General features: G+C 37.2%; 3 protein-coding genes and 1 pseudogene across 3 annotated transcripts; 1 reads left to right on the top strand and 3 right to left on the bottom strand.

Moving 5' to 3' along the window:
* Positions 1-32,288: 32,288 nt before the first annotated feature.
* LOC119251088 (olfactory receptor 14J1-like) lies at positions 32,289-33,248 on the bottom strand. Its single transcript, XM_037518584.1, has one exon. It carries the CDS (start codon positions 33,246-33,248, stop codon positions 32,289-32,291), a length of 960 nt encoding a protein of 319 aa, XP_037374481.1.
* A 9,661-nt stretch (positions 33,249-42,909) lies between these two features.
* LOC119251087 (olfactory receptor 2G3-like) lies at positions 42,910-43,845 on the bottom strand. Its single transcript, XM_037518582.1, has one exon. It carries the CDS (start codon positions 43,843-43,845, stop codon positions 42,910-42,912), a length of 936 nt encoding a protein of 311 aa, XP_037374479.1.
* Positions 43,846-54,890: 11,045 nt separating this feature from the next.
* On the bottom strand, positions 54,891-55,856 carry LOC119251086 (olfactory receptor 14J1). The gene has a single exon (XM_037518581.1). The coding sequence runs from the start codon at positions 55,854-55,856 to the stop codon at positions 54,891-54,893; it is 966 nt and encodes a 321-aa protein (XP_037374478.1).
* Positions 55,857-58,951: 3,095 nt separating this feature from the next.
* On the top strand, positions 58,952-59,481 carry LOC119251085 (cytochrome c-like; annotated as a pseudogene).
* The last annotated feature ends 12,608 nt before the right edge of the window (positions 59,482-72,089 follow it).

The following is a 72,089-nucleotide window of genomic DNA, read 5'->3' as shown; positions in this document are numbered from 1 at the left end:
TGATTCTTTGAAAAAAATAAAATGAATAAACCTTTAGCAGACTCACTAAGAAAAAAAAAAGCTAATAAATAGAATTAGAAACAAAGAGATAAGAGTAAACAGCCCAGAAATACAGATGATCATAAGGAATTACTATAAACATTTCTATGCCCCCCAAATTGGAAAATCTGGATGACATGGAAAAATTCTTGGATACATTCAACCTTTGATAGAGGGGATAAAAATATGCAATGGAAAAAGGAAGCCTCTTCAATAAACGAAATAGGGAAAATTGGACAGCCACAAACAAAAGAATGAAACTAGATCTCTATCTCAGGCCATTCACACACATTAAATCAAAATGGATTAAAGAGTTGGCTATAAGATTTTTAACCATAAAACATGTAGAAGAAAACAGACTAAACACTCCATAACATTGACTTGAGTGATTTAAGTCCAGTGGCAAAGGAAACAAAAGTAAAAACAAATAGGTCCACATCAAAATAATTTGTTTCTTCACAGAAAAAGAACTACCAAAGAAAATGGAAATATAACCCACTGAAAGGAAGAAAATATTTACTTAGCACACCTCTAACAAGGTGGTGATATTAAATATATATAATAAAAAATAAATATAATCAACCCATACAATTCACCAAAAGAAATAATTAACCTAATTAAAAGTGGGCAAAATAGCTAAATAAACATTTCTGCAAAGAAATCATATAGATGGACCAAAAGCACATGAAAAAAAAAAGTTCAACATCTCTTATCATCGGAGATATGTACATTATAACCACAATAAAATACCACCTCACTCTCATGAAAACCAACATACTTAAAAAAAATAAAATAGAGACAACAAATGTTGGTGATGTGTGGGGTAAAAAAGGAACATTTGTACCCTGTTGGTTTGAATGTAGACTGTTACAGTCCTTAAGGAAAACAGTATGGACATTCCCCAAAATATTAAAAATAAGTCTACCATAAGATCCAGCAATTATCTGGATTTACCAAGAGAATGCAAAAACTCGAGTTTGAATGAGTGTATCCATTCCTATTTTCTTTACAACACTATAATAGTCAATTTATATTGCACCACCTATGCACTGTACAACTGATGAGGGGATTAAGATGTGGTATAGATATGCACTGTGGAATACTACTCAGCTCTAAAGATAAAGTGTGTGCTTGCCATTTGTAACTACATGGATAAAAGTGGTGGGGATTATACTAAGTGAAATAAATTAGAAAGGGAAAGACTAATACCTGTCGATTTCATTCACTTTTAGCATTTAAAAAGGCAAAAGAAAGAAACACAAAAGTAAACCAAAATAAACTCTAGATATATGGCTACAGAATTGACTCTACTAGAGGGGTGAGGTCCTGGGTATTTAACAAAGTGGTGAGGGGATCAATGATCTATGGTTTAGGATCTTTATGTATTTTATACAATTTTTATAAATACATATATAATTAGCTTAAATGACATATTTATATAATACATATAACTTAGATGTATTCTAAATTAAAAACAATTTTGAGCTGAGTTTGGTGTGGATACATCTGCAAAGGTGTGAACCTATTTCCCAAAATTATATACAGTGTTGTCAATCAATGGTGTCTTAATAATTATTATTATCATTATTATTTATGAATCAGGCACAGAAAAAACATGAAGAATTCATGGAACACTTACAAAAATAAAATTTATTCAAGTGGAGGGAATATTAAGACTATCTGGGTTACCTCTATGTGCTGATGAAGTTAAGAGTGGTATTTAATGGATTATTTCAGTAGCAGTCATATGTGCCAATGCCAGCAACTCAAACATCAATTAGGATTTCAAAAGATGTTGTTTTAAAGCTAGAGAAACAAGGATGCCACTTCTGAAATGGGATAGTATCCCTCAACCAGGAGTATATTTGCTTTTAACACTTTTATTTTCTTGGATGCAGATTAAGAAGGGAAACAGGCCCTCCCCGGTGGTGCAGCAGGTTGAGCACAGCACTGTGAAGCTGTCCGCAGCCTCTGCAGTGCAGGTTCGATTCCCGGCTGGCCAGGGAGATACCCACACGGTGTGGCAGACCTCTCCTGTCTTGTGCACTGCTCCCCTCAGCAGTGTTTTCTGTCAGTCTGCCTGTTCTGCTCCCTTCTCTGTCTCTGGTGAATTCTCTCACCATCCCGCACCTCTGGCCTGTACCCCAGTTCTTGTATAAATAAATAAATAAATAAATCTTAAAAAAAGAAGGGAAACAAGGAATTAGGCGCATTCTGAGAGGCACAATAATTTTATCCAAAGTTGAGACTGCTTGTTCCCTAAAGGAACTTTTATTTTATTTATTTGTTTATTTTTTAAAGAGTTATTTATTTATTTGTTTGTTTGTTTATTTGTTTATTTATACAAGCACTGGGTACAGTCAGAAGCGCGGGAGGGTAAGAGAATTCACCAGAGCCAGAGCGGGGAGCAGAGCAGGCAGAAGGACTGAAGTACACTGCTGAGGGGAGCAGCGGGCGGCAGGAGAGGTCTGCGCGCCATGCGGGACCCCCCTCCAGTGGCCGGGGAGCAGCCAGGGATCGAACCGGCGCCGCAGAGGTTGCGGGCAGCTTTGCAACCCAGCGCTCAACCGCTGCGCCACCGGGGAGGCCCAAAGGAACTTTTAAATGATCACTTTAGACCATAATTAAACCAGTTTTGACATTTAGTTAGTATTTCTGCTGAGAGCTCAGAAGAAAGATAAGCTTAACTATTGACAATGATATTATTTCTCCGAGTTAAATTTTTTGCATTTATTACTTATTTCTGATGAATAATTTCCTTCATAACTGGTTTTATACTGTTATCTTATTTTACCAGAAGTCTTGCATAATGTGAAAGTCTTTAGCTACCTTGGAAATTTAGACTCACTTTGAAGCTATGTCTATATCAAAATAAGCCACCGCAATTCACCATATTTCCTTATACTGATAACCCATGGGTTATGCTTTCTCCCTATCCATCATACTTGCTTCTTGAAAATTAGGTGCTGGAAAGAAGAAAGACAAGGATAAGATAAACACCTCTGCTCAGTTTAACTTTCCCAACTCTTTTTTTTTAAAATAATAAATTTTATTTTTATATTCCCCATACAATTGCAACCCCCCATTTTGACCCAATCCCTCCCCTCCACCCCCCACGCACCAAAAAGTGTCTCTGGTTCATAGTTTTTTGTTGATTTTGATTTTCACTTTCTTATAGTTATTCATTTTCCTGTTCCCTTATTTAAGTTTTCTAGATTCCTGCTATGAGTGAGAACATCCGATATTTTTCTTTTTCTTTCTGGCTTATTTCACTGAGCATGATCCCTTCCAGCTCCATCCATGTTGCTGCAAATTGCATGTGTTTATCTTTTTTGAATGCTGAGTAATATTCCATGGTGTATATGTACCACATCTTCTTGATCCAGTCATCTATTTTTGGGCATTTGGGCTGTTTCCAAAGCTTAGCTATTGTATACAGTGCTGCTATAAACATAGGGGTGCAGGTGCTCTTTGGAATTGATGTTTCTGTGTCCTTTGGGTAAATACCTAGGAGTGGAATTGCTGGATCAAAGACATCTTTACAGACACATCACCCAAAGCAGTGATAGTGAAGGCAAAGATAAACAGCTGGGACTACATCAAATTAAAACGCTTCTGCACAGCAAAAGAGAGAATAACAAAAACAAAGAGAAACCCCACCGACTGGGAGAACATTTTTGCACCCAACACTAATGATAAAGGACTGATCACAAAAATCTGCAAAGAGCTGATGAGACTCAACAACAACAAAGAAAATAATCCAGTCCAAAAATGGGCAAAAGAGCTAAAAAGAAACTTCTCTGAAGAGGAAATGCAAATGGTCAACAGGCATATGAAAAAATGTTCAACATCACTTGTAATCAGGGAAATGCAAATCAAAACTACCATGAGATACCATCTTACACCAGTGAGAATGGCACATATTAAGAAAACTAGCAACAACAAATGTTGGCGAGGGTGTGGAGAGAAAGGAACTCTTCTGCACTGTTGATGGGAATGCAAACTGGTCCAACCACTATGGAGAGCTGTGTGGAGATTTCTGGACCTACTAACTATCCCAACTCTTGACTTGATCTCACTTAGTTAATAATTGTATATTGAAAGTCTTTCAGTTAATATTTGTGATAGAGTCTAGATTATAATAAATTTGGGTACTGCAGGCAATGAGTTTCAAAAATTCAGAAGGGAAAAGAAAAAGAAGTTACTATATATCTGTGATACATATGAGAAATGCAGCTATCATAAAGCAAATGGTACATAAACACACATACATGTATGAACACAAGCATTAAATTAAGTTACTAGTAAAGAGCCGTCACAAGTAGAAATAATATTTCAAAATTTTAATAAAAATTGCATATATATTAAGGTGTATATCATGATGATTTGATATACATAGAAAAATATAAATGATCACTACAAATTAAACATAAAATCACACAGTTGCCATTTTTGTGTGCAAAGAGTGCACCTTAAATCTACTCTCTTGGCGTATTTCTTCTGTTCAGTTTTTTTAAAATATAGTTATCATGAGATCTCTAGGCTTATTTGTCATATATCACAGAAAATGTATTCTTTGAACACATATCTCAATTCTCCCCCTCTTCAAATCCATGGTATCCAGCATTCTACTTGCCTATGAGTTTATTATTTTTTTAGATTCTACATATAAATGAGATCATACAGTATTTGTCTTTCTTTGTCTAGCTTGTTTCACTTAACATAGTATTCTTCAGATTCATCCATGATGTCACAAATTTCTACATTTTCCTTTTTTTTCATAGTTGAATAATATAGAATTAATTTTATAATCTGCTAGCTTAAGATTTTGTTGTGCCATTATTGACCAATGAGAAGTAGGAAACAAAGATCCAACTATGGAATGTTTTAAATTCACTTTTATGCTTTTATATTTTGGTTAATCCAAGCTAGTCTTTTTATATTGCATTTATAGAAAGCAAGGTAAATACTTTTACATTTTCTTTTTCTCCTTTATAAAGCAGACACATTTTATAGCCTTTGTTAATGTCAATGTCCTGCCACAATTTTCCATGAGAACCCACTTGCTGTGTCAGTGATCCAATGTTTAGGTGTTGATATTAGGAACTTTCATTCTGCCTCTTAAAAACCATATTGCATTTTGTAAGTTTGGTTTATTCCAAAAATATATCCTAAGAAGACAATTTGAATGTAATTAATTTACTTGGGAAGTAACCCAAGAAAAAATACAAAAATTATAGCGGTATGAAAAAATGCCTTAGGGAAAATAAAGCCAAGAAAGGCCACAATAATGTGTAGGTAAGCACTATGGAGCTGTTGAGCTCAATCCCACTGCAGAAACTAGAGGGGGCAGAGTAAAATGTATGCCTCAGAATTACTCATACCTAAGAGACCAGAAAATTGGGTACTTTCCTAAAAACAATTGTGAGTCATTAAACTTGGACCACTGTTGCAAGTGGCTTTAAATCCCAAGCATTACAGCAAGCAAGCAGGTTCCAATATTGAGAGGGAACTCTCTGGCAAAGACACCCATATTAGAAGTGAAGCCTGTAGACATAGAAATGGTAAGAGTTGTGGGCATATGGAGAGGACAGAATGTATAGTTTCTAGTAGAAATTGTGTGAAATGAAAACAGCATGATGAAACAAAGTTGTTAGTAAATATTAGATATATCACTTATTCCCATGCTTATTGGTAAAACCATTGGAGAAATTAACCAAGTGAAAATTAGAAAATGTGAAAATTAGAAATATATATATACACACACATACATACATACATTAATGTAAATACCATATAGCTATGTAGCAAATATTTAAAAGTAAATAAGAAGGTTATTACAATTTAACTAAATGGATCTGTTGCAAACAAAATGAGGTCATTGTTTGCAGACTTTAAACAGAGTGTGGAATACTAATCTTGGAAACAAGAAAACTTACAAGGTATTAATCAGCATTCTCCAGAGAAACATTGCCAATAGGCTAGATATACATATCCATATAGTACTCCTTTACACACACACACACACACACACACACACTTATCTGTGATACACATGAGAAATGCAGCTATCATAAAACAAATGGTATGTAAACACACATACATGTGTGAAAGAGAGGCAGACAGAAATATAGAGAGAATAAGGGAAAGATAGAAGGAATTAGCTCATGTGATGTGGAGGCTTGCAATTCTGAAACCCCACAGGGTAAAATGACAGACTAGAGATTCAGGTAAGAGCTGATGTGAAGTCTCAAAGCTGAAAGCTAAACACAGAGGCACAATTTCCATGTTGCAGTTAGGAGGCAGAATTCCCTGTACTCAAGAAATTAATCTTTGTTTTTAAAGGTTTTCAATTGCTTGCATGACTTTTTCCTGACACTTTCTTCAGATTCTCTATATTCTATAAATAAGTGAAACCATCCAATATTCATCTTTTGTCTTTTGATTTATTTTGCTTAGCATAATCCCTTCCAGCTCCACCCATGTGCTGCAAATGGCATGGGTTTATCTTTTTGATCACTGAGTGATATTCCATCATGCGTATGGACCATATCTTCTTGATCCATTCACCTGTTTTGGGGCATTTAGGTTGTTTCAATATTCTGGCAGCTGTAAATAGTGCTGCAGTAAACATAGGAGTGCAGATTTCTTTTTGAATTTGTGTTTTTTGTGTTCCTTAGGTAGATTACTAGGAGTTGAATTGCTAGATATATGGTCAATATCTTTTTAGTGTTTTGAGGAACCTCCACACATCATTCCATAGTGGCTAGACCATGATGGTTCCTTTTTTTAAATTTTAATTAATTTATTTATATATTTTACATCATTGTTCATTTTTAAACAATATTTGCTTTTTTTCTCCCCTCAGGTGTAGTCCCCATAGAAATTCCTCCACCAATTCACCCATGCACCATCACCACAGTACCCTGTGCTCCTCCTTCCCGCTTCCTCCTCTGATCCCGCTCCCTCCCCCTCCCCTGCAGGATGTCTCTGGTTTATAATGGTCTGTCTTTGTTTTGTTTTGTTATGTTTTGTATTATTATTATTTTTCACCCCTGATGTCTTATTTGGTTCCCCTGTATTACTCCTATAAGCAAAACCATCTGATATTTTTCTTTTTCCTTTTGACTTATTTCACTGAGCATAATTTCTTGTAGCTCCATCCATGTTGCTGCAAATAGCACGAGTTTATCTTTTTGATTGCTGAACAGTATTCCATTGTGTGTATATATACCACATCTTCTTGATCCAGTCATCTATTTTTGGGCATTTGGATTGTTTCCAGGTTTTACCTACTGTAAATAGTGCTGCAATAAACTTGGGGTACAGGTGTTCTTTTGAATCAATGTTTTCATGTCCTTTGGGTAGATCCCTAGGGGTGGAATTGCTGGGTCACATGATATCTCCATTTTTAGCATACTTAGAAGGACATAGTTCCTTTTTTGACCACATCCTTGCAGAATTTGTTGTTTCTAGTGTTGTTTTGTAGTTAAATATGGCCCATACTCTCACATGAGAGGTGGTATCTCATTTTGGCTTTGATTTACATTTCACTGGTAATAAATCATGCTCAACAGTTTTTTTCATATACCTGTTGGCCATTTGCATTTCTTCTTTGTAGAATGTCTTTTTAACTCCTCTATTTTTTTTTAACAGAGGCATGTTTTATTTATTTATTTATTTATTTGTTTGTTTATACATGCACTGGGTAGTCAGAAGCACGGGAGGGTGAGAGAATTCACCAGAGCCAGAGCCGGGAGCAGAGCAGGCAGAAGGACCGAAGTACACTGCTGAGGGGAGCAGTGGGTGGCAGGAGAGGTCTGCGCGCCATGTGGGACCCTCCTCCGGTGGCCGGGGAGTAGCCGGGGATTGAACCAGCGCCGCAGAGGCCGCGGGCAGCTTCGCAACCCAGCGCTCAACCGCTGCGCCACTGGGGAGGCCCATTTGTTTAAGTTGTTTGCTTTAATTTTGTTGAGTTGCCCAGCACCATTTATTCCTTGTTCCATTCTATATTTTTTGCTACTTTGTCATAGATTAGTGGACCATAGATGTGTGGTTTTATTTTTGGGCTTTCAATTCCTTTCCATTGGTCTGTGTGTCTGTCTTTATTACAATATTATTATTATGACTTTTAGCGTAGTTTGAAGTCTGGGAGTGTAATACTTCCATTCTTCCCTGTTTTATTCATGAGATCTTGATTATTCAGGTTTTTTTTTTTTTGTGTGTGTGTGGGTCTATATGAATTTCAACAATATTTGTTCCATCAAATGGAGATTTCAGAACTGAAAAGTATATTGTCAAAAATTTAAAATTCATTAAAATTCATGAGATAGGTTTAGCACTTTAGAATAAGTCAGAAAACCTGAAAACACATTACTATAAGTTAAACAAAAAGAAAACAATTTTTTTTTGCTATAATTTTCTGAAGTTGGAAGCAACCCAGATAGCCATCTATATGGATAAGCAAAGTGTTGGAACCTAGAAAATGGAATATTACTCAACAATAAAAAGAATATAACACAAATAAATCCTGTGTACATTATGGAGAATAAAAAAAGTCGACACAGAAGAGTAAATATTGTATAGTTACATTTTTAGAAATTACAGAATAGGCAAAAACCAGTCCATTGTGAAAAAAATATAGTTGTAATGGTTGTTCTGTGTGGACTCAAAATGTGGAGATGATTGACTGAAAATGAGTACAAGGGATCATCTTGGGTAAATGAAAAATTATTTATGTTATGGCATAAATTGTATTGATAGATGAACTTTCCAAAATGCATTGTTATTTTACCTTTATTATTTGAACATTTCACTGTATGCAATTTTACTTAAAAAATGAGATGGAAGAATTCAAAGAGGCAAGGATTCTTGAAGGTATTTTGTACTACATTACTGTGGTTTTAATTTCCATTTCCTCAGTCTCTAACAAGGTTGTGTCATTTTAAATGTGCTTTTTAATAGTTATTATAGTTTTCTAATTATTATGGGTGTATAAGTTTTCTAATATTTAGTGGTTATTTGAAGATGTCTGTGTTAGACTCTTCACTACTTTTCTATCATTTTCTCTCCTCCCCTTATTAATTTATAGTATTGTATATTCTGATTTTTTTTAAACTTCTAAATCAGTTTCTGTACTTATCTATCCAATGTAGTTATAATGGTGATTGATTAACAGAGTTTGTTAAATTTAGTGTAATCACTGTATTACCACCTTGGCTTCTACTTTTTGCATTATTTTAAATAAATTGCTACCTACTTTGAAAACAAAGGTTACTCTTCAAGAATTTTGTAATTTTGTCACAATTAGTTATTTAATACACCTGCAATTTATTTTGGTGTAGGGTCTACCTTCCTCATTTCCTCATGTGAATGAATTAGTGTTCCAGCACCCCTAATTGAGCCATTATTCCTTCAATGTTTGAATATCATGCATGGGACTCACTCTAGATTGCTCTTTGTTTGTCTTTCATGTACCACTAATGTACAAGTTTTAATGTTAACAGATTTTATATAATGTCTGATCTCTTATAGGCAAATCCTCCCACCTATTTATTTTATTTAATTTCCCATATTATATAGGGTTTTTTTGGTACCTTGCATGTCTACATGAACTTGGAATTGGTTAACTGATTTCCATGCACATATGTGTGCACATGTACACACATGCATGATGATTTTTTATTAATATTGCATTGAATTTGTCAGTCAATGATTTCATTGCATTGAATCATGAAATATATAAACTTTAAATCTATTCTATTTTTAAAAGATCTAAAATGTGTCTTTATAGTTTGATGTTTTTCATATCTTACATGAGTTTCCTAGATCACTTCTAAAGGCATTATGTATTCTAATTGCATCTAAATGATATTTTATTGTTTATGTATTAGAATGGAAATAAATAATTCTTATGTTTTGATTTTATATCCAGAAGTTTATTAAACTCTTATTAATTCAATGTACCATTAGATTATTTTTACTTTCTGTACAAATAATAGATCCCACAAATAATACAATCTATTAGACAATCTATTAGACATTCATTTCTAATACCTCCATTAAAAATATTATATTGCCCATCCCTGTTGCCTATAACTTTATTGCCTATAAAATAATAAATGAAACACGGATATCTAAAGCATAGCTGATTGTCTAAAACAGAAATAGTAGCAATGTAGTGTAGGTTTTGGGTCTATTTAAAAATAAAATCCATGGCAACTATACATAAGTTTTTGGAGTGAAGAATTAGGAATATATTGTCAAAATATAACTACTAGAAGTTAAAAGGCAAAAGATTTATACGATCTGAAGAGAAACCAGAGTATTAGAAGTTATACGACATTATTTCAATGTAGACTTGATTTTATTAAACATGTAAACTTTATGACAACATCTAAATGTTTTTGTGAAATAGATATTAGAAGCTGAGATGAAGATGAAGTGCATCATTAAAATATTTAATAAACTAAAAGAAAGGAAACAATAAAGGGATAATAAATAAATCATAAAGGGAGGAAAGACAGAACAATTAGCTAGACTAGATTTTAATCTAAACATTTGGCTATTATTATTCAATGTAAATGGTTCAACACCTCAACTAAAAGACAATAATGGTCAGAATGGATTTAAAAAGCTAATGCAATTATTTGCTAGGTACAAGAAGCATTCTAAAACACACATAAATAGATAAGAATAAAATGATGTAAAAAAACTAGATTATACAAACACTAATCAAAAGAAAAATGGATGCATTGTTTTACTAACAGTCACAGACTTCAGAAAAAATATTATCAGGAGTAAAGGCACTCCATAATGAAAGTGACAATTTTTCCCTAAATATACATACAAAGATATTTATGTAGCGTGTATATATTCATATGTATATATTATATACACATATAAGTATATTATATACACATATAAATATGCGTTTATGTAATGTATTTATAAATATATATGTATCTTCAAAACAGATGAAGAGAACTTTATATAAAAGAAATACTCAACAATTATATTTATAGATTCAAATATTACTCTGAGTAATTGATACCAGTTTACCAGAAACCTGAAGTACATGACCAACAAACTTGACCTAATTGATATTTAGAACACTGTCTCTCTAACAAAACAGAAAATCCTTTCTTTTCAAGTGAACACGAACATTAAGATAGAAGATATTATGGATTATAGAACAGTCTCAATAGACAAAGTAATTAAGATCATATAAAGTATAATTCATACCATAAAAGATTTCTACAGGAAATCATGGCACAAATATGTGAACCTCTCCTTCACCAAATATTAAAAAAATTGAATAATCTATATAACCCATGGAAAAAACAACAAATCACAAAGGAAACTGAATGAAATAAAAACAAAATGGGTAGACTATAGCTCAAGAAATTCTTTGAAGAAAACAGCATTTAATATATAGAAAGAATATAGAATATAGAATATAGATATACATTATATCTATATAAAATAGATATACAATATAATATATAAATTATATATATTATATTATATTATATTATATTATATTATATTATATTATATTAGTAAATATAATAAATAATAGTAAAGGGGGTTTTTGTTATTAATCTGAGTCAACTCCACTGAGCCATGGTATATCCAAGAATTTGGCATAGACATTCTGAATATGTCTGTGAGGATGTCTTTAAATGAGATTAACATTTGATCAGTATACTGAGAAATGCAGATTGCCCTGCCAAGTGTGTGTGGTACTCATCTAATGACTTGGAAGCCAGACTATAACAAAAAGACTTACTTTTCAGTAACTATAAATCTGAAGAGTCACTTCCCCAGAGAAGATATTCAGATAGCAAAGAGACACATGAAAAATATTCTCTATCGCTTATTATTAGGGATATGAAAACCACAGCCACAATGAAATATCATCTCACACCTGTGAAAATGGCATATGTCAGCATGAACAGAGATATCAAGTGTTGATAAGCATGTAGAGAAAAAGCGGGCTTTTGTAAAATATTGGTGGGAATATATCTGGCACAGTCTCTGTGAAAAACAACATGGAGATTCCCTTAAAAAGTAAGAATAGAGGGCCTCCTCGGTGGTGCAGAGGTTGAGCGCTGGGTTGTGAAGCTGCCCGCAGCCTCTGCAGTGCCAGTTTGATCCCTGGCCACTGGAGGAGGGTCCCACATGGCGCGCAGACCTCTCCTGCAGTGCCCGCTGCTCCCCTCAGCAGTGTACTTCGGTCCTTCTGCCTGCTCTGCTCCCTGCTCTAGCTCTGGTGAATTCTCTCACCCTCCCACGCTTCTGACTGTACCCCAGCGCTTGTATAAATAAATAAACAAATCTTTAAAAAAAAAATTCTGTATCTTAAAAAAAAAAAGTAAGAATAGAAATTCTATATGATCCAGTAATTGTAATTCTATGTGTTTATCTGAAGAATCTGAAAACACAAATTCTAAAAAAATATATGCACTCTGATGGTCATTGTAGCACTATTCAAAGTAGCAAAGACCTGAAACCTAACAGCCTGTCAATGGATGATGGAATAAAGAAGATATTGTACATGTATACATCTCAAAGGAATACTATTGAAATACTAATGGAATACTATTTAAAATACTATTCAGATTTTAAAAGATGAAATCTTGGAACTTGTGGTAATTATACTTAGCAAAATGAGTTAGAAAAAGACAATTACTGAATGTTTTGACACATATGTGGACTATGAGGACAAAGCAAGCAAACAAAAAACTCTCCAAAATAACTAATACTCTAACAAAAAATAGTAGTTACCAGATGAGAACCCAGGGGCTGGAGAGAATGGATATAGGAATCTGTTCCATAGTGGTGAGAAGCACGACTACTAGAACTGTATGTTTTGCATACATATGTACATACATAGTAAAAAAAGAAAAATAATAAATAGAAATTTTAATGATGGGTAAAAGAAGAAACATCATTAGAATTTATTGAAAAAATTGAGTAAATATTATATATACTGAAAAAAATCTGTCGAAAGACAAGTTCATGTAATTTTAGGAATGTTCTGTTAGAGTTCCACTGGAAAATGTAGGATATATATTACATTAGTAAAATATTGCTATACTGAAGTTGATATGTAAAAATGACTCTTCCTTCGAGTTCTACTTAAAAAATAGGATACATGTTGCAGTTACTAAAATAACTGTGAAGAAAGGCAATTTCATATAAAAATTAGAATCTTCTATAGTATTTGATTAAAAAATCCAACATGCATATTTCATTTACTGAGAAAACACTGTGCTGAAAGTAAATTTCAGGTAATATTAAGAATCATCTATTATAAATCTTTTGAAAAGCTAAGATAAATGTTACATTTACTGAAATAACACATTGTGGAAAGTCAATTTTATGTGATATTAAGAACCTTCAGTTTAAGTTCTATTTTGAAAAAGGAGATAAATGTTACATTTATTGAAATAATACATATGAGACTCGAAAAAAAAAGTTTATGCAGGAAGTAGATAAACCATGTACTCCTTTGCATATTAAGCAATTGAATTTGTACTTGACAAACCGTCCAAATATGTACTATGTGACTGAAGAGGGAAAGTCAGATGAGTCACTCTCATAACCACAGCTAAGGAAAATAATAACCAAACTAACGCTTGCTAACAGAAATTTTCAAAAGTTTACTGCCAGACTGGGGAGTTTCCCATGGAAATTTTATGCTGAGGTTGGTGGTTTGATGTTATGACAATGTGGGGAGGAGGTAAAGGGAGTCAGAGCAAGGGCAGGGACCATTTCAGTCAGCAGAACACGCTGGATCTGACAGATGGTGAGGTGCATAGAACAGATCAGTAAATCACTTCAACGAAGGGCTGAGGAGATAGGGAGTACATACAAGAGTACTCCTTGTTCAGTCACAGTCTGGGTTCCTTGGTGTGGGTAGCAAAGCCTATCCATCTTCCTATCTGGGAGACCCTAGAGATCTCTGACCCACATCTTATGTCTGGCTCCTTATTAACAGCATGGATGTGGAAACCCAGCCACTCTCCCAGTTGGAAAATCCAAGAGAGGCCTGTTGTGTTAAACCGGCCCCTACCCGTTGTCCAGCTCCATGCCCAGAAGTCATTGCGCAACTATACACTGTCCATGCCACATAGAACAGAAAGGGAGTGAGCCTGGGGATCTAGACTTACTGAAGCAATAAAAAGAGCTTACTAATTGGGATGGGGAAGTGTGGCCTTTTTCTCCACTTAGGGCCTCTGCACCCATGTACACGTGGTCTTGCTATACACCTATGTGAATAGCACATAGGTGCTTTGGATAAGGCACTCCCACATGACTGCTTTAAGACAATGGCCCACATCATGAGGTGGCTGGGGATGCCTAGGTAGTCATTAACTGATTGTGTGGTCAGGGTTCAAGGTGGTCTGGGAGTAGTTCAGAAATTACACCAAGTACCTGCATGGGAAATACTCCCTGTATACGTGCCTGGCATGTCCCCTCCTGCTCCCTATAATATTGACCCCCTTTGAAGTCCTGTTCCCCATAAAGATGAATACACTTAGATTCCCCTGGATCCTGCTTCTCTTGCTATTTTCACATAATCAATCATGCTTGTGTATTTCTGCAAATAAAAAACAAGTGTTCTGCTCACTGAGCAGCAGAGTCTTCCCTTGCAAGCCTGCTTTACAACTCATCCCTCAGTGTGTCCCCAGGGACATGCTGGCACATTCCTGACCACCAGAGAGGAGGAGGCCAAGTTAATCTGTCCTCATTTTCCAATTGGACTGAGATGGAAATTTTGACTTCTAGCCTCTCCTCTCTTCATTATCTGGCATAAAATAAAAGAAGAGAAAAATATTAAATTCAGTGTCCAAACACAGCACCTGTTCGTGAAGTAAGAAAATCTGAACAAAAATGGAAAAGCCGAAAGGAAGAATAAGTCCAGGATTATAGAAAAAACACATAATTACTAACTTAAAGATTTTATAATTACAATTTTAGCAACACTAATATTGCCCTTTTGGAAGGATAATGCTACATAGAAAAGCAGATGCAGCAACTGAGAAAAGAGATCCAGGAACAAAACAAGTTCTACATTAAAGGGATTAAAGATATTAAAAGAAAAATAAAAGAGACTAAATGAAATAGGGAGGAATATGGAAAACTTATTGAATTGACTGACTGGAAGTAGAGAGAATTTCAGAAAGTGAAGATTAAAATGTGCAAATTACCCAGTGAAAGAAGAGAGATAACTAAGGATTTTTTAAAAAGGGGAGAAATTCTTTGTAAAATATCACACATTAGAAGAAGAAACTTACCAATTGTGAATATTCAAAGGGTGAAAGAGGGACCTCTCCTGGTGGCTCAGGTGGTTGAGCGCCACGCTGTGAAGCTCTCTGCAGCCTCTGCAGCACCAGTTTGATCCCAGCCGGCCCAGCGAGGGTCCCACCTGGCTTGGCAGACCTCTCCTGTTGTGCCCGCTGCTCCCCTCAGCAGTGTATTTTGTCATTCTGCCTGTTATGTTCCTCACTGTGTCTCTGGTGAATCCTATCACCCTCCCATGCATCTGGCCTGTACCCCAGTTCTTGTATAAATAAATAAAACAAATCTTTAAAAAAAGATATAGCTCAGAACATTCCAGACCTGGATGGGAAGCAGGAAAAAAAAAAGCAACAACAACACCCAAATTTCTATATGCAATACAACCTTCACAAAGACACATCATTGTTCAATTGTTAAAAGCAAAAGATAAGGAAACAATAGTGAATTCTGCTAGAGAAAAAAAAGAAAGAATGCAAAATATAAAAGCAACTTGACATTTTTTTAGGTGACATTGGTTTTCAAGATTGTACATGATTCAGAGATAATGGGGTTGTACCTCTTCAGGTGTGTGTGACCACGTCACACCCACCACCAAGGCACCCATAGTCTTTCATTATAATCTATTGGATCCCATCCTCACCCTGCTGTCCACCCTCCTCCTGCCTTTGATAGTTCAATTCAATAGTAGAACTTCTAGGGCTTGTTTTTGCTTTGGTTCTGTCTATTGTTTCTCTAAATTCCACATATAAGTGAAACCTTCTTTTTCCTTCTGTAGAAAAAGTTCTTTTTATAAATACATACAAATTATAAATACATGTTCCACTGTGTATATATGCCACATCTTCTTAATGCCCTCTTAAGTTGTTTGGTAACTTGTTTACATAACTTGGTTATTGTAAATAGTACTGCAAAAATATAGACATGCATACATCCTTTTGAATTAATGTTTTTGTATTTTTTAGGTAGGGGGTGGAAATACTGGGTCATACAGTAGATCTATTTTTAATATTTTGAGAAACCTCTACACTGTTTTTCATGATGGCAGGGCCAGTCTATATTCCAACTGACAGTGTATGAGGGTTAGTTTTGATTTCCATTTCCCTGATGGTAAATGATGATGAGAATTTTCATTTGCTTATTCATTTTCCATTGCCTATTTGCCAAATTTATCATCTGCACACATTCTTTGGAGAAGTGCTTATTTATCTTTCCTGCCAATTTTTTTAATTGGATCATTTGTTTTCTTTCTGTTAGTTTATATGAATAATTTGTAGTTCTTTGATATCAGCCCATTGTCAAATGTATGATGTCCAAATAATTCCTACCATTTAGCAGGGTCGTCATCTTTAGTTTCATTTATGGTCTATTTCACTGTGCAGAGGATTTTTAGATACAATGGTTTATGTTCTCTTTTATTTTTCTTGCAGTTGGAGAGGTATCTGTGAAACCTTCACTGAAATTTATGCTACAAAGTGTTTTTGCCTGTCTTCTTCTAAGTATTTTATAATATTCTAAGTACTTTATGTCTAAGTCTCTTACCCATTTTGTTACCTTTTTTGGTGTATATTGTGAGATAATGGTTTTCTTTCATTCTTTTGTATGTAGATGTCCAAATTTCACAATACCATTTGTTGAAGAGATGGTTACTTTCTCCATTGTACACTGTTGAGTCTTTGTCATAGTCTAACTGTCCTTGTAAATGTTTATATGGGTGTATTTGTGGGCTTTCAATTCTGTTCCTTTGATCTCTGTGTGTATTTTTACTCAAATACCGTAGTGTATGGATTATTTTTGCTTTGCAGTATAGTTTAAAGATGGGAGTGTGATGCTTCAATTCTTCCTTTTGTGTGAGGATTGTTTTATCTATTCTGGATATTTATGTTTCCATATGAGTTTAAGTAGTTCTTGTTCTATTTCTTTGAAGAATGCCTTTGAAACTTTGATAAAGATTGCATTGATAAAGATTGCAACAGGAATACTGGTCTGCAGTCTTCTATTTTTGTCACCTATAAAGATGGAGGTGTAAGGTATGCTTATCAAAATAAGTCAGAAGGTGATTAATATAGGATGTTTCATTTATACATGGAATATAAATATTGCTTGGAGTAAGCTATCCCTTTAACAATGTTAATTCTTCCAGTCCATGAACATGAAATATCTTCACATTTCTGTGTGTCTTTTTCTATTTCTCTTAACAATGTCTTATAAATTTCAATGTAGAGATCCTTCACTTCCTTCATTAAGTTTATTTTAGGCATTTACATTTTTTGGATGTGATAGTAAAGGGGGATGTTTTCTTGATTTCATTCTCTTTTAGCTCATTGTATGCATATGGGAGTGCAAATTATTTTTGTAAATTGATTTTGAAAATTGACAATTTATTGTGCTGAATTATTATTTTAATCAATTCCTTTGCAGACTCCTTAGGGTTTTTTGTTGATTCATGTAAGCTGCAAATGATTAGTGATTTACTTCTTTCCCAATTTTGGCTTCTTTCATATCCTTCTGTTACCTAACTTATCTAGCTAGAACTTTCAATACTGTGTTAAATACTATTGGCAAAAATGAACATCATTGTCCCGAATCAGATCTTAGAGAAAAGCTTTCAGTTTTTCATTATTGAGTTTGATATTAGCTGTGGGTTTGTCATATATGGACTTTATTATATTATTTTGAGGTATCTACCCCCATTATTGAGTTTTTTCATAAATGAATGTTGACTTGTATCAAATGTTTTCTCTGAATTGATATGATCATATGGTTTTTTATCTTTCCTTCTGTTGATGTGGTGAATTACATTCATCATATTTTGGATATTGAGCTATCCATACATCCCTGGAATAAATCTCATTGGTCATTATGTATTATCCTATTAATGCATTGTTTAATTGTATTTGCTAAGGATTTGTTGAGGAATTTTGCTTCTGTGTTCATCAGGAATACTGGTCTGCAGTCTTCTATTTTTGTCACCTATAAAGATGGAGGTGTAAGGTATGCTTATCAAAATAAGTCAGAAGGTGATTAATATAGAATGTTTCATTTATACATGGAATATAAAGGACCCAGTGGGTCAGACAAAGACAGACATTAAAACAAACCTTTGAAAGTTGATCATAGATCTGAAGCATCCAGAGTGGAGAGGGGTAATACAGGGAAAAATCCAAAGGTCTACCATGGAGAACTACAGGTGCTGTGGTGGTGGAAGTGTACCAGATATCTTAATGTGTCAAAATATTAACAGGGAGTAAAACTTGATACTTCTCTATAAAAAGGAAAAATGACTGCAAAACTATTTGGCATGGAAAATATGTAAAGGGAAATCAAATTCTAAAAGAAGATAAAGCTATCACTACTCACAGATGACATAATAACATACATAGAAAACCCAATAGATTCTACCAAAGTCATTAGAAATGATATACACTAGCAATAAAGTGACTAAATACAAAATCAGTACATAAAATTTGTTTTATTTCTATATGCAACAATTAATTAGAAGAAAGAGGAATTAAGAAAACCATCCTATTTACAATCACACTAGAACGGATAATATATTGTAGAGTAAGTTCAACAAAGGAGATAAAGGTCTATACTTTGAAAACTGTAAGACACTACTTACTAAAATAAAAACATGCACAATAGAAATGGAAAGATATCTCACGTTCACAGATGGAAACACTAACATTGTTAAATTGGCCATATTACATAAAACAATTTATAGATTCAGTGCACTACCTATCAAAATTCTAATATATTTTACAAGGCGTTAGGTCAAACGATTATAACATCTGTAATGATGTATAAAAGGCTATGAAAAGCCAAAGCAATCTTGACTCAAACAAATAAAACAAAACAAAAACTGGAGATATCATTCTCCTTGGCTTCAAACTATACTACACAGCTCTAGCAATGAAAGTAGCATGGTGCTAGAACAAAAACAGAAACATGGACTAGTGGAATAGGATAGAGATCCAAGAAATATATTGGCAAAAATTGGACAGTTAATCTTTGACAAAGGAATCACAAATATACAATGGAAAAAAGGAAAGCTTCTTTAATAAGTGATTTTGGGAAACTGGACAGATAAATGTGATAAAAATATCATTACTTAAATCCATATAAAGCATTAATTCAAACTGTACTAAAGACTCAAATATAATACCTGAAAGCACAAATTAATTAAAATAAAATATAGATGATACATACCTGGACATCAACTGCACAGATTTATTTGTGGAGACAACCCAACAGCAAGGCTAACAAAGTGAAGAAAAACAAATGAGACTACATAAAATAAACAAACAAAATTACCTCATAAGAAGCCACCACTGTAATTAAAAATCAATATATGAGTTGAGAAAAAATATTTGCACATCACATGTCTGCCAAGAGATTAATTTCCAAAACATATAAAAAAGCTTGCCTTTTTTATAATTAATTTTTTTTAAATTTTTACATCATTGTTCATTTTTAGACAATATTTGCTTCCCCCACCTCAGATTAAGTCCCCATGGAATTTCCTTCCCCAAGGCACCCATGTACCATCACCTCAGACCCCTGTGCTCCTCCCTCCCTCTCACAGATCCCTCTCCCTCCTCCTCCCCTGCAGGATGTCTCTGATTTATAAAAAAAAAAAAAAAAAAAAAAAAATTATCTGTCAACAACAACAACAAAATCAAATGAAAGCATCCAAACAAAAAAATAAATGGGCAAAATATCTAAACAGACACTTCTCCAAAGACATGTAGGTGGCCTACAGACACATGAGAAAATGCTCACCATTACTTATAAAAAGGAAAATACAAGTCAAAACCACAATAAGATACAAACCATTAGACTGGTCTATATCAAAAAGACTGGAAACAACAAATATTGGTGGGTATGTACAGCAAAAGGATCTTTTATCCCCTGTCAGTGGGAATATAATTTGGTGTGGCCTCTATGGAAAATAGCATAAAAGAAAATACTTACCTAAAGAATATGAAAATACAAATATGAAAGCACTTAATGAACCCATATATCACAGTAATATTATTCACAGTAACCAAGTCATGAAACCAAACTAAATGCCAAATACCATATGACTAGATACAGATATTTCAGAATATATACCACAATGGAATACTAACTCTACAGCTAAATTTTAAAAAAAGATGAAATAATGCCATTTGAAACAAAATAGATGGATCTTTGAGGAGATTATGCTAAGTGAAATAAATTGGAAAGTGAAGGACAGTTACTGGATGGTTTTACTCATTTTTGGAATATAAATAACCAAAGAAAACTGGTAGTGCACAGCTAAAATAACCCATAGGCTGAAAAATAGACAGCTTACTGGCAGAAATTGGGGAAGAAAGAAAAGTTGGATAGGAGACAGAAAGGCGTAATGCATTGACACATGAGTTTTGGTAGAGGGTGAAGGAAGCATCTGCAGTGTGAAGTTGTACTTCCAAATTATAGTTTTGTAAATGACTAACAAAATAATTAAAATTATAATATAAAATTTAAAAGTTAACCAAAGGAAATTACCTTCCAACAACAACAAACCCAGGCCCAGATGTTTGTGCCAGCAAAGTCTTTCATGTAGTTATGAACTAGCATCAATCTTACAAAATCTTCCATAATATACAAATTAGGGAACACCTTGCTATTCATTTTGAGAGACCAGCATCAACCTGATATCACTACAATTTCATCATATTAAATTAAAAATAAATTATATAGAATAATATCCTTCATGACACGGGCATAAAAATAGTCAAAAAATGGGCCTCCCTGGTGGTGCAGGAGTTAAGATGCAATCTTTGAAGCTATCTGCAGCCACTGTAGCATGAGTTCAATCCTTGGCCAGGGACCTACCCACATGGCACAACAGACCTCTCTTGTCTGGCCAGCTGCTTCCCTCAGCAGTGTATTTCAGTCAATCTGCCTGTTCTGTTCCCCACTCTGTCTCTCGTGGATCCTCTCACCACCCCCCCAATCTCTAGCCTGTATTCTAGTTCTTGTATGCATAAATAAATAAATCTTAAAAAAAAGTCAAAAAAAACAAAACAAAACAAAACTCTAGCCCTAACTATGTGGTTAATGCAACATGACCAGTAATGATTTTTGCCAGAAATTCAAGGCAGGTTCAACATTAAATCAATTATAATTCACTTGATTAAAGACTATATGGGAAGCATCAGATCATAAAAGATGGGGAACACTGATGATATTTAAAATCTTTTTGTGATAAAACTCAGCACACTAGGAATAAAAGGAACTATGCCAACCTCACAACTGGCATCCAATGAAAATCTACAAGTAACATCATTTTAATGATAAAATACTAAATTATCAGAAAACTGAATGAAAATTTTGAAAGAATGAATGTTGGGAAAAGAGCCAAAGATATGCACGCCCATCATTCATATTCATCATTATATGGAAGCTCTAGCCAGTTACTAAAGCAAGAAAAAGGAAATACATCATAATTGTAAAGCAATAAGTAAAATGCTTCTCCACAATCACTTTATTTACTTCTTAAAAAATCATATGGTGGGCCTCCCTGGTGGCGCAGGCGGTTGAGCGCCGCACTGTCTGCAGCCTCTGCAGCGCTGGTTCGATCCTGGCTGGCCGGCAAGGGTCCGACATGGTGCAACAGACCTCTCCTTTCTCACCTGCTGCTCCTCTCATCAGTCTTCCTGATCTGCTCCCTACTCTGTCTCTGGTGGATCCTCTCACCCTCCTGCACATCTGCTCTGTACCCGGTTCTTGTGTAAAAATAAATAAATCTTTTAAAAAAAATCATATGGTACACTTCTGTCATTCTACAAACTAATAAATGAATTTATATAGTTATAGGATATGAGAACAATATACAAAAAAAGGTATTTCTACATACTAAAGATAGAAAAATAGCAATTGAAAATAACACCAAAATCCAAAAAAAGACTGAAATATAAATTGTACAAAATTGTGCAATATATATTTTATTATTTATGTATCATTGGTTTACATCATTGCATTTTACAAAAATAAGATCTCGGGGGTTGTTACTACAACACAGAGACCACATAAATATCCATAGTCAACCATTTTGTACTTTCTCTGTTGTGCTTCCTCCTCACTTTGTTCTTGGCCCCTTCTCATCCCCATTCCCTTCTAAAGACTCAGTTTCATATTCACTTTTCTAGTGCTACCTTTTAGTTTGCTTTTTTTGTAACCCTTTTGTATTCTTTAGGTAACTGTACAAGAATGGGGTTTCTGGGTTATATAGCAGGTTTAATGTTAATCTTTTGAGAAATAACCAAACTCTTTTTAGATGTTAGGCCATTCTATAAAGTAAGAAGGTACCTATTTCTCCACAACCTTACCAGATTTATTGTTTCTGGAATTTTGGATTTAAGTCATTCTCATAGGTGCATGGTGCTATTTCATTGTGGTTTGATTTTCACTTCCCTGACAATATGTGATGATGAATATTTTTTCATGTGCCTGTAGACCATCTGTATGTCTCCTTTGGAGAAGTGTCCATGTAGCTGTTTGCACAGTTTTTAATTGGGTTATTTATTTTCTTTTTGTTGAACTGTATGAAATTTTTGTAGATCTATATCTGTCCCTTTTCAGATATACAGTGTGTAAATATTTTCTTCTATTCAGTAGTGTTTTAGTGATGTTTTCTTTCGTAAATCTGTTCTGTTGGGAGATTTAATTTGGAATAATAAGATAAGCATTCAATTAAAAGACATTGGCTATAGTACAAATGTGACAATGTGTTTGAGTCCATCATCTCCCCACCCACCCACAGCTGCTGTCTTAGGAAGCCTCCCTACTCTCTACTCTTCTCACCCACTGTCCTGATGTACAAGAAAAGAAACTAAACCTGAAGCCACAGCACCACCTAATGTCAAAAATAAGTAAGATACTGAATTACTAGAAGATAAAGCAAATGTGTGGAGAGCCGACACAGCAACATGTCATCACAAAAAAGAAAGAAGATTTCCTAAATCCCAAACTAAAAGACACAGATGGGTAATCTAATGGACAGAGAATTCAAAATGACTGTCAGGCCAAATCTCAACAAACACAAGACAATAAAAAAGACAACCTGATGGACTCCAAAAAGATGGAATCTATTTTTTAGAAACCCAGATATGAAAAATTTAATAAATAAATGAAATGAAGACTGGTATAGAAACCAGCAGGAGTAGAAAATACCTTCTGGATGAAAGAATTAGTGAACTTGAAGATAAAAATTTAGAAATTATATGGTATATATTCACAATAGAATACTACTGAGCTATAAAAAAGAGATGAGCTCTTTCCAACTCTCAACAACTAGAGGTGATAATACTAAACATAGTAACACAGGAAAAGAGAATATTACCAGATGGTTTCATTTATATGTGTTATACATAGAGAAACATCACAGTGTCAGACAAAACCAAACTAATTGCAAGCCCTAGATATATGACTATTATATTGAGGCTACCAGAGGAAGAGGGAAAGGGAAGAGCAATGTGAGGAGGAAATATAATGGATTATAGAGGAGGATATGGGTGCCTTGGTGGTGGGTTTGGTGGTGGATTTGACATATATCTGTGAAAGTGATATCTTAAGTCTCTGAATACATACAGTTACATAAATCAATTTTATCTCAAATTAAAAAAAAAAGATATGACTCAAGAGGAGAAAAATAAGATGGTTAGAAAAAAATGTAAAACTGTGCTAGAATTATTAGAACTTCATTTGAAAGGAGATTTAAAAATGATTGCATCCCCAGATACTAGAAGTTTGAACAGAACTTATTCAAAGGAATAATTGCTTAGAACTCCCCAAACTTGGGGATAAAACTAATTCTACATAATTATATATACCTATGACGACAATAGAATACCTACTACAAAACTAAATACACTAAGACAAAATAATAAAATATCCAAGTCAATGATGAAGGAAAATTATTAAACACTGCTAGGGGAAAAAGTCATGTAACATAAAAAGGTATTCCCATCAGGTTATCATTATATTTCTCAGTAGAAACTCTACATGTCAGGAGAGAGCAGACTGATATATTCAAAATACTAAACGATAGAAACTACTGGCCAAGTGTACTCTCCCCTGGAAAATGATCACTCAGACATAAAGGAGAAATGAAGAATTTTCAAAACAAAAATATCCAATTCATTGAAACTGACTCACAAGACATGTTGAAAGGATTTATTCTGCATGTAAAGGAGAGGATGTAAAATCTTAATTATGGTGGTAAAATAAGGACGTAATGAGAAAGTTGTAACTCTATCTCAGAATAAGTTTAAAAATAATTATAAAATAAAAATTAAAAGGAAAGAAACATTGAAAATAAGAGTAGGGCACTTACATTCCACTTACATCATCAAATCAGTTCTAAAGTCCAATATAGACTCATAGTGAAAGGGTGAATTTAGACATATTAAGCAAAAAAAAATAGAAGAAAAAAAAAAAAAACTCCTATCAGGTAAAGTAGATTTCCAGTAAAAAGGTAATACAAGACAAATAAGGACACTATATAATAATAAAGGGATTAATATACCAAGAATATATAACACTTATTAATATACATGCACACATATAGGGGTGCCAGATACATAAGGCAAATGTTAACAGACCTACAGGGTGACATAGGTAAAATAATAATACTATGGCATATTAACTCACCCACTTACATCAATGGATAGACCATACCAATGGAAAAATCAACACAGAACTAATGGTTTTAAATAACATATTAGACAAAATGAAGACAATGTACATAATATTCCATCTCAAAGTAGCCAAATGTTCATTCTTCTCAGTTGCATATAGAGCAGTTGCAAGGATAAACCATGTTGGGACACAAACCAAGTCTAAATAGATTTCTAAATATTGAAGCATATCAGCATACTTTCTGATGAAAATATTATGAAACTAGAAATCAACCCTAAGAGGAAAGCTGGAATATAGTGAAACAAATTGCAAATATATGAACATTAAATAATATGCTTCTAAAGAACTACAGAAAAATGAATAAATCAAGGGAGAAAAAAATTTCCTGGGGACAAGTGAAAATGAAGATACAACCATACAGAACCTATGGGAAGCAAGAAAAAAAGTACTAGTAGGGGGCCTCCCCTGGTGGCTCAGGTGGTTGAGCACAGCTCTGTGAAGCTGTCCGCAGCCTCTGCAGCAAGAGTTCCATCCCTGCTGGGCGGTGAGATTCCCACATGGGGCAGCAGACCTCTCCTGTCTCCCTGCTGCTCCCCTCAGCAGTGTATTTCAGTCAGTCTGCCTGTTCTGTTCCCCACTCTGTCTCTGGTGAATCCTCTCAGGGATAGCACATCTGTCCTATCCCCTGTTGTTAAAATGAATAGTACTAGTAGGGAAGTATATAGCAAATCAGGTCTATCTCAACAAATACTATCAAATAAGTAATCTAACCTTCCAACTCATGGAAATATAAAAAGAAGATAAAATAGTCTTTAAAAACAAAAACATTGTTTTTAAAATTTAAACTTAAATATAGGGAGTACACATATTTCCTCTTGACTATGACTATGATAAGCCTCAGTGCAGTACAGTGAACCTGTCTTTATTTAAAATTTTCATATTTTTGATCATATACATTAAAATGATTTTCAAAAAATATATAACTTGGCACTTTCAGGTTGCAGATAATCATTATTCAGGAAGAGTGGCATAACCGTAGGGCAGGACAGCTCATTTTCCTTCCCATGTATCTGTTCCACTTGGCTGTTCCTGAGTTATACTTCATAATAAGCCAGCGATACAACCTGTCCTGGGGGAAACCAGCAACTCATGTTGTGAAGCAGTTCCATAAAGAGGATTACTAGACTTAGATCACAAAGAGGATTACTAGACTAAGAACTGCTAATAATCACATCCCTGAACTTGGAAATAGGGCTCCTCTCCTATTCCAGAAGGCCTATCCAGTAGGGCCATTAGATGAGCCCATAGTACCGTCTTACAGCTTCAATATAACCTCAAGGGAGAGCTTATCCATAGGTATCAGCTAAGAGCTCTTGGACTCCTAAGTCCCAGAAATGGTGGAATCATATACATCCATATTTTCAGTTGCTAATTTTGGGGACACAGCAGACCAGTATTTGTGTGGGGATAACTGCATTTAGAAGACATTTGTGGATTTGATGATTAGTTACTTCACAAGGAAGAAAGCCAGAGGCCATTGGAAATTGTAGGAAAGTCTGAGGTATGCACTTGCCAAGATTGATATCGAGTCAGTGAGAGAAGTACCTCACCCTCCCCTGCCTGAATTCATGGGTTTCTAGAAAATCACAGACCAATGTAGCCAAAAGAGTGCTTGTTTCCCTGAGCAAACAGACTGGAGGAATAAAGCGGAGCAGATGGCTCCTGGGACTGCTTGTGGCTACTCAGTAGCCCTGAGAAGCACAGTATTTAACCCACCCAAACTCCCTCGACTTCCCGCTGCTAGCTAGCATACTGGAGCTGAGAGGCCACATTCTTCTGAGGAGACACTGCCTGCAGGACTGACAGGGAGCAGGCAGTGCACAGGTGGCTTGCAGCTAGCTTCCGAAAGATTGATAAATCTAGTCCTGAAAATAGCCACCCCTCCCCTATCTGGACTTGCCAGGCCTGTGAACAGTCTAATCTCTTGGGCAGACTATGGTGCCTGCCCACAGCCTAACACCAGAGCTCCTGGGCCACTCTACTTGTGACCTATCCTCAGGGTAAACGTTCTGTCCACAAAACCCGAGGATAGCAGAACTAGGCTGCAGTTGAAAGGTCAGTTGAAGTTGGGTATGTTTTAATCATTTTATAATGTCCTGTTACCTATAATTTTTAGTGTATTATTTATTTCCAATGTGTTGTATTTCTAGTTCTTTATTACTGGGCAAGGAGTGATGTTTGGCTGTTGGGTATCTCCCAGTTGTGTGTCTTGCTGATTGCCTGGACCTGAGAAGCTCTCCTGGGCTTCAGAGGCCCACTGAGTTTTCCCACATTACCCAGCCAGCCTGCTTTTCTGAAACCAGCTTTGGCCCATTGCTATTGTGCTTAATAGCCCAGTGCTGTTGGGCACAATTGCTATTGTGCTATTATGTTGCTGTTCTGAACATTCCTTTTTTTTTTTTTAAATATATTTCATTTTTATATTCCCCATACAATTGCAACCCCCTTATTTTGACCCCAATCCCTCCCCTCCCTGCCCCCCCACCCCCTATAGAGTGTCTCTGGTTCATAGTTTTTTGTTGATTTTGATTTTCACTTTCTTATAGTTATTCATTTTCCTGGTCCCTTATTTAAGTTTTCTAGATTCCTGCTATGAGTGAGACCATCGGTATTTTTCTTTTTCTTTCTGGCTTATTTCGCTGAGCATGAACATTCCATTTTTAACTGAACTGAGGTGTAGTGGGGGGACACCCTCCCTGCCTGTGATTGTTTCTCAATCAGGCTAGTAAATGGACTTGGGGCTTGGGGCACCCTGTTCCTAACTGAGTGCCTGTACCCATTTCCTAACTTCCTCCTCCAATAGGCGTGCATGCATCCCTTCAACTTAATGTTTTCTTCCTTCCTTCCTTCCTCCCTTCCTTCCTTCCTTCCTTCCTTCCTTTTAAAGATTTATTTATTTATGCATACAAGAGCTGGGATACAGGCCAGAGATGTGGGGGGTGAGAGGATCCACCAGAGACAGAGTGGGGAGCAAAAAAGGCAGATCTACTGAAATACACTGCTGAGGGGAGCAGCGGGCAAGGCAGGAGAGGTCTGCTGGGCCATGTGGGTAGCTCCCTGGCCGGGGATCGAACTCGTGCTGCAGAGGCTACAGATAGCTTTATAGGTTGTGTCTTAACTCCTTGTGCCACCAGGGAGGCCCTTTCTTTCCTTTCTTTCTTTCTCTCTTTGGATAGATAGCTGGAATGGAATCATTGAGTCATTTGTTATATTACTTTTAATATTTTGAGAATCTTCGTTACTGTCTTCCATAGGACCTGGGCCAGTCCTGTTCCCACCAACAGTGTGTGAGGTTTTATTTTTTTCCACACCTCACCAGCATATGTTGTTTCTGGTTTTATTTTTATTTGGGCCATTCTCATAGGCTTGAAGTACATTATTGTAGTTTCTGTCTGCATTTCCCTGATGATAAATGATGTTTAACACTGCTATATGTGCCTGCAGGCCATTTGTATATCTTTTTTTTAAGTGTGTGTTTATTACTTATGACCATGTTTAAATTTGGTTCTTTTTTTTTTTTTTAATTGAGTTTTCTCAGTTCTCTGTAGATCTCAGATACTAACCTCCTGTCAGATACATGATGGGAAAATATTGTTTTCCATTCAGTAGGATGTCTTTTTATTTCAATGATAGTTTCATTCATTGTGTAAGAGCTTTTCAGTTTGATGTAGTTCCTTTTATTGATTTTTGCTTTAATTTCCCTTAAATTTACGAAGATATTACTATAGTCAATGCCATGGAGTGTTTTGCCTATATTTTCTTTTATACATTATATAGTCTCTGGTCTTGACCCAAGTCTTTAATTCCTTTTGAGTTCATTTCTGAAAATGGTGTGAGAGAGTAGTGTAATTTCATTTTTCTGCATGTGACTATATATATAAATATATCATATAGATAATAAAATAAATAAATGATAAAATAAATTTCTAGTTAAGAAGGTAATAAGAAACAGGGATAAGCATTATATTATGATTCAGGATATCAATATATTAGGAAGACATGACAATCATTAATATGTATGCACCAAACAAAGGAACACCAAAATATATGTGACAGCAATTAACAAAAAACAGACATTGGCAAAAACATAATAGTGGGTGGAGGACTTCAGCACTCCATTCATCAACCAGACAGAAAGTCAAGAAACTAACAATAGCTTTATTTACAGAATTAAACCAGATGAGCCTATAAGACATTTATAGAACACTCTACCCCACAAAACCTGACCACACTTTCTTCTCAAGTGCAAATGGAACATTATGGAAGACAGTCTACACATTATGTTACAAAATAAGCATCAATAAATTCATGAAGATTGAATTCAAATCAAGTATCATCTCTGATCACAATAGCATCAAATTAGAATTCAACCATAAAACAATATGTGGAAAAGCCTTTAATATGTGGAGACTAAACACATCACTGTGTGACTTTGAGTTAAAGAAAAAATTGAAAAGAAATTTAACAATACCTCAAGATAAACAAAATTGGAGACATAATCTGCCAAATCTATGGATGCAGCAAAAACATTAATAAGAGGGACATTACATTGAGAAATAAGAAAGATCTCAAATAAATAATCTGACATTATACCTTCAGGATATAGGAAAAAAAGAACAAATGAAATCAAAAGCCAGAAGAAAGAGAAAATAATAAAAATTAGAACAGAAAATTAAAATTTAAAATTAAAATAAATAAACATAAGTTAAACAGAAATAAAAAAAAAGATGATTCAAAGCACTAATAAAATCATAAGCTGAGTCTTTGAAAAAATAAACAAACTTTTGCCTAGACTCATTAAGGAAAAAAGGGAGAAAAATCTAATAAATTGAACAAACAAACAAAGAGGGGAAATTACAACAGTCATTTCAAAATACAGGGGCCATAAGAGATTGCAATGAACATCTATAAGCCAGAAAATTGAATATTAGTAAAAGAAGAAAAAAAAAAAACCTGAAAGCCAGTATAAGGAAGGAAATAGTAATTAGAGTAGAAATAAATGAAGTAAAAAAGTAAAGACAGTGCAAAGGATCAATGAAACCAAAAGCTAGTTCTTGGAAAAAATTTAAAAATAGAGAAACCTCTAGCTGGACCAAGTAAAAGGGAGAAAACTCTGATAAACAGAATCAGAAATGAGTGAGGATTTGTTGCAACGGACAGATCAGGAATATAGAGAATCATAAAAGACTACTATGGACATCTTTATGACAACAATAGGAAAATACATAAGAAATGAACAAGCTCTTACAAGCATAAAACCTTACAAGGCTGAATCAGGAAGAAGTAGAAAACCTTAACAGACTCCCAGGGTCAGTGAAATAAATATCTCCTGTGTCACCCCTATTGAAGTCTGCACTGATCTGCTGTCCAAGGGATGCTTAGCTTGATTCTAATATGCAGGACTGTCTGCACAGTGGCCCCTGACTCTGCTCCAAAAACTGCATATAGGAGGGCCCAAGTCCTGCCATTGCTGCTGATGTGGGTTTTCCGCCAGCACTGCTTGACAGGGGCTTGATGAGGCCTGCTTTCCCACTTAGCAGAGCCTGCCAGGGTCCACTGCATGTGCCAATGGCTGGCTCTGCACCAGTAACTGTGGTGCCCAGTTGCTGCATCTGTGCTGCTTGCTAGGCCTGCTCTGTTGCTTGGCAGGACCTGCAGGGCCCACCACGTCTGTGCTGCTTGCTGAGTCCACTTTGGCTAAATTTTAGACACATGTCTTCCTAGCTCTAGGCCCTTCATTCTCCTTTCCTTAAAGCACTTAAGACAATTTTCTTTTGCCAGTTTGACAACTAAAGTATATCCTTCTTTAATACTGGGATATCATCCCTTTGGAATATATTCAAGGGAAAATACATCCATATCTCCCAACGTCCCTGGAAGGATAGGAGTGTGACCTTCGCAGGTGCTTTTATCTAACTGTTCAAACTATCCTCTTTTAAGAAGATGCAGGAAAAAAAACAAGAAAAACAAAAACAAAAAACATTTTCCTTTGAATAGAATTAATTAGTCATCATGGCTGGTTTTACTCTCTCCACTCTCCAGCTCTTTATTTAAGCCAAGTTGAGCTCAGACTGAAATTTGGCCTTGTTTGAATTTTGAATTATCTTTGAATAATGTTTTTCTTAATCTGTCTTTATCCAGTGCAATTTTCACTTTCATAGTTGTGCTCACTGGGTGACTAAATGTCATCTTTGCATCTCCTAACTGCAAAATTATCTGACTCCCACATGTCATAAAGTTTAGAGACTCATCTGACACTGTTAGGAGGTCAAATTGTCAATTTTTCCCTTCAATTGCTGATACTATGTTGGACTGTATGACCATTGAGTGTTACCAGAAGAAAAGGGGAAGGGAGTGGGTAAATTAGGAAAAAAGCAGAAAATGGTACAGTAAGTGTAGATTTGAACTTTTAGCAGTGACCTTAATAATATACATTTGTTGATTCTCAATAATGCACCCTGGAAATTTATGTGATCTTATAATGCAATTTTACTTTAATTATAAATAAAGAAAAATGAAATAGTTAATTAACCCACCTGATGATTTGCTTCCATATCATAGTTGAATTTATAGAAAACAGACAAAAATTCTTACTAGACTCCAGATTCCTCTACTTATGCTCCTCAAAGTTTAATGCCTCAGCCATCAACTACAGCAGAAATGCCACACAGTGTCTGCTTGTTCATGCTGTCCTTTTTAAAGGTGAAGCTTAAGATTGGATGAGATAAGTTGTCATTAATTATAATAGTAAAACTATATAGCATATAAGGTTGGTATATATATTTGTACCAATAAGCAAATTAGTATGTGTTAGACAAAAGTTGAGATGACATTTGAAATTAAATGGCATGAGTGGATCTGTGGATAAATTGTCCCATTTTATTCTTATTACTACTGTAAGTTGTCTACGCAGAGTTTAAAAAAAGTGTGTGTTGTTTATTGGCAGGTCTGTTTATATGATTTTGTATATCTGTAGATATTAAGAGGGAAAGAAAAACAATGGACTTTTATTAAAAGTTTATAATGGTTTATTTTTCTCTGAATGTAAAAGAACAAAGAAAATGTTTTTTAAAAGGTCAATAAAACACATGAAGAGTTTCCATTATGACAATGACTATATTAAATGACTTATCTATAGAGGAAAAAAATTGATTCACCTATACTGAAAGAATTCTAATTATTAAAGAAGTTCCTTGTGTAAAATTCGGCAACCATCAACAAGACAAAAACCTTTTTTTCTTAGTGAGTTCTCCACCTAACAATACCTTTGTTAAAACTCCCTTCATGGCCTCATTTCTAAAGCTGTAGATAATAGGATTGAGGGTTGGGGGCAATACTGTATAAAAAATAGAAATCAGAATGTCAAAAGCAGTTGGAGAATCTGAAGGTGGTTTTAGAAATTCAAAGGTGCCTGTGGAGAGAAAAAATGACACAACAAAGAGGTGTGGTAGGCAGGTAGAGAAGGCCTTGGACCGGCCCTCAGCAGACGGTATTTTCAGAACTGTGGAAAAGATGTGGACATAGGACAGGACTATGGAGGAGAAGCAGATGAGCGCCATCACAGACATGAAAGCAGCCACTCCGATCACTCCCAGGTAATCGTCAGAGCAGGAGAGTTTCAGCAACTGGGGGATATCACAGAAGAACTGGTGGATTATTTTGGCTCTACAGAAGGTGATAGAGAACGTGGTTGTTGTGTACAATATTCCAGAGATACCTCCGCTTAGCCAAACAGCTATCACAGACCACGTGCAGGTTCGAGGCGTCATGATGACCTCATAGTGGAGTGGAAAGCAAATGGCGGCATAGCGGTCGTAAGACATCACTGTGAGAATGGCCACCTCCGCCCAGGCCAATGATGTGAAGAAAAAAACCTGAAGTATGCACTGGCACCGGGAAATGTAGCCGTCATCCATCAGTGAATTGTCAATGGACTGTGGGACTGTGACAGAAATGAAGGAGAGGTCCAGAAAGGAAAGATGTCTCAGGAAATAATACATAGGGTGTTGGAGTTGTTGGTCCAGAACTGTGATGGTGATAATGGTGAGGTTCCCTGCTAAGGCCAAAATGTACATCACCAAGAAAAGCAAAGCATGTAAGATCTGTAACTCACGGTTGCTAGAAAACCCCATAAGGAGGAATCCACTGTCTGTGGTTATATTTGCTGTAAACATTTTGAAGAGTCGAACTGTGATAGCTGGAAAAGAAAGAAAAAGAATAGGGGAAATGTAGTAGAGGAATATGATTTTTTTATTAATTCATCATTACTTCTTTCAACAATAATTTTTTAAAGTAACTGCTATTTCTCAGTTTTGATTTAGATGGTTGGGGACCCAACGGTGAAATTATTTCTGGTAAACCTGGAACATAGAGAAAGCACTAGTAAATCAGTAGTTTCAGCGGAGTGCAAACACAGTCCCATCACACACACCTACATAAATAATTGTATTTGCATCATGAAAAAATACTACTCCATTTCCACAGGTGAAACCCAGGTAGCAGAAAAATGATGATCAAGTCTTGATTAGAAGTTTCTGAAAATTAGATGAATTGGAGTTATGGATATCCTATTGACTCATTTTAGCAGATGGAATGACTCTACAGAGGAAATATGGGATTGGGAATATAAACATGGTGAGTTGGTTAGTGGGGTGATACAGTTCTTTCCTGACAAACGATTCTTCTATAGCAGAGCTCCAGTAATTGTGGAGCCAAGGGCCAAATTATGTAGAGTTATTATTCTGTAATTAACATTGTACTTAACTAATACCTCACTGAAATCAAGAGTGAGGAAAAGAAGCTTTTACAAAGGCGATATATGTCATTCTCAGCTTTAGCGTTTAATTTGATTCCATGGAGCATAGTCTGGTATCAAATATATTTCTCTCTGAATCATGATTTTAATTCAACTTCTTTGCACACTGCCTTCTGTTAAAGTAATTTTTTTGACCATTTATTACAGACAAATACGTTTTCTAAAGAGGAACACAGTGATTGCTTTGAGGTGGTTTTAAATGTGGGAGAAAAACATTCAAATACCCAATATATAACTTCAGAAAGAAATTCTACAGAGGTATTAAGTGATCTACATTTTTAATGAAAGAGATAAATCAAGTGTCAGTTCACTGTGCAGTGTTTCGGGCTTTGTGGGATAGAAACAACCAAGAGCTATGCCTTCATGAAATCATTCATTAGTATACGAGGGTTGATTTATTAATAAATGACTCATGTTTCTGTGTTTCAATCTGTGAGTTCCAGGAAGTAATAAAATAGGGTATATGACTGTTTATTTGGTCCTTATTCTAATCCAAGTGAAATCTCACCAGATATTTGTTTGTATCTTATTAATTCATATTCTTAGAAATGATATTTAAGAGAATCTTAAACCTTTAGGCCCTTGACTTCACAACTCCCCATAATTGACGGATTGTCAGAAAAAACCTTAGGTATCACTCTAGCCCCATTATTTATCAGTCTGGGAGACTTTTATTAGTTTGGTAGCTTCTCTCATTCATGTTGTTTTTGTTCTGTCTAATGCAGCAGTCTCTCCTGTTGATAGTTCAGAATTTTCCTGCCTCCCTCAAGTCTCTTCCATGAAGGATGAAATTAGCATTGGGCACTCGATTTCTATATCCTACTCTCACAGTACTTTTAGATTTACTTACTATAAAAATGCATATTAGATCCTCCCTGGTGGCGCAAAGGGTTAAGCACCGCACTATGAAGATGTTCACAGCTACTGCAGCACAAGTTCCATCCCCGGCCGGCCAGGGAGCTACCCACATGGTGCCTCGCCAGCTGCTCCCCTCAGCAGTGTGTTTCAGTCAATCTGCCTGTTCTGTTCCCTGCTCTGTCACTGGTAAGTCCTCTCACCCCCTACACCTCTGGCCTGTATCCTACACCTCTGGCCAGTTCTTGTATGCATCAATAAATAAATCTTTTAAAAAATGCATGTTAAATCAACTAAAATTTTTATTTTTTTATTTTTTTTTTTTTTTAATAGAGGCATGTTTTTATTTATTTATTTATTTATTTGTTTGTTTGGTTTTTTGTTTATACATGCACTGGGTACAGTCAGAAGCACGGGAGGGTGAGAGAATTCACCAGAGCCAGAGCAGGGAGCAGAGCAGGCAGAAGGACCGAAGTACAGTGCTGAGGGGAGCAGTGGGCGGCAGGAGAGGTCTGCGCGCCATGTGGCACCCTCCTCTGGTGGCCGGGGAGCAGCCGGGGATCGAACTGGCGCCGTAGAAGCCACGGGCAGCTTCGCAACCCAGCGCTCAACCGCTGCGCCACCGGGGAGGCCCCGACTAAAATTTTTAAACTTATGTTTTGCCTGACGATTTTGAAAAGCTTTCTTCTCTAATTCTATGAATATGAATCACAAGGTTATAGCTATAATATCTCCAACTTTATCCATTTAAATTAAAGCCTCACATTACGTAGTAGAAAGCAGGAAAATTAAAGAGCAAAATAATTTCTCCTTTCTATCTTGTTCTTGTTTCTCTTTTCCCCAAATTGATAAAATTATTTTTAAAACCTGTCTTAATTATTGTCCATACTTAATTTTAATTTTTGCTTTTTAAATATTTTAATCTTCCAAGTTACACAAATAATTGTCATCAGACTGAGGGTTCAAAAGACTAATTGATTTTGAGCAATCATTTTCATGAGTCAGATGCCACAGTCTGTAATAAAATAAATGTCATTTAATCCACACAGGTATCTTTTATCTTTTTATGAGCTTAGCATTTTAGTCTCTACTTTTGTAAGAAATAAAGGCTTGAAATACTTAATCAACAGTTTAGTATATCAAAATTTGTCCTTTGCAATTTATATAACTGCCTACATCTAAAACCTATGCATTCTAATGAAAGACATGAAGGAATTGGAGAAAAAAAGACACAATTATACTGAACATTTAACTATCTAAGGTATTGTCTTTCACAGTGATAGCAAAGATTATCTTAAAAACACTTTTCGGGCCTCCCTGGTGGCGCAAGGGAGTTAACACAGCATTGTGAAACCATCAGCAGCCTCTGCAGCACAAGTTCGATCCCTGGCTGTCCAGGGAGCTACCCAAATGTCACAGCAGACATCTCCTGTCTCACCCGCAGCTTCCCTCAGCAGTGTATTTCAGTCATTCTGCCTGTTCTGCTCCCCACTCCGTCTCTGGTGAATCTTCTCACCCCCCGCACCTCTGGCCTATACCCCAATTCTTGTATGCATAAATAAATCAAAAATCTTTAAAAAAACATACTTTTTATACTATAGTTACTTCAGTGAATACATACCTAAACATATAAAAGATTAGTCTTTACCAATTTCCGGTTCACTATTATAATATATTTATCTGAACTAAATTAATCTTCTAATTTTCAGGAAAAGTAAGTGTCCTTCTTGTTAGAATTGTCTTGTGTTTTAAACTCAATTTGAAGAACATAAACTCTGCCAGTTTCCATAAAACATTTCCTGTTTCCTTATTCAAGCTTGGAAAACTTACCCCAGCTGTTTTTGGTGTGTGGGTACCATTAAAGTTGAACACCAAATTCTGACCTTTCTCATCTCTCCTCTATTAATGGCCAATTTTAAATATGTTGATTCCCTTGAGAATCTAGGGTTTTGGTTTTTTTTTTTTTTTTTTTTTTTTTTGCATCTCTTGTAATAGAAACCTAAATTGAATAATAAAAATACCTCATTTTCGGGCATCCCCTGGTGGCGCAGCTGGTTGAGTGCCGCGTTGTGAAGCTGTCCGCAACCTCTGCAGTGCCGGTTTGATCCCGGCCGGCCAGCATGGGTCCCACATGGCACGGCAGACCTCTCCTGTCTCGCCCGCTGCTCCCCTCAGCAGTGTATTTCATCAGTCTGCCTGTTCTGTTCCCCGTTCTGTCTCTGGTGAATCTTCTCACCCTCCTGAGCATCTGGCCTGTACCCCCGGTTCTTGTTTAAATAAATAAATACATCTTAAAAAAAAAAAAAAAAAAACTCATTTTCTCCACCTTTCTGTCACTGGAAAATTAGAAACTTTCACATTTTCACACAGAGCAGGGATTAAATCGTGGCATTTTGTTGTGTCTAGCTAAGTGGCAAAAGTATTCACTTGGAGAGTTTGTTAAAACAGGGGTACCTAAATCCCACACCAAGTAATTCTGATTCACAAGGCCTAACGTGACACCCATGAATTTGAATGCCTAAAATGTTGTAGTTACTGGTCTGAGTACTACATTTGGAAAATGATGGTGTCAATAACTCACATATTCAGAAAGGAAAACAAGATGTTAAACATGGAGCCTTCCCTGGTGGCGCAGCAGTTGAGCGCTGGGCTGCGAAAGCTGCCCGCAGCCTCTGCAGCACAGGTTCGATCCCCGGCCACCAGACGAGGGTCCCACATGGTGTGCAGACCTCTCCTGTGCGCCTGCTGCTCCCATCAGCAGTGTACTTTGGTCCTTCTGCCTATTCCGCTCCCTGCTCTGGCTCTGGTGAATTCTCTCACCCTCCCGTACTTCTGACTGTACCCCGTGCTTGTATAAATAAACAAATAAATAAATCTTTAAAAAAAAAAGATATTAAACATTAGGAAAAAAAATCTCAACTATCAGGCCTCCTGGAAAACTAGAATTTAGTGTTTAAGGTTATTTTTTGTTAGAAATTGAGGTTCATACATTGAATCTCAGATTTTGAGCAGCTACTTTGGTTATCCATTATAATTTGTAATAATCATAAGACTATCTATAAAAAGAACCTTAAAAATAACCTAACAACAGGGCCTGAGAATCCCATAACATGGTTTAGTATATTAAAATCCATTATTGATGGTCTCACTCATAGCAGGAATTTAGAAAGCCTGAATAAGAGACTGGTGAAAGACTCATTACAATAAAGTAAATATCAAAATCAACAAGCAACTATAAGCCAGAGACACACTATGGGGCAGGGGTAAGAGGGATTATGGTCAAAAAAAGGGGGCTGGGAATTGTACGGGGACTATAACCAAGATGAAAATGCATGCATTGTGCAAAAATGGAAAATGATGCAAAATACATATAAAATAAAATATTTAAAATATTAAATTAAATTACAATGTGTTATCTATTTTATGGATGTGAATATTTGGAGCAATGACATTTTAAATAAGTATGTAAATATGAGATCTCTTATACAAAGTAGGTGTGTGTGTAGAATGCTACTAATTTTGGAGAATAGTTTCACATTACATCAGGAAGTTTTTGATGTGAAGGGAAAAAACATGGCCTTTGGAAAACTTTATATTGGGTAACTTCGGGGCACAAGAAAGGAGGTAAGCAAACATGGGATGATGTATAAAGGAAACAAACTCATAAGTCATATGAAAAATTTTGAAATCAAATATTCAAAACTGCTCATAGTTTTAATAAGTTAGAGTGTGAATTTTGGCTACATTTTCTTTTTGAAAATTTCCCCTCAGAGTAAAAAATAAAATAAAAATAGTTATAGAATCTAATTATAATGTTATAGCTTTTTGTTCTTGAATTTGCTCATGCTTCCCCAGAGGAAGCTAGAGTTTCTTTTTCTTCCCCTTCCTTTCTTTTCCTTTCCTTTAATATATGTTCTTTTTTCTTTATTTCATGTTACTATTATGTATTCACTTTCTCAAAGATCATTAGTATAAAATAGAACTGATGGAAAGAATGAGCCTCTGAATCTGGGCACATTGATGCCAACCCTGAGACGATTTCAGTAAGATCAAAAAAGACTCACAAAAACTTTAGAAACAACCCAAATGCCCAAAAATAGATGACTGGATCAAGAAGATGTGGTACATATATACCATGGAATATTACTCAGCATTCAAAAAAGATAAACACATGCAATTTGCAGCAACATGGATGGCGCTGGAAGGGATCATGCTCAGCGAAATAAGCCAAAAAGAAAAAGAAAAATACCGGATGGTCTCACTCATAGCAGGAATCTAGAAAACTTAAATAAGGGACCAGGAAAATGAATATAAGAAAGTGAAAATCAAAATCAACAAAAAACTATGAACCAGAGACACTTTTTGGGTGGTGGGGGGCCGGAGGGGAAGGATTGGGGTCAGAATGGGGCGTTTGCAATTGTATGGGGGAATATAAAAATAAAATTTAATATTAAAAAAAAACAAAAAACTTTAGTTTGTTTAACTTAGCAAAAATGGAGAGAAAACTTAAGCAAAACTTATTAAAAAAACAAAAGAGGAGTCATTACAACTAATACCTGTGATACTAAGGACTGCAAGAAACTACTACATGCAATCATATATCACAATTTAAACAACCAAGAGGAAATTTATAATTTTTTAGATACAAACTACTATGTCAGACTCATGAAGACAGAGAAAATTTGAATCATCCAATAATAATTAAGAAGCCTGAATCATAATTAAATACCTCCCTACAAAGAAAAATCAAGGATCAGATGACTTCAAAGGTGAATTCTATTGAACATTTAAAGAACTAAAATGCTGGCCCTCCCTTGTTGTCTAGGGGTTAAGTTTCAGTGCTATCACTGTGATGGTCTGAGTTCAATCCCCAGCCAGGGAGATAGCCCATATGGCACAGCAGACCACTCCCGTCTCATCTACTGATCCCCTTAGCAATGTTTCTCAGTAAATCTTCCTGTTATGCTCCCAGCTCTGTCTTTGGTGAATCCTCTAACCCTTCACACCTCTAGCCTACATCCCATTTCTTCTGCACAATAAATAAGTATTAAATAAATAAAGAACTAAATTCCACACTTCTCATACTCTTAAAAAATTGAACATGAGGGAATAGTTTCAAATTCATTATATGAGACCAGCATTACCTTAAAACCAAAGCCAGACAAGGAAATAAATTAATGACATTACTAATGATAAGTTATTAAAGGTAAGTTAAATACCAATATTCCTAATGAATTTAGACAGAAAATTCTAACAAATTCTAGAAACAGGAATCAGTGCACATTAAAAAATACAGTACAGAATGATGAAGTGGCATTTATCCTGTGATACTTGAGTGATTCAACAACGAAAGTGGTAAATGCATATATAGATAAATAAAGCATAAAAGTTATATAATTTTCTCAGTAGATACAGAAAAATCATTTGACAAAATTAAAAACATATTACAATAAAAACTCTTGACAGCTTAGGTATAGAGGGAAAATGCCCCAACAAAATAAAGGTGATATGTGAAAATCTCATGCTAACATACTCAACCAAAAAGCTGAAATCTTTCCTTTAAGATCATGATTAGAACAGGGGTGCCCACTATTACTAAATTAAGAACAGGGGTGTCACTATTTCTAAATTAAGCATGATATTGGAAGTCCTAGGCAGAGTAATTACTCAAGAAAAGTAAAAGCAAAATATTGTCTTTGCTTTTATATATAAAACCCCTAAAGATTCCACGGGGCTGAATTCAGTAAAGTCACAGGATATAAAACAAATATTAAGGCTGCTTTTCTGCACAAGAATAATGAACCACCTAAAATGAAATTAAGCATTCAAGTTCATTTAATAGGATGATTTTTGCTAGAATAACACAAATGTTAGTACACATTTGGTGTGTTCCTACAATTTTTTAGATGATCTATATGTATACTTCTGTTTTCCTGACTAGAGTGTTATAAGGTTGGTTACCAGCGTTCTAAGACTAGAATGAGAAAAAAAAAATGGAGGATTATTGTTTGCTGTGCTTAACAAAATTCTTTGCTTTTGGTATGGCACCAGTCAAATCTCAGCCAAGTGTGGTATAGTCTCTCTCTAATTAAAACTAAGGATGACACATTCTTACATTTCCTAAACCTTTAATGCTATTCCAGGGATCTGCAGTATGAATTTCCTCTATTCTTACTGACTCCCGCTCTTACCTCCAAATCCTCTAAAAGCAGTTAAGTTTCATCAATTCTTCTATAAGTCATCTGCAACCTTCAATCTATTTCTTATCTTTTAAATGTTTATTGATCTCTTTGCTGCTTTCAATTCCTCTCCAATTCTGTGTCTTTACAGATTCACACCATTTTGTATTTTGTATATCTTTTTATGGTTTTTAGATTGGAATAGGAATAAGAATTTTTATTTTGCTGGCTATGCTAAGTAAATTATTATACTCAAAATACTATTTACATATCTGGTTAAGCAAACAAATCAATAGAAATGTGTGAGCTAAACTTGAAAATGAGATTTAAAATTTTATTCAATAAAGATTTACTCAGTAATAAAAATATAAAGTGCTGTATTATTTTTATTCCTGATTTATATCATTGGAAGTCATTGATTTGATTTTCACTTACTCTTTGGCAATTCCTTCTGGGCTTTAACACATTAAGGATGTTCTTACTTGGAAAGCAATTTTCTTTACATACTTTTTTTCTCTTTTCCTTCAAAGGGCTATTCAGTAATATGTACATATATACTTTACTATTACTTCTCAGACAAATAGGCATTTTATATATTTGCCCTCTTGTTTCATTGTGTTTCTGTTGTGACCTTAATTGTTTTATTAATCATGAAATATATTTCATAAGAATATTATATATAATTTGTAAGCAGTGTTAGGAGATTCCAATCCTACACAATGATTAACATGCAGTGATGCTGTTATGCTTACATTTTTAATATTTAGTGAATCATGTTGATTTATTGTCATATATTGATTTATTACTTGGCATGTCAGTTCTTTGTGAATATATTTTCATTTTATGGGAGATTTTTAAATGACATAGATCACAGGTTAAATTACTTTTGTATAAATTTATTATTGAGATTTAATGTGAGGAGTTAAATGATGTGAAATGAAAAAGGGTAGATGTGAGCGTAAAAGGCAGAAAAATGGCTTTTTTCTAAAAAAAACAAAAATATGGATAATTACATAGTTTAATGATAGATAAGTTTGATATCTCTTCAGCTTCCTCAGGGGAATATTGCCAATCGGGATCTCATCTGATGTTGCTATAGTAGGTGGATCCAGATTGCATATTGGGGTTGAATTATTTGACTAAGGATGAAGTGTGCAACACAGTGTTTGGATAAAGTATCTTTGCTTAAACATTTACATGTTGAATATATCCCTCTTCTCCTGTGCTCATCTCTGGATTTGGCTAATAGGAAATAATAGGAATAAGGGAATAACTAAGCAATATAATTGATTCACAGTCATTATATCATCAAAGAATAATTGCTATTGGCTTGTTTATGAAAATATGCATGCTCAAATCAAACAACTAACATTTTTGGTCAGATGTCAAGCATTTTTTTTAAAGATTTATTTATTTATTTTATACAAGAACCGGGGTAAAAGCCAGATGCGCGGGAGGGTGAGAGGATTCACCAGAGACAGAGCGGGAAACAGACCAGGCTGACTGACGAAATACACTGCTGAGGGGAACAGCAGGTGAGACTGGAGAGGTCTGCCACGCTATGTCGGATTCTCGCCGGCGGCTGGGACAGAACCAGCGCTGCAGAGGCTGCGGACAGATCACAACGCTGCGCTCAACCGTCTGTGCCACCAGGGGAGGCCCCCAAAAAAGAAAGAAGCATTTAAAAAAGGAAGGGATGAAGGAAAAAAGGTTAAAAAAGTATACAGGAAGGGAGGGAAAGCAAGAAACACATAGCTGCATGATAGATATTTCAAGGGTGTGGGGAAATATTGCCTCATACAAGGCCCAATATGAGCCTGGGAATCATATTGGAGAGAACAGGTGATTATGAGGACAACTAAAATACAATAATATAGATTATGAAAATTACATATGTTCCTTATAGTTTAGTACAGTCTTGAGAAAAAGACCTTTTGTTTCATTTTTGCCACACAAATGGACTGCCCTGTGCTCTCCTTTTTTCTTTTACGAGCCTGGGTCTCTGTGAAACAGTCTTCTCAGTGCTCCTTTCACGTCTTTATTTCTCAGTGTATAAATGAGAGGATTGAGGTTTGGGGTGACTACTGTGTAGAAAAGGGAGATGAACTTCCCTTGAGTATGGGAATAAGAGCTGTTGGGATGGATGTAGATAGCCGTGATGCTTCCATAGAAGAGGGACACGACTATCAAGTGAGATCCACATGTGCCCAGGGCTTTGCGCCAAGCCTGAGCTGACTTGATCTTGATCACTGCCTTGACTATGTGGCCGTAGGATATCAATATCAGTGATAAGGGCAAGAGGAGCAAGACCAATGAAGCAATGAAGAGCTGGATCTCATTGGCATGGATGTCCACACATGCAAGCTTAATCATAGAGGGTACCTCACAGAAGAAATGATGGATCCATCGGTGTCCACAGCGAGGCAGCAACAGGGTGATAGTGCTCTGGATGAGAGTGTTTCCTATTCCACTCAGCCATGCGACACCTGCCAGAGCACGGCACAATCGTGGATTCATCACAACTGCATAATGGAGAGGTTTGCAAACAGCAGCATAGCGATCAAAGGCCATTACAGCCAGGAGAACACATTCAGTGGTGCCCAATGCCAGGGAGACATAGAGCTGGATAGCACAGCCTGGGACAGTGATGTTCTTGGCCGGTCCTCTTAGGTTCCACAGCAGCTGTGGAACGATACTGGTGGTGAAGCAGATATCAACTAGGGAGAGATGAGTGAGGAAAAAGTACATGGGTGTTTTGAGTTTAGGGTCTATGGAAGACAGCAGAATTATGACGGTATTTCCCACAAGAGTCAAGAGATAGGATACCAAAACACCTATGAAAAATATCTTTTCCAGGTCTGGTTGATCAGAGAAACCCACCAGGATGAAGTCTTCTTTGATACTCCTATTGGTGATACCCATTACCTTGTTCAGAAAAAGGAAACTATTATGAGAATTTTTTTTTTATTTTTTTAAAGATTTATTTATTTATCTATATGAGCACTGGGTACAGTCAGAAGCATGGGAGGGTGAGAGAATTCACCAGAGTCAGAGCAGGGAGCAGAACAGATAGACTGATGAAACACACTGCTGAGGGGAGTAGCAGGTGCGACAGGAGAGGTTTGCTATGCCATGTGGGAATCTCCCTAGCTGGCTGGGAATCGAACCCACACTGCAGAGGCTGCGGGCAGCTTCGCAGGCCAGCACTCAACCTCTGCGCCACCGGGGAGGCCCTACTACGAGAATTTAAAAGAGTATAATGTGTTGACCATTGGCCATAATGTCAACCTTTACAATAGCTAAGAGAAGTTGACTCTAAGAGAAATTACAGTGACCCTATGGTGTCCTTCAGAAGCTACAAGAGACGGCATTAATGATAAGACCTTACGAGAGGTACATGAAGGGTAATTGTGAAGCCAAAGAGTTTTCCCGAGAAAAATAATAGAAGCTAAAATTTATTGCAGAAAAAATAAAGAGGGAAGAAAGAGGTTATCAGAAGAATAAAATGCATTCAGTTAATTTATGGCTTATGACAAATCATTCAAATTAAATGGGTGACAAATGAGGGACATCAATATTTAATACATGAAAATGATATATACAATTCATTTTTTCAACCAGGATCTTAAGGTGGGCATTTTTTGAAAGAACTGAAATATAATTGACACACAAACCTGGAACTTAAAAGGTTATTTTTCCTATGAAATTGCAAATATTTGGCTATTGAAAGTAACAGTAACAACATTCATATCAAAATGTTTAATCATACACATATGACTTCAAAAAACATATTTCCTTTAGGGATTAGTTAACTCATTTAGTCCACAAGCTTATTTTTGATGTCAATTCATGCAAAGCATTCCAAGAAAAATTTCCTTGACATTTTTATTTTGTGGCTTTGGAGAAAGGGGCTTCTGGTCTTGCATGCTGAATGAAAAGGTGGTTGAATCTGAATGAAGGAAATGAGGATCAGGGAAAGGAGATTTCTTTGGTGGGGTGAAAGAGGTTGCTTCAACATATATGAAGTCTACATAGAAATTTTACCTTTTAGGGGCCTCCCTGGTGGTGCAAGAGGTTAAACAAATCACCACTCTCTGCAGCATGAGTTTTATCCCAGGCCAGCCAGGGAGCTACTCACATGGCACATCAGACCTCTCCTGACTCACCCTTTGTTCCCCTCAGCAGTAGATCTACCCTCTGTTCCCCTTTCAGTAGATCTGCCTGTTCTGCTCCCCACTCTGTCTCTGGTGAATCCTCTCACCCTCCCTCCAACTCTAGCTTGTACCCCAGCTCTTGCATGCATAAATAAATAAATCTTAAAAAAGAAATTTTACCTTCTAGAATCTTAAAGAGGACAAGTTTTTTAAGGAACTTTTTAAAAAGTCCAATAGTTGTAAATGCAAATGTTTTACATATACTCACTAATTCAGAGCACATTCCCAAAGACTGTACATGTTTAGGACCAATTGGTGTTTTCTACAAGTCATCAGCAAAAATCACTCAGGCTTAAAAATTCTTCCCTTATAATAACTACATATCCTGAAATTTTTTATCATTTGTAAATGTTAAACATAGATGTAAAACATATTAAATAATTCTTAGAGATTAATATATTAATTTAATTTATCTTCTAAATATGATACTTGTCAGAACTCTCTGAAAAGGAATGAAAGCCAAGGTAAGGATCAGGTAGAGGGCCAGGGCATTCTATAAACAGCATAAAGTCACTAAGATATCCCTTAAAATAGTGAAAAAAGACCATAATAGTAACAAGAGAATAATCCCGCCCCCAGGATCAAACCAGTTAATATATATTTTAATCTAATTCTAATAAATGCTCTTCCAATCATATACATACATGCTCATCTATATACAGTTATAAGAATGAATCACTGCCCCAATTTATGTTTCATGATCTGTTCCCTTTAATGTGACTTGTTTGTTGCTACTTTGCGCTACACAGCCAAGTAAGAATTTTCCCTGTGTTTTTACTACTCTCTGCACCTCTGCCCCAAAAAATACCTCAATAGGACAAGATCCAAACCTCAACGGGAGATAAGTTCAGTCATGAACTGGATCCTTATTTATAAGAGAATATGCTCATCTTAGTTTTGTAGAAGAATTATATTTCACTATGACACGAAACTAACATCATAAGAACACCCTTCCTCAAGATAAATATTGCTTTGAACTAGAATCTCAATTTACTAGTAATAGTTAAAATCATGTGCATGGTATAGATATAAAATCAAGGTATCAATAGAAGCAACTTAGTTAAAAGATATTTTTCCAGATTTAATTTTTGCACATTGAAAATCTCATTTTACATGTAAAAGAATTTTAAGCCATGGGGTCCGTATTGTTGTTACCTTGAAATGACAACACAGTGTCTCAGACCCATGTGTCTGTTGTGGGTACTGTTATTTGAGGTGAAGATCCCCAAAGATTGGCAAGTCAGGAGAGACTGGAAAAGGACACAGGACACAAATAGGAAAAGATCTCAAGGACAAAGTTCTCCCAATATGCCAATTAATATCAGGCTCTGCAGTATCCAGAGAGCTGTCCCAGGAGAACTTCCTGAAAGATATTCATTTGCCTCTATGATCATTCAGTATTGTTTAAATCTACAACAAATCATAGATATTTAAACTGTACCCTCAGAATCTCCCAACATGAAGTTGTTTTCTCATTCTGCCATATTCATGTTACATTCTCACTCTCAATATAGTATGTATTATATATGTGAGTTCATACATGTTATAAATACAGAACTTCAAATTATTTTCATTTTTGTTATATTTTCTGTCACCTTGTCTTTCTGTCACATTTCAAAACTGTAGGAATGGAGCCTTTCAAAAGAACTTTCTACCTCAATACTTAAAGACACTCAAATACTGCTGAAGATAAATGTCCAAATATGTTGAGTGATGCCTTTGACCCCTGATTTTTCTTAATTTCAAGTGCAGTCTTGATTCACCCAGAAGTCTCTTCCTCTTTTTCATTTCTTCTATCTCCGTAACAAACAAAGTATTTAATCTCTCTATCCTGTGTCCTAAATATCTCTAAAGCAGATTATTACTTTTTTTGCTTCTAATTTCCAAGGTAAACTAAAGACTCCAAGAGGAAACATCTTTGAGTTTCTGCTTGCCACCTATAAACTTTCCACATTCATATCAATCCTTTATACTTTTCTACAGGTTTTCATAGAAAAAATGAATCTCTCTTGTTTAAAGACACTTCTTCCAATTGTTTGAGTCCAGACAAATCTTATGTGCGACATGTTTCAGGCATGCGATAATGATGGAGGAAAACAGCTGCAAAAGTGCGAGAATAAATGGCAATAAAATTTTAGCTAAGATTTATCATGAGTAGTAATATGATAATAAAGATTTTGCCATATTTCACAGCACATTAGCCAACTGAAAGAGACTTAGATTCAGTTAATAACTGTAAAATATTCAATATCAAGAGAATCTTTTATTATGAAGCTCTATTGATTTCTTTAATTTAATTGTGTAAAAAATAAGCAATTCACAAACATACAGCTTGGTGAACTATTACAGTGAACACATGCTGATCAAGAAACAAAATGCAGGGAATACTCTAGGCCAATCCTCAAGTCTCTGTATGTACACAATTTCTGTAAAAAATGTATGTTCAGCATAACATTGGTTTACAACATTGTATATGATGCAGAGGTATAGGTCCATACATCGTCAGATGTGTGTTATTATACCAAACCCACTGCCATGGCACTCAAAGTCCTCCACTATAGTCTATTGTCTTCCCAATCCCCTTGTCTACTCTCCTGTCCCGCTCCTCTGGTAACATCAATTTCACAGCCAGATTTGTTTTTTATAACTGAGATAACACTGGTTTACAGCTTTGTGTTTTATTTTTTTTTAAAGATTTATTTATTATTTATCTATTTATTTATACAAGCACGGGTACAGTCAGAAGCACAGGAGGGTAGGGGAATTCACCAGAGACAGAGTGGGGAACAGAACAGGCAGACTGACAAAATACTCTGCTGAGGGGAGCAGCGGAGGTGGCAGGAGAGGTCTGCACGCCATGTGGGACCCTCACCCGGGTGGAATGAAGCGGCGCTGCAGAGGCTGTGGGCAGCTTCACAACCCAGTGCTCAACCGCTGAGCCACTGGGGAGGCCCCCTACAGCTTTGTGTTTTAAAGGTACAGGAACTCCACCTTCAGGTGTTGTTACTATGACACACTCACCAACTAGACTCCCACAGACCCCCCATAGTCCATTGTACTCCCCACTTGGTTTTCACGTCTCTCTGTCCCCCTTTCTCTGGCAGCTTCATTTCTGTGGTTAGATTTCAGGATTATGTTGTAATATTGACTCTATCTGACTCTGCTTGGTTTCTCTATATTCCACATATGTTTGTTAGGTAAATTTGGTCTATAGTGTTGCTAAAAGTTGATATTCCTTATTGGTCATCTGTCTGTATGATCTATCCATTCTTGAGTGTGAGGAAATGTTCAACTATTATTATATCAATATTTACCCTACCTTTTTCCTCTGCTAGTTTTTGTTTTATAATTTAGGTGCTGCAGTGTTGGTTGCATAAATAATTACATGCACAATATATCATCTTGATGTATTGACTCCCTACCTTTATCAGTGCATAATAACCTTCTTTGTCTTTTTTACCAATTTCAGTTTGAAGCTCATTTTTTTTTTCTGATATATAGCACCCAGCTCTCCTTTGGCTATTATATGATTGAAATATATTTTTTCCATCTCTTCACTCTCAGTCAATGCACATTGTTAAGACTAAAATGAGTCTGTTGTAAGAAGCATATTGTTGGATGTCAATTTTTTAATCCATTCATTCTATATCTTAATTAATTTTTTGTACTTAAATGAATTAAATATATTTTGTAACATTTTTATTGAGGTAACATTGGTTTACAATACATATAATTTAAGGGTTTAGGTTTATACCTCTTTAGTTATGTGAGCTGTTTTGTGTTTTCAATGGAGAAATACATACATATGTTTACAAAGTAGCTCTTAAAAAAATAGCTCTACTATTATATTTGCAACATTTGTTTTGGTTTAGTTTTGTCTGTTCATTTGTTGTGCTTCTTTATATTTGACATATGAGAGACATCATCTGGTGTCTGTCTTTCTCCTTCTAATTTACATCAGTTATCAAAATTTCATTAAATTCCATCCATATTATTGAAAATGGGAACCATTCATATTCTTTATACTGACCAGTATTCTGTTGTTTATATTGCACATCTTCCTTATTCACTCATCTATCTTTGAACACCTAGGTTGTTTCCATAAATTGGATTGGAAAATTTAACCCATTTATATTTAAAGTAGTAATTTATTTATGAAGTAATTTTTTTCTTCTATCGTTGTTGATTTTTGGACAGTATATGACTTTTCTCCTCATGCTTAGTTATTGTAGTTCTCCTACCACCAAAGCACCCAAATCCATCAAAAGCCTCTGTACTCTTTCCTCCAACATATTTTCACCCTCTTGTTCCCTCCTGGATTCCTCTTATCTATGGTCAGTTTTCAAGTTTTATCTTTGTCTGACCCTTTGCTTAGTTTCTCTGTATTCCACATACAAGTGATGCCATCTGATATTTGTCTTTTACCTTCTGACTTATTTTTCTTAGCATAATGCCTTCCAGCTCCATCCATGATGCTGCAAATGGAACGAGTTTATCTTTTTGCTGAATAGTATTCCATTGTATATATATATACCACATATTCTTGATCCAGTCATCTATTTTGGGGCATTTATCTTGTTTCCATATCTTGTCTATTATAAACAGTGCTGTAATAAACATAAGAGTACAGGTTTCCTTTCATATTGGTGTTTTTATGTTCTTTGGGTAGATTTTTAAGAGTAGAATAGCTGGATCATATTTCTGATCCATTTTTAGTGGTTTAAGTAATCTCCACACATCTTTCCATGTGGGTGAATCAGTTTAAATTCTCACCAGCAGTTTAAGAAGGTTCCTTTTTCTCCACATCTTTGCCAGCAGAGATTGCTTCTGTTTTCAATATGGGTCATTCTCATAGGTATGAGGTAGTATCTAATTGTGGTTTTCACTTGCATTTCCTTTATAATAAGTAATGAGGAAAATTTTTTCATATGTTTGTTGGATATTTGCATTTATTCTTTGGGTAAATGTCTATTTAGTGCAAACTAAAAACTTCTGTACAATAAAAGAGATAGTTGTCAATATGAAGTGACACCCTACTGAATAGCAAAAAATATTTGCACACCATACAACTGATAAGGAACCAAAATAGAATAATTCATCCAAATCAACAAAACAATCAAATAATCTAATCTAAAGCAATTATTTATTGGTAAAGACTTACTATCTCCATATACCAGAAGCAATATATGACAGGACCACACCTAATATCATACACAGTGGTGAAATATTGAAAGCTTTTTCTCTAAGATTGGTATCAAGACAGGGGTCTCCACTCTCACCACACCTGTTAAAGATAATATTGGAAATCCTAATGAAAATATTCAGACCAGAAAAAGAAATAAAAGCTACCAGATCTAAAAAAAAAAGAAGTAAAATTATCTCTATTTGCAGATGATATTGTTTTATGTATAGGAAATTCTAAAGATTCAATCAAAAAATATTAAATCTAATTAATGAATTCACTTAAGTTACAGGATACAGATTTAACATACAAAGAATCATTAGCATTTCTGTACACTAAAAACAGTCTAAAAAGAAAGAAATTCATTTACTTATAATAGCATTAAATCAGTAAAATACCAAAGTCATTTATATATTCAATTTAATACGTATCAATATCATGATGGCATTTTTTTACAGATCCAGAAAAAACAATTATGTACAAAAGCCCTTGAATAGCCAAAGAAATCCTGAGAAAGAACAAACATTTAGTATTAATAATTCCTGATTTCAAATTCTACTATAAGGTTCTGGTTATCAAACAGTATGGCAACGATAAAAAGCACAGGAATAGATTAATGGAACAGAATCTAGAGTCCAGATATAAATCCAAGCCTATATATTTAACATATTTGGCAAGGGAGCCAATATTTAATATTCAAAAGAGAAAACACAATCTCATTACTAAATGGTGCAGGGATAATTGGATATTCATATGTAAAAGAAAGGCACCTGTTTTATAGCACTCACGAAATATTAACCTAAAATTGATTAAAGACTTAATGAAAACATCTGAAGCCATGAACTCCTTGAAGAATACAAAAGAATAAAGCTCCCTGACATGAATCTTGTTAATTATTTTTTTATACACATAAGGTACAAGCAACAAAATTAAAAACAAAGAAACAGGACAGACTCAAACTAAAAAGCTTCAGCTCAGCAAAGTGATGGTCACTTTGTTGACCATCAACAAAGTGAAAATACAACCATGCAATAGGGAAAATATTTGCAAACTATGTATGTTATAAAGTTACTATCCCAACTACATAAAGAATTTATACCACTCAATAAAATGGACAATGGACCTGAATAGATATTTATCCAAATAAAATATACAAAATGCCAACAGCTACATGAAAGATGCTTAATGTTACTTAGTGAAGTGAAAATTAAAAGCAAAATGAGATAACACACCGTGCCTGTTATAGTGGTCATTATCAAAAATATAAGAGATAAATGCTGGCATGGATATGGAAACTAGATTACATTTGTACATTGTTGGTGGGAGTGTGAATTGAAACAGTCATTATGAAAAACAGTATGGAAAATCCTCAAAAATTAGCAATATAACTCTCAAATGATCCAACAATTTCACTTTTGGGTATTTATCTAAAAGAAATGAAACATTAATTCAACAGGGTGTTTACACCAGCAAGTTTATAGTAGAATTGGTTATAATACAATAACCAACATAGAAACTGACAAAGTGGGTCTCCTTGGTGGCGCAGCCAGTTGAGTGCAGCACTGTGAAGCTGTCTGCAGTCTCTGTAGTGCTGGTTCTATCCCCACCGGCTGTGGAGACACCCACATGGCAGGGCAGACCTCTCCTGTCTCACCCATTGGTCCCTTCAGCAGTGTATTTTGGCCGGTCTTCCTGTTCTGTTTCCCGCTCTGTCTCAGGTGAATCCTCTTACCCTCCTGCACATCTGGCCTGTACCCCAGTTCTTGTATAAAAATTAATAAATCTTTTTTTATTGTAAAAATGAAACTGCCAAAGTTTTCATTAAAGGATGAATGTGTGTGTATCAAAATTCTCCCTATATATGTAAATGTCTGTATCTACCTATCTGATATTTATCATCTATCCAATGAAATATTATTCAGCAATTAAAATGAAGAAATTTCACCATTTGTGAATAACCTCAAGGACATTATGTCAAGTGAATTAAGTTAGGCAGTGAACAACAAATACTATATAACCTAAATTATATGTGGAATATAAAATTAAAAGAAAAAACCCATAGAAAGAAAAATTGAAGGAAGGTAGTCAAAAGGTAGAAACTTGCAGCTACAAAATAAGTAAGTACTTCAGCTGTAATGTATAACATGATGACTATAGCTAACACTGCTATATAATATATAGGAAAATTTTTGAGTATAAATCATGGGTTCTCATCAACAAACATATTTTTTCTTTTCTTCTCCTAGTATCTATATGTCAAGATGGATTTTAGAAGAACCTATTTTGGTGATCATTTCATAATATGGAAATCAAATCACCATGCTGCATGCCTTGGATTTATACAGTGATATATGTCAATTTCTTCTTGATAGAAATGGATATTCTCATTCAAATAAACTGTTAATTCCTCTGTGTTGATTATCTTTGTTTAGTAGTGTTTTTTTTTTCCCACAAGAATTTTAAAATTCTCTCTGAGAGAAAAACATTCTTTTTAATTAAATTTTAGTATTAATGCATTCCATGGAAATCTCTCTATTTTACAGAATATGAACAGAAGTGTATGAATGTCCAAGGAGATTCAATGATATATTGAACAGGTGAATGTAGGCATAGGAGAATAATTAAGAGGTAATTCTATTAGGCATGTAACCTAAGAAATTAATTATATACATATATAATTATATGCATAGATTAAAATATTTATTAAAATATAACTTAGAACAATGACAATACTAACATTCTAAATAGAGTATTATTAAGTATAACATACAACCATATATACAAAATTATTTTACATATAGAACGAGAAACATGGTTATGACATAATTGTAAAACAAAAGAATTTATTGATCCTTATGTACAGTGATATTGCAAAACAATCTAATATCTAAACTTGCAAAAACAAAAATTAAAAAATATAGCAATATATTCATTAATAGCATAATATTAGTTAGTTACAGTGGATTTTTCTTTTCTTATCTCCATTTTGGAATTTTTTACAAATTATATGCAGTATATTTAAATAAATATATGTGTATTTAAGTTTGCATATAAAGAGGAAAAGCTGTTATTTATAATTCAAAATAGCAAAATATGGCACTAATAAAATGTTTCATCAAAGCCAAACTTATAGTGAAAGAGAAATGTATCACCTTTAAAAAAAAAACAAATAGTATTCATGTATGTGTACTATTATAGACAGAAAAATTAATCAAAAAACCATATAAAAATACTCTCCCAATATTCAGCAGTTGCTCATTCCCATTCTATTAGAGTATTTACTTTGATTTACTTAAAATTGAGAGAACCTGCTCAAGATGAGTCCTTGTTGAAGAATATTAAATTACTCCCAAATGAGTCACAACTTCAGATCTACAAGATCTGTGGCTCACGTATTCATCGGTGTAAATTTTTCCTGTTGTATCTATCTTTGTTTTGATATATAGAAGCAGGAGTTATCTCATGCCTAACACTATAGCAAAGTTGTCAAAATTTCCACAGCTCAGGAGAGGAAATGAAATAATTAATACATTTTCAGCAATAAACATGTGTATGTACTTTACTTTTAGGCTCTCAACACCAAGTCCTGTCACCCAGAGGTTTTTTTCCGAGATGCATGTGTTTTCACATGTTTTAGGGACTCAGGTCAAGGCCCTTCTGCTCACTGCGCAGGATCTCTCCATTTTGTTATTTTCAGACTGTGGAGATGTAGAAGCCCGACTCCACACAAGTCACTTTCCAGACTCTCAACACCAAGTCCTGTCACTTAAAAGTTTTCTTCCAAGACACATGTGTTTTCACATGCCTTAAAGACTCAGGTCAAGGCCCTTTTACTCACTACACAAAATGACCGCCTCCAACAAACATGCATCGTGGTTATTTAATTAGTGAACTTATTTTTTTATCATTGACTTATATGTAAACAATCACATTGAGAAACAAAGTATTTGCAATGAGTAGAGGCAAATAAACAAGAGGTGAGTCAGACAAATATTAATTGGAATCACAGTTTTACTACTTTCTATTTGAGATATCACAACAAAATGTCTCTCTCTTAAATTTAGAGTATTAACTGATAGAATGGGGACAATGTATACTAGCTTGAAGATTTGTTTGATAAAATTGAAATGTTATATAACATACCTGACATGTGTGAAAGACTGACTGTAAATACTATTTTAATACTCAATAGAAAGGGAAAACTAATATGGATACTTAATATAGATAAAAAACTTGAAGACCCATTGGAAATTACACATACACACCATGTATACACTATCTCATAAACACAATGAGCCTACAGACAATAGTCTGGACTTTATTTATCAAAAACCAACATTAACTTATGCTGACCAGGCTTCAAAATAAATGCTTTTTCTCTATGATTTCAGAAAAACTTCTAGAAGATGCCTTAAACTAAGACTTGAACTAGAGAAAGGAAAGTCAATATTCTTATATTTTGAGATTATAAAAAAATAGAAAATTTGGTAGGAAATTCTGAAAAAAAAAGTAGATTTATTCCTCATACAATCTGAAAAATAATAGCAAATACCTTTTACTTGAATGTGTATTTAGAATTTAAAAATAGCCTTTACATATATTTTTCTATGAGCAAATTCTTCCTTTGACAGAACTTTCCTCAGAGCTGTCTTCATGGCTTCATTCCGTAAACTATAGATAACTGGATTGAGTGTTGGTGGTATCACAGTATAGAATATGGAGAACATGAAGTCCATAGCTGACTGGGAATTAGAAGGGGGCCTGAGGAACTCAAAGCCTGCAGCTGATAGGAAGAAGGTGACTACAAATAGGTGTGGTAGGCAGGTAGAGAAGACTTTAGTCCGGCCCTCAGATGTTGGGATTCTCAGCACTGTAGAGAATATACGAATGTAGGAAAGCACAATGGAAATTAAACAGACAAATGCTGTTGAGGTGGTGAATGCAGCTACTGCAAGCTCATTAATGAATTCATAAGAACATGCTAGTTTCAACATCTGAGGAATATCACAGAAGAACTGGTGAATGACTCTCTTCCCACAGAGAGGTATGGAGAAGTTAACAGCTGTGTGCATGAGGCCAGAGAGGCCCCCAGCAACCCACACAGCAATTACTGCATGCTTACAAGCATAGGGATCCATTATGGTCTCATATCGCAGTGGTTCACAGATAGCAACATACCGGTCATAGGACATCACTGTGAGGATGGCCACTTCCGATGAGGCTAGAGCTATGAAGAAGAAAACTTGAAGAATACACTGGCCAAAGGAAATGTAACCACTGTTCATAAGTGAGTTTGCAATGGACTGAGGTACTGTAACAGAGATAAAACAGAGATCCAAAAGAGAGAGGTGCTTCAGGAAATAATACATGGGGGAATGGAGGCGATGGTCCAAAGAAGTTATGGTAATAATAAGGATGTTGCCAGTTAAGGCCAGCAGGTATGTCACCAAAAACAGCACAGCATGTAAAAGCTGGAGTTTGCGGTCATCAGAAAACCCCATAAGAAAGAATCCACTCACTGAGGTCAAGTTGGCCATGGTTGAAGATAGCAAGTATAACTCTGTTTAGGAAGTCAAAGAAGAGTAGGAAAATAATGTATAATTTATAATATATCTACATGTCAAGGCACTCAATGTATTCAGCATAAAAGAACTCAAAGTGGATTTATCTCCACATTAATTAGTAAACATTTAATTCTAAAAAAATCTTTAGTCATTATCTAGGAATATAGAACCCCTAAAATCTGATTGCCAATTTTATACAGGTTTTTAAAAAGTCATAATAATGTACTGGAACAATAATTATTTACTTAACTGAATATTCACATGATTGATTTTAATTACACATAGACAAAAAGTTAATTATCAACTTTCTTGAGCTACTCCATCAGATATCATGATTTTATACACTTATGACTCCCTAAGCAATGGAAAAAGATTGGAAATCACTTGAACTGCTATCTTTCTATTTCCCTGTAATGTATTTTGAGAACTCACTGAAGCTAATTTTTAGGAAACATCTGGTAAAAGCTTGGATGGTTGATCGAAAGGACATAAAATTGAGGGATAAAATATTTTCATAGCGATGAGTTTGCACCAAGAGATAATAAAGATACAATCTTGATTGGATGTGTAGATAAAAGAGAATTTGTGTTATACTTTGACAGAGATAGCTGTGACAGGAAGATGGTTGGGGACCTTTGTCCCCATATGTTATGATGGAAAGACCTTTCATCTATCTTAGTATGCCAGCCATTAAGATAGATGAAAGGTTATGGAACTCAGAAGAATGGTAGTGCTTGAAATACCCCTATTTCATTAATAGTGTGTAAATCATGTAGGAAGGCAAAGATAAGCAGCTGGGACTACATCAAATTAAAGAGCTTCTGCACAGCAAAAGAGACAATAACCAAAACAAAGAGAAACCCCACCAACTGGGAGAACATATTTGCACACAACACTAATGATAAAGGACTGATCACAAAATTCTGCAAAGAGCTGATGAGACGCAACAACAACAAAGAAAATAATCCTGTCAAAAAATGGGCAGAAGAGCTAAAACGAAACTTCTCTGAAGAGGAAATGCAAATGGCCAACAGGCATATGAAAAAATGTTCAACATCACTTGTAATCAGGGAAATGCAAATCAAAACTACCATGAGATACCATCTTACACCAGTGAGAATGGCACATATTAAAAAAACTAGCATCAACAAATGTGGCGAGGGTGTGGAGAAAAAGGAACTCTTCTGCACTGTTGGTGGAAGTGCAAACTGGTCCAACCACTATGGAGAGCTGTGTGGAGATTTCTGGACTTACTAAACATAGAGCTTCCATATGATCCAGCAATTCCACTCCTAGGTATTTACCCAAAGGACACAGAAACTTCAATTCCAAAGAGCACCTGCACCCCTATGTTTATAGCAGCACTATTTACAATAGCTAAGCTTTGGAAACAACCCAAATGCCCCAAAATAGATGACTGGATCAAGAAGATGTGGTACACATACACCATGGAATATTACTCAGCATTCAAAAAAGATAAACACATGCCATTTGCAGCAACATGGATGGCGCTGGAAGGGATTATGCTCAGCAAAATAAGCCAGAAAGAAAAAGAAAAATACTGGATGGTCTCACTCATAGCAGGAATCTAGAAAACCTAAATAAGGGACCAGGAAAAAGAATAACTATAAGAAAGAAAATATCAAAATCAACAAACAACTATGAACCAGAGACACTCTATGGGGGGGGGGGGCGGGGAGGGGTGGGATTGGGGTCAAAATAAGGGGGTTGCAATTGTATGGGGAATATAAAAATAAAATTGAAATTAAAAAAAAAGAAATGCATTTGATCTGGTTCCTTTAAATGGTACTTACAAGAATACTATTGAGGAAAAAGTAAGTGATAGAAAAGTGGTAGATTTAAGGACAGACTTTTATATATTCAATTCAATTTCAATATGTATGCAGACAAGGACCCAATCAAAAAGACTGAAAGAAGAATAGTCAGGGCCTCCCTTGGTGGCGCAGGCGGTTGAGTGCCGCCCTGTGAAGCTGTCCACAGCCTCTGCAGCGTGGGGCCAATCCCAACTGTCCCGCGAGGGCCCCACATGGCGCGGCAGACCTCTCCTGTCTCACCCGCTGCTCCCCTCAGCAGTGTGTTTCATCAGTCTGCCTTTTCTGTTCCCCGCTCTGTCTCTGGTGAATCCTCTCACCCTCCCACACATCTGGCCTGTCCCCTGGTTCTTGTATAAATAAATTAAAAAATCTTAAAAAAAAGAAAGAATATTCACATAAAAAGGAGAAAAACTGCCCTGAAGGGCATGATAGAGCCAGTGGAAAATTTAAAAAGAAAATAAAACTCTACAATAGTGTCATAACTTCAAAACAGGATATTTGAAATAACAAGAGCACTTTGAATTTATCATTGGGAAGTTCATTTGTGGATTTTCTATAGTCATTTGTAAAGACCTAGTTACAGAAGCAAGATAAAAAAGCTTTAAAAAATGGGGCCTCCCCTGGTGGTGCAGGCCATTGAGCGCCATGCTGTGAATCTGTCAGCAGCCTCTGCAGTGCCGGTTCGATCCCGGCTGGCCGGTGAGGGTCCCACATGGTGCGACAAACCTCTCCTGTCTCGCTCGCTGCTTCCCTCAGCAGTGTATTTCAGTCATTTTGCCTGTTCTGTTCCCCGCTCTGTCTCTGGTGAATCCTCTCACCCTCCTGCGCATCTGGCCTGTACACCAGTTCTTGTATAAAAAAAAAATAAATAAATAAATCTTTAAAAAAAATGCTAAAAAATGAACAAGAGTGGAATGTTCAGAATCTCAGTGAGAAACTTTGGGTCATGTACAAGAAAGATTGATTTAAAGGGAACCAAATAAGACATCAGTGTAAAAAATTAATAACAATACAAACACAACAAAACAAAAACAGACAACTATGAATTAGAGACATCCTGCAGAAGAGGGGGAGGGAGAGGGATCAGAGGGAGGGAGGGAGGAGCACAGGGAACTGTGGTGATGGAGCCCGTGTGCATTGATGAAGGAAACTCTATGGGGACTACACCTGAGGTGGGAGAGGAAAATATCGTTTAAAAATGAACAATGATGTAAAAAAATAAGTAAAATAAAAATGAGTGATGTTGGGAAGGGCAAGAAGATGTTTCTTCGAAAGTGTGCCCAGTACATTCCTGGGGAGAAAGGAAGCATGAAACAAGCCAAATATCCCACATTAGTTTGGCTGAATGACAGGGTCAGGCTTCTGGATTCTCTTACACACATGCCAGCAAGAACAAAGACATCACTTGGACAGAGAATATACTGATGGAGTAGTTGGGAAATCCGAAGGAGTACATACCTGAAACAAAAATGATCTTGACTGGCATTAAGAAAAAGGATATTCTATGGAGACTACACCTGTAGGGTGGGGTGGAGGGGAGAAAAAAAAGAAAACTTTGTTTAAAAATGAACATGATGTAAAAATATATATAAAATAAATTAAAAAATAATTCAGAAAGGGCAGAGTTGATAGTGTATCTGAAAAAGTTACCAATGAGTAATAGTTCACATTGTCTTACTGACTACAAAACAGATATGTCTTCTTTTTTGTTTACCACATATAAATTGATTTCTTCTAGCAGAATTCACGTCATGAATGGCTGATAGAATCTGTGGGACAATCCTGATTTAAGTAAGATTGGCTTGCAATTAAATGAATATGACAGGCTTCTGAATTTTGATAGCAATTCCAGTTCAGCAAGCACAATCATTGTTCTCCATCTACAGATATAATTGGAGTTGGTTATTAACCTTCAATTTTTCACAGAATGGTGAATAACATCTTAAAAATCTGTAGGAAATTGGATTTATATTTGTATTAATATACTTGGTTATATTAATGCACTTAAATACTTAGAGAATCCCTTCACTGTCTCATAAAACAGAAGACTTACCTCTGTTTCAAGTTGTATTAATTAACCTGATAAAGGCAAGAACTGAAGATAAGCTGATAATGTCCATTTTATCTTTCTCGTGTTAATTATTCCAAATTAATTAAGTTTCCCTATATCTAAAATGTTGCTGTTTATTAGTGTTATAGTATCTAAAAAAGAATATTTAGTGTTTCTCACATCTTTTAGGTGTGCTAAGTCAGACTGTGACATAATTCAGGACTGTCTTTTAAACAGATATTTAAAAATAGATACACCTATAGAAATACCAAATATATGTGTCTGATAATGGTGTGTTTGTCAGCTCAGAAATGTAGAAGAGATATACCAACAACAAAAATTTGTGTGTGATCATAAGACTCAAGATAATCAAAACAAAATCCAGAAAATGAATAAAATGAATGGTATGTGTAGAGCACCACAAAGGTTATGGGTTGGTATCTTCACAAGAACAATCATATTTTTTTGTCAAATGTGAAGAAATTTCACTCACCAAAGTTGAAGTTAGTCAGTAGAAACAAATCTTATTTAATTCAAATTGAGCATCTTTGTTCTAGAATTTAGCTGGTAGCTTAATCTTGAAATTTCTTATGTAGGGAAGAGCTGAGATGTTTTCATATAAGATTGAACAGGGAACATAGATCCAGGGACATTTTAATTTAACATTAAGCCCATGATACTTGAAATGAAGCCAGCGCTGCCTAGGCACTAGGGAACAAATCTGTTTGGTATGTTTAGTATTTCGGGTAAACACTAAGTGCAAAGCATTGGACTTCCTGGAGCCCTCCCTCAAGGAATTGCCTCAGTGGAAAGTAGTTAATTATCATCTTGGTTCAACTGATGTTATAGTCTATGCATTTCAGGGAGATAAAAATATATATTTTACAAAATATTTTTATAGTTTAAGTGAAGACTTAATTTTCTGTGAATTTTTTTTATCTACTAACAAATGCAATTTAATTGGTCACCAGAAAAATCATACATGTGTATGAGTCTCGTTTGAAAAGGAAATAGTAGTTATTTATATAAACTCATACATAAGTACAGATTCAAAGTATCTTAGAGTTAAAGCAATACTTATGGATCATTTAGTCCATGCATTATTCAAACATTATTTTCTAAAGTAACTCTGAAGCTAATAATCGAACCCCTATTTCAGCAATCCCATAGGTGAGCAATATTCAACAAAAGATATTGAATATATTAAGTTTTCAAATGCCTATGGTTTGGAGAATGGCAATTTTTAATTGTCTGAAAATGTAACATGAAATCTATGTTCTTAATAATGAAAGAAATTTTTAAACTAATTTAAAATCTTTAGTCTCCTCATAAATATAAAAACTTGATAACTATCAAAAATTCACGGTACACAGGACTATGGGGATGGACTGTGGTGCTTTGGTAGTGGATGTGGTGTAGTAAGAACACCTAAATAGGGGATTCTGTATGTCTACAACACAAACAATAATCTAAGCCAATGATACCTTAAAAAAAATGAATGTAAAAATGAAAAATGCCTAGCACACCAAATTTCAGGAGGTAGCATGTACTCAGAACTGTAACCTCAGGAGTAAGTATACTTCAAGTAGCTGCTTCCCTAGTTTTTCCTCCAGGCTTCTCACTTGTTCCACCATGCTGAAAGCTCTGTGGGCAGGAGTGGGGCTTCTAGCATCATAGGAGCAGAGTGTAGGTGAGTTGTAGGGGGACCATCATATGGTTTCTCAGGGATCTCAAGTGCACATAACTGAAGATGCCTTCTCTGGGGGAGTTCAGGTTCTTCATTGAAGGATTCTCCCTCTGACATTTTTCTTTAAGGAATGAGCCTGGCTGGCATTCTGCAGTTGTGTAGGGGACAAGGGGATGGACTCATCTTGCAGTATGTTACTGTTCACAATTCCCATTATCAGTTTAGTGCTCCACTCATACTATTCTCTGGGAAGCAGCCAGTGCTGACCTCCCTCCCCCAAATCAGTTCCTCCAGACAAACCTGAGGGAAAGTGTACTATGAACACCTGAATGTAATGGGTGAGTGAAGGAAGAAGAAAGGCCTTAATGATCCTTATTTAGACTTTTCAGCTATCTGATGTTCATTTTTCAAACTTGCTCTTAATTTCCATAGATGTGGAGCCTTTTCTTGAGCATGCCCATGTACATACATGGACACATACATGCACATGCACAGCCTCCTGTCTTTAAATGTTTATCTAAAAATTACTTTCCAAAGTAATTGCCTTTATAAGCGACTTTTTTTTTTTGCAATTCAGTGGATATGATTCCATGTAAATAGATATGTAAATATCCTTCCAAACTTCTCAACAATAAGTCACAAAAGGTTTAATATTTGACAAAGACTGTGATAATCTCTAAGCATAAAGCAAAATAAAATAAGAAGAGATTCTGCTTTGAATAGGTCTATAGTATCTGCAGGGGAAACAAGAACATATAAAAAATAAGGACAAAGGGTCAGTTAAAGTCAAATCCAAAAACTAGACCTTGAAAGCAGGCTATAGAACTGAGACATTCAAAGGGAGAGGGGAAGAGGGAGGGGCAAGCACGAAATAGAGAGGAAGCAAAAAGACTAAGATGGTGGGCTGTTTGGTTGGTGGGAGCACTATATGGTACCATCTGTAGAAGGGAGTTTCTATACTTTCAAAATACAAACAACAATGTAAGCCAATGTTACTTTGAGTTCAGGAACTGTTTGGACTTCTTAGTTTATTCTTCCCAGAGCAAAGCTGAGAGATTCCTGGGATGTCATCTTCCCATTGTCCCAATCCAGAACAATTATGCTTACTGAAATTAATAGTAAAATGACTGGAAAAATGAGAAATACATCAAGGACAGAGGAAATATAAAGTCACAGAAATAAAGAATGCAATAATTGATATTAAAAATACAATAGATGATCTCACAAGTAGACTCAAAGGAATTAGTGAGATGGAAGATGGAATTAGTGAGATGGAAGATAGAATAGTGGAAATCATCTAAAATCAACAAAAAGTTAAAATAAGTAATAAAATAAAAACAACATGAGACTTATGAAACAGAATCAAAAGGAACAATATTTGCTTCATAGAAATTCTAGAATAAGATAGAAAGGGGCAGAAATCCTATATGAAGAAATAATAGCTGAGAAATACCCCCAAACTTGGGAAGGAAATAAATATCCAGATACAGAAAGCTCAGGGTATCAAATAAAATAATCCCAAACAGATACACACCAGGAAGTTATAATTAAAATGGCAAAATTAAAGATAAAGAATCCTTACAGCAACCAGTGAAAGGCCAAGAATCACATATAAGGGAACCCCAATAAGACTATTGACAGATTTCTCAACAGAACTCTACAGGCCAGAAGCAATTTATAGATTAAATTCAATCCCAGTAATAATCCCAATGGCATTCTTCAAAGAAATAGAGCAAGAATTACCAAATTCTTATGGATCCTGATTAGCAAAAGAAATGTCAAAGAAGAAAATGAGTGGCGGTATCACACTCACAAACCGCAAGCTATATTATAAAAGCACAATAATTAGAACAGCCTGGCACTGGAACAAAACAGACACATAGAACAACTGAATAGAATTGAGAACAAAGAAATAAACCCACATATATATGGAAAGGAGCTGAAAACATACCACAGAAAGAGGATAGCCTCTTCATAATGTTCTTGGGAAATCTGGACAATTGCCTGCAATAGAATGAAATTAGAGCACAATTTCAAATCATACACCAAAATCAATTCAAACTGGGTCAAATACTTACGTGAAAACCTGAAACCATAAAGTACATAGACAAAAACATAGGGAAAACATTACATGGCATGAGCTTTAGTGATGTCTTTAGGGATTCATTCTCAACAGCAAAGAAAAAAAAAAAAGAGAACATAATCAGTTCGGACTACATCAAACTTGAAAGTTTCTGTACAGCGAAAGAAACCATAACTAAAATTAAAAAAAAAAAACCTACTGAATGGGAGAAAACATTATGCTATTAGTTCATGAATACCATTGGTGAATAATGACATATTTTGAAAATTCTCATCATCAAATGCCATCAATGTAATTTCTATTTACATTCTCCCATTTTGTAATTATGCCCACTATTTTTCAGCCTTCTCAGATTCCTTGATTCTTTACTTTGTTTTTCTGGCTACCGGGCGAGGGTCCCACATGGCGCGCAGACCTCTCCTGCCGCCCACTGCTCCCCACAGCAGTGTACCTCGTCAGTCTGCCTGCTCTACTCTCCCCTCTGGCTCTGGTGAATTCTCTCACCCTCCCGCGCTTCTGACTGTACCCAGTGCTTGTATAAATAAATAAATAAATCTTTTAAAAAAAAGATACCAGTGGGGTTCGTTTCCTGAGACCTCTTTTCCTGGCTTAGAGATGGTTGCCTTCTCTGTGTACCCTCCCAAGATCTTTCTCTTTATATGTGCAGATCTAGTATTTATTCATATAAAGACTCTAGTCACATTCTATTAGGGCCCCACTTTATGACCTTATTTAACCTTAATTTACATTAAAGATCTTATCTACAAGTACAGTAACTGTGGGTCCAGCTTCAACATACAAATTTTGGGAGGGCACAAATTAGACATAACACTCTGCCATGTGGATTCCCAAATACATGTCCTCCTTATATGCAAAATACATTCACCATCACAATAAGATAGTGCCAAAATGGTATCAGGTAATCATTATCTATGGGTTCTCACCATGCACTAACAGTTGCCAAGACTACTCAGGCTCAGGGTACAAATTAGAATGGGGTTTATTTAACAGGAAACTGGGGAAACACAAGAGTTTCTAAGGCCACCTGTGGCTAGCTGTCTCACCCTACTTAGTGTCTGTAGTCCAGTAGTCCCAAACGGAGGCCACTCATGAAAGATGGTGCTGTCCTGTCAACAGGGGCCTGGAGCTGCGACACATCAGAAATCAGTGGGCCAGATCCAACTCACAGTGGCAACTGGAGGGGTAAGAGGTGGGGCCACTAAGGTGGCATCACAGTATCCCACAGCAACAGTCTGAAGCCTGGGCTGGACAGCACCAGATGTCAGACTAGACAACTAAGGAGGCAGCAGAATTGGCAGGTGGTGCTGGATGATCAGAATTGGTGGACAGCTCTCAAAGGTGGACAGACACAGAGTGCCAGTCACCTGTCAGCAATGCTGGATAGCACTGGTCAGTGGTGCTGGTCACCATCTATCAGCAGGAGGGAATGTCAGCGACACCAGACTGAGGCTGACTACACCCCTTGCATGCGATGTTAGAGGCCGGGCCAGGAGCAGGTGCAGTAGCTGGATCTCTACAGTGGTCCATGGAGGCCTGGAGGTCTATGAAGCTTTGTTACTCTCTCAGAGGTTGTCTGCAGAATCCTTTTCTCTTCAGAGGCTGACTGCTGAATTGAAGCAGGCTGTCTCCTGTCCTGTTATATCCTCTCAGGGTCCCTGAAGGGTAAATGAGTTAAAAATCAGGCTTTGTTTTCACCCTCCTTCCACTGGCTTCTATGGCCAGCACCTACAGACTTAAATCCTCCCATGATTATGGACACCTGGGCCTAGAAGGAAGGGCTAAAAGGACCATGTCAGTTTGGGCATGGGGATGACAGTAGGGCCTGAGAGACTGCAAGGAGCTGTTCAGCAGGAAAGAATACCTCTGAATAATAAGCCACCCTTCTCCAGGGAAGATGGAGAGCATCATCCCTGTGAATTGTGGTATCAGACTTGACTTTCGTGTGTCTCATACTTCTCATTGCTGTGCTAGTTGATTGGAGGCTGCTAGAACCAGTGGCAAACTTACAGGGCCTGAGATGGTTGCATAAAAGTCTCCCATCCTGCAAGCCTGATTGGGATATTTCTCCATCCTCAGAATTTGATTGGCATCAGTTTGCTGAATTTTTGATCTGCATGAGCTCAAGACTGTCAACTACAGAAGTCCCAGCTGCTGCAGGATGGACTCCACTGTGAGCTGCCATGTTGGCCCAGCTCTCTACAGGTCTCTACTTCTTGTGGTTTCAGGGGGTTCCAACACTCCTTCCCATGGCCCAGGAGCCATGGGCCTCAGGGTTGCCTCTAGTGCCAGAGACCCAGGGTATATGCTGTAGGGTAAGCGAATTGGTCAGGCTTCTAATGCCATTACCTTCTGTGGCTATCACCTGTAGCCATGATGATGTTGCTCCAAAGGCGCTTGGGATTGTGGTCCCAGGACATGCGTGCCTGATGGTGGACACCTGGAGTATGGTGTGGGCGTGCACAAATGGGCACACCTGAGCCCTGGAGGCTGAGGCTATAAGGGTGGCATCACTCAGATGGCTACAAGAGAGCGACTACAATGGGGTGAGCAGCGTGACTATAGAAGCTGCAAGACCACCACGAGAGCACGCCAGAGAGAAAGCATAAAGATCTATGGCGGGGGCAGGAGGCTCAGGCGCTGCCTGCCTCCTAGTATCTCCTGACCTCCCTGCCTTGCCCTCCTACCTTGCTGAGGATATAAGGGTGGTGTCACTCAGAGACAGTCAGTTACAGGAGGATGAGCGGCCTGACTACAGAAGAGGTGAGACCAGGAGAGAACAACAGAGCGAGCCCCGAGAGAAAGTGTAAGGATTTGTGGTGGTAGTGGGCAGGATGACTTGGTGCAGATGCGCATGGAGCCCTCTGAAAACCACGGGAGGCACTGAGGGATGGCGGGCTGCAGGCCTGTAGTCCCAGTGACCGGCTTCCTCTCTGTGGGCACCTCCCTCCCCAAGTTCCCGATGCAGTGGAGAGGACTCTGCACACAGCGGGGAGACAATGGACAGACATGGTCCCTGCTCAGAGACAGGGCTGGGGGTTGAGCGTTTCCCTCACAGCTCTGCAAATGGACTCGAGGACAATGCTGGAGGCAGCATGGCACCACTGGGCATGACCAAAGTCCAGGAACTGAGAAGAGGTAAAGAGGCTTCAGGAATACAGGAGACGGACAAGGTCCAGGACCTACAGGACATGACCTCGTGTGGAGGAGAAGGCCTGAGAGGGCCAGCCTACGACCCCTGTGGAAGCAGACTTGTCAGGGAGAACCGGACTCCCATCCATCATTCTGAGCTCGCCCAGTGCTGACAGTAAAGAACTGATGGACTTGGATGAACAGTTCTGCCAGAAGGTGGAAGAACTTTGACAGGTTTCTTGCTCTGTTTGTGGGACATGGGGGTGGGTGGGATCATTTGTACACCCAAGTTGATGAGAATCCAGGGTTGTGCAGAGGGCCTCCGTGGCCTAAAGCAGCCTTGTGTGCTGCCTGCCACCCCCAGGGTCACAGCAGGTGGCTGTGCTAGACCAGCCAGGGAGCAGCAGTGGGCATAGTCACATGTGATGGGCCCCGTGGACAGTTAGAGTAGAGGCGGTGGCAGGTGTTACAGCAGCTTAAGACTGGCTGAGGGAGGAAGCCCTTGCTAGACTCTCTGCACTCATGTACGAGATGTATCGAAAAGCTGGTGCCAAGGTTGGCAAGCCCTGAGTGGTTGTTAAGTAGCCGAAGGATGCTAAAGAAGGCAAATGAGCCTCTTAAAATCACCTGTGATAGATATCCTGTCCACTGTTTAAGAGTGAGGTGCTGAGGAGCCCATTCTTGGGGGACGGATGGGGAAAGTAGCTTGTGGTGGACACCTCAGCCAAAGAGGGGGCCAGAGAGAGGCCGCGTGTGGAACTTATATCCACTGGTTCCCAATCCATGTGCAAAGGCTTGGCAGTAGTTTAGGGGCCTGCTTGTCACATTGGTGGCTATGAAAACTGAGTGTCAGAATGACAGTAGAGAGTGTACCCCTGAGGACTGAGTGATTACCCCCAAAGGAGTATAAAGTGAATGTGTTGCCAACGTCAGAGTACATCGTTGGGGTAGATGTATGGGTAGTATATGGGTTGGGGCTAAGACCACAGCCAGAGAAGGCCAGGGAAGTATGATTGCTCCTGCCGTGAGGGCACATGCCATGAGTGAAGTGTGGTGCCCCCCTCACATGAGCAGTGCCTTCGGTAGCAGACTTGATGGATCATCTGCTGGTGCCAATCACCTTGTCTTTTCACCCCTACGTGGGTGCCCCAACAACTTAGTGGACTGGGCTCTTGTATTTTGTTGTATTCAGCTGCATGCTGTTTACTTTTATGGGTCATGGCTGCAGCATTCCATAAAATGGGTAGATTATAGGGCAAAAATCCCTGAGGGACGTGGGTTATAGGGTATGTGTAATAATCAGGCCTTTACACCACTGGCCTCTGTGAATATCACCTGTGGCCTTGATCTTGTTGATGCAAAAGATGCTTGGAAGCATGGGCTCAAGCTGGTATACCTGATGGTGGACACCTGGATCATGGGTGTGGGCAGTCGTGAGTGGGTATACCTGCGCCTGGAGGCCAGGGCTATAAGTTTGGCATCACTCAGAGGGCTGCAGGATGACTACAGTGGAATGAGCAGCGTGACTACAGCAGCTATGAGATCACCACAAGAGAACGCCAGAGAGAAAGTGTACAGATCTGTGGCGGGGGCTGGGGTCTTAGTCGCCCGCCTGCCTCCTAGTATACCCTGTTTGGTCCTCTCCTCCCTGCCTTGCCCTTCTACCTTACTGAGGATATAAGGGCAGCAACATTCAGAGACAGATGGCTATGAGAGGATGAGTGATTGGCCTGGTTACAGAAAGGGTGAGACCATGAGAGAATGCCAGAGAGAGACCTGAGAGAAAGTGTAAACATTCGTGGCTGTAGTTGGCAAAATGATTTGGTGCAGATGGGCATGAAGCCCACCAAAGACCTTGGGAGGTACTGAGGGGTGGCGGGCTGTGATCGCGTAGCCTTTGGTGGCCGGTCTCCTTTCTGTGGAGATCTTGCTGCAGGTGGAGAGGACTCTGCACACATTGGGGAGACAATGGAAAGACATGGTCCCTGCTCAGAGACAGGGCTGGGGGTTGTTTCCCTCACAGCGCTGCAAATGGACTCGAGGACAATGCTGGAGGCACCATGGTGCTGCTGGGCGTGACCAAAGTCCAGGAACTGAGAAGAGGTAAAGAGGCTTCAGCAATACAGGAGACAGACAAGGTCCAGGACCTACAGGACGTGACCTCGTGTGGAGGAGAAGGCCTGAGAGGACCAGCCCACGACCCCTGAGGCAGCAGACTTGTCAGGAAGAACTGGACCCCCATCCATCATTCTGAGCTCGCCCAGTGCTGACAGTAAAGAACCAATGGACTTGGATGAACAGTTTCTGCCAGAAGGTGGAAGAACTTTGACAGGTTTCTTGCTCTGTTTGTGGGACATGGGGGTGGGTGGAATCATTTGTACACCCATGTTGATGAGAATCCAGGGTTGTGCAGAGGGCCTCCATGGACCTCCACTTGTGTGCTGCCTGCAACCCCCAGGGTCACAGCAGGTGGCTGTGCTGGACCAGTCAGGGAGCTGTGGTGGGCACAGCCTGGTGTGGTGATAACCCCTGCCGACAGTTAGAGTGGAGGCAGTGGCAGGTGTTACAGCAACCTAAGACTGGCTGAGGGAGGAAGCCCTTGCCAAGTTCTCTGCACTCATGCAGGAGATGTATCAAAAAGCTGGTGCCAAGGTTTGCAAGCCCTGAGTGGTTGCTAAGCAGCCGAAGGATGTTAAAGAAGGCAAATGAGCCTCTTAAAATCACCTGTGGGTGATGCCCTGTTCACTATTTGAATAAGAGTGAGGTGCTGAGGAGCCCATCCTTGGGGAATAGGTGGGGAAAGTAACTTATGGTGGACACCACAGCCGAAGAGGGGACCAGAGAGAGGCCACGTGTGGAGCTTGTATCCTCGGGTTCCTGACTGTAAAGGGCAGGAAGGACCACAGTGCAGGTTTTCTGATCCCATGCAGACCAGGTAAAGGAGGAGTTCTGGAGCCCTCAGGGGTTTTGCAGGTCTTTTATTGGGATATACCCAGTACACAGCAGGCAAGTGTGCTGGGGGCCCGGGGGGAGGCTGGCAGGCCTCCCAGCCCCCAACAAGTCTTCACTCTATCTGGGCTCTCCGGCCTTCTCTCTGCTTCTTTCGGTTTCCATTCGTTCTTGGCTTCTCTTTCAGCTTCTATTGGCGGCCCCGTGACGCCGCCCTTAAAAAGCATAGTCTTAGCTCAGGTGAATCCCATCTACCTAGGCCCACACCCTATTCCAGGTGCCCGCCATCAGGCATGCATTCAGGACAAGGATCCATCATCTATCCTGATGGCGGGAGGGCAGAAAAGCCTGACATTTTTCCTTACCCTACACTGACCCATGTGCAAAGGGCTGGCAGTAGAGCAGGGGCTTGCTTGTCACATTGGTGGCTATGAAAGCTGAGTGTCAGAATGACAATAGTGATAGTACCCCTGGGGATTGAGTGATTACCCCCAAAGGAGTATAAAGTGAATGTGTTGCCCACGTCAGAGTACATCGTTGGTGTAGATGTATGGGTAGTATATGGCTTGGGGCTGTGATCACAGCCAGAGAAGGCCAGGGAAGCATGATGGCTCCTGGCGTGAGGGCAGATGCTGTGAGTGAATAGTGGTTACCCCCTCACATATGCAACACTTTCGGTAGCAGACTTGATAGATCATCTGCTGGTGCCTATCACCTTGTCTTTTCTCCCCTAGGTGGGTGCCCCAACAGCTTGGTGGACTGGGCTGTTGTATTCAGCTGCATATCATTTAATTTTATGGGTCATGGCTGCAGCATTCCACATTCCCCAATGTGAGTAGATTGTAGAGTGAAAAACCCTGAGGGGGCTGGGTTGTAGGGTAAGTGAATTAATCAAGCCTTTGCACCACTAGCCTCTGTGGCTATCACCTGTGGCCTTGATCTTGTTGATGCAAAAGGTACCTGGGAGCGTGGGCTTGGGCCATATATACCTGGTGATGGACACCTGCAGCATGAGTGTGGGCATATGTCAGTGGGTGGTGTCACTCAGAACGTTACAGGAGGACAACTACAATGGGGTAAGTGGTGTGGCTACAGGAAATGCAAGACCTCCACAAGAGAACTCCAGAGAGAAAGCATAAAGATCTGTGGCAGGGGCTGGGGAGTCGGTTGCTCACCTGCTTCTTAGTATCCCCTGGACTCCCTGCCTTGCCCTCTGACCTTTCCAGCCTGTGGGCTTGCCACAACAATACCCCAGGACAGATGGTGGGGAAACTACTGTTCATTGCCAGCCTAGGTTGGTCTTCAGGTAGCGTAGGGTAAGTGAAAAATTGTCAGGCTTTTCTGCCCCGCCCCCCCTGCAGTCCTACATGCATGCCTGAGGGTGTGGGCATGCATAGGTGGGCACACCTGGGCTGAGACTGGGCTTATAAGGGTGGCATCATAGGGACACCAGCCAAATGGGAGCAGAACCTACAGAGCAGCAAAGGAGAAAAAGAGCAGCAGAGACCATGATAGAGCACCAGAGAGCCCAGAAAGTGAAGATTCGCTGGGAGCCCCGGCCACACTATTTTGTAAGAAGCTTAATAAAAGCCTGAAAAGCCATCGAGGGCTCCAGGGCTCTCCTTTACCCATCTGCCTGGATCAGAGATCCTGCTCTGTCCCTCCCTGCCCCTGCAGGCAGCATTTTCTGTGACTAGTCACCAGGGCCCCAGTAGACCCCCTTACACAAGGGTGTGTCAAGGAGGGGAATGCCTGCTTCTGCTGAAGTTGCTTTGGGATGCCCAAAGGCAACACACTTTGGCAGCAGGCAGGTAAGCTCCCACTGCTGCACCCAAGCAGATGCCAGCAGAGCTTAGGGAGCTCTGGCAATCAAATCTGACTGGTGCAGTGGGAGGGGACATGGCTCAGCCCCAACAAAGTTGGTGTGTATTGTGTTTTGCAAACAACCCAAGAGGGTTCATTGTCAGTTCTCGCAGATAAAAAGATAATGTTGGAGTCTTTGGTAGATTTTTACAGGCCTTTAATGCTGAATCAGGGGAAAGACACTCTTTCTTTTTTAGTATTTCTCCACCTATCTCTCAGCTTGTAGTTCCAACTCAGAGTGGCCCTTTGCCCTTGGTACAGGTGTCCCCATTTACATATGCCCATGCCCCCTGCTCTCTTGGCCCAGGTATCCATAATTACAGGTGCTCATGCAAGACTGCAGATGCTGTTCATAGGTGCTAATGGCAGGAGGGCAGAAAAAGCTTGATAACTTCATTTACCCCACACCCTGCCACTCAGGTGGTGGGGAAAAGCCAGTCATGCCCTGTGGCTTGCACCATGGGGATCTGTTTCAAAGACAGTCCCCAAAATCTAACCTTTTCTATATTCAATTCTAAGTTGAAAGCCTCATATAAATATAATTCAAATAAGCGTGCAAATGGATCAAGAAGTGGTATATATATGCAAT

The sequence above is a fragment of the Talpa occidentalis genome, unplaced genomic scaffold, assembly GCF_014898055.3.
Source record: "Talpa occidentalis isolate TD23 unplaced genomic scaffold, MPIMG_talOcc4v2.1 talOcc4.2, whole genome shotgun sequence".
In the NCBI taxonomy this organism is placed as follows: Eukaryota; Metazoa; Chordata; class Mammalia; order Eulipotyphla; family Talpidae; genus Talpa; species Talpa occidentalis.
This window is presented reverse-complemented; position numbering and strand designations above follow the sequence as displayed.

Bases quoted from the DNA above. Each gene is read 5' to 3' on its own strand.
- LOC119251088 (XM_037518584.1), bottom strand. From the start codon at position 33,248: ATGTTTACAGCAAATATAACCACAGACAGTGGATTCCTCCTTATGGGG.
- LOC119251086 (XM_037518581.1), bottom strand. From the start codon at position 55,856: ATGGCCAACTTGACCTCAGTGAGTGGATTCTTTCTTATGGGGTTTTCT.
- LOC119251087 (XM_037518582.1), bottom strand. From the start codon at position 43,845: ATGGGTATCACCAATAGGAGTATCAAAGAAGACTTCATCCTGGTGGGT.